The sequence below is a fragment of the Lontra canadensis genome, unplaced genomic scaffold (assembly GCF_010015895.1).
Source record: "Lontra canadensis isolate GAN:19392208 unplaced genomic scaffold, GSC_riverotter_1.0 scaffold59, whole genome shotgun sequence".
NCBI classification, from domain to species: Eukaryota; Metazoa; Chordata; class Mammalia; order Carnivora; family Mustelidae; genus Lontra; species Lontra canadensis.
Window position 1 is genome coordinate 5,808,740 of NW_022631053.1, and position 71,008 is coordinate 5,879,747.

General features: G+C 38.1%; 3 protein-coding genes and 2 pseudogenes across 3 annotated transcripts; all 5 read right to left on the reverse strand.

Annotated features, from left to right (window-relative positions):
• Window positions 1-3,795: 3,795 nt before the first annotated feature.
• On the reverse strand, window positions 3,796-4,719 carry LOC116878810 (olfactory receptor 8S1-like). The gene has a single exon (XM_032876549.1). It carries the CDS (start codon window positions 4,717-4,719, stop codon window positions 3,796-3,798), a length of 924 nt encoding a protein of 307 aa, XP_032732440.1.
• A 10,822-nt stretch (window positions 4,720-15,541) lies between these two features.
• On the reverse strand, window positions 15,542-16,638 carry LOC116878761 (annotated as a pseudogene).
• Window positions 16,639-19,723: 3,085 nt separating this feature from the next.
• LOC116878763 (olfactory receptor 8S1-like) lies at window positions 19,724-20,671 on the reverse strand. The gene has a single exon (XM_032876514.1). The coding sequence runs from the start codon at window positions 20,669-20,671 to the stop codon at window positions 19,724-19,726; it is 948 nt and encodes a 315-aa protein (XP_032732405.1).
• Window positions 20,672-42,533: 21,862 nt separating this feature from the next.
• LOC116878764 (olfactory receptor 8S1-like) lies at window positions 42,534-43,478 on the reverse strand. The gene has a single exon (XM_032876515.1). It carries the CDS (start codon window positions 43,476-43,478, stop codon window positions 42,534-42,536), a length of 945 nt encoding a protein of 314 aa, XP_032732406.1.
• Window positions 43,479-57,585: 14,107 nt separating this feature from the next.
• LOC116878811 lies at window positions 57,586-58,521 on the reverse strand (annotated as a pseudogene).
• Window positions 58,522-71,008: the final 12,487 nt, after the last annotated feature.

Below are 71,008 nucleotides of genomic sequence, written 5' to 3' on the forward strand. Positions count from 1 at the left end.
TGCTTTTGGAGACATGTCTTGAAAGAAGCTGCTGTGGCCGATGTCAAAGAGGTTACTATGTTCTCCTCTAGGATTTTGATAGATTCCTGCCTCATGTTGAGGTATTTTATTCATTTCGAGTTTATCTTTGTGTAAGAGAATGGTCGAGTTTCATTCTTCTATACATAGTTGCATATATATATATATCCCAGCTTTGTTTATTGAAGAGATTGTCTTTTTTCCACTGTATATATTTTCCTGCTTTGTTGAAGATTATTTGACCATAGAGTTGCAGGTCCATATCTAGGCTCTCTACTCTATTCCACTGGTCTATGAGTCTGACTGACTTAACTTTGCTTTGCATTACATTCTCCAGTTCCATCCATATCATGGCAAGTGGCAAGATTTCATTCTTTTTTATGATTGAGTAATATTCCAGCATACATATATACCACCTTCTCTCTCTCTCTCTCTCTTTTTTTTTTTTACATATAATGTATTGTTTGTTTCAGGTGTACAGGTCTGTGATTCATCAGGCTTACACAATTCACAGTACTCACCATAGCACATACCCTCTCAATGTCCATCACTATACCACATCCTCTTTATCCACTCATCAGTTGATGAACACTTGGGCCATTTATCTATTTTGGCTATTGTAGATAATGCTCATATAAATGTAGGGGTGCATGGATTCCTTTGAGTTAGTGTTTTTGTAGTCTTTGTAGTCCTTTATCTTAAATTAGAAAATATAGGAGTACCTGTATGGCTCAGTTGGTTAAATATCTGACTCTTGATTTGGGTTAAGATCATGATCTCAGGGTGGTGAGATCAAACCCTGCATTGGGCTCCATGCTAAGCGGGGAGTCTACTTGTTCCTCTCCTTCTGCCCTTCCCCCTGTTCTCTCTCTAAAACAAACAAACAAACAAACAAATAAATAAAATCTTTAAGAAATTTTTCAACACATAGAAGTCTGGTTTCCACCCACTACCACTCCCACTTACTGATTTTACACATTTATGAGAGAGAATATTTCAGAGCATGAGAAGCCAGTCAGTAGGTGTAGACTGCCCAGGTTTAAACTGGTCCAAACCAGTTCTCCTCAAGTCTCATCACTGAAAAATCCTTTACATTAATGTGCATTTGCCTAATATCTCTACTAACAAATTAGATTTCATGTATGAGAGATGGATTCAATTGCTCTGGGGAGCTGACCAGTTCTTTTTTTTTTTTTTAATTGATTTGACAGAGATCAGAAGTAGGCAGAGAGGTAGGCAGAGAGAGAGAGAGAGGAGGAAGCAGGCTCCCTGCAGAGCAGAGAGCCCGATGTGGAGCTCGATCCCAGGACCCTGGGATCATGACCTGAGCTGAAGGCAGAGGCTTTAACCCACTGAGCCATCCAGGTGCCCCCAAACTGACCAATTCTTAATGCAATTTTTCTACTTCCTTTCTCCTTTTAGCAATTTTAAGATTTTGAAGTCTAACACCTCTTAATATAATAGACCAACATATTCTCTAGATACTTCTAAGCAGCAAGGTCAAGCAAATGGACAATTTTCATGGAAATAGGCTTCTTCTTCTTCTTCTTCTTTTTTTTTTTAAAGATTTTATTTATTTGTTTGACAGAGAGAGACACTGGGAGAGAGGGAACACCAGCAGGGGGAGTGGGAGAGGAAGCAGACTTCCTGCTGAGTAGGGAGCCTGATGTGGGACTTGGTCCCAGGACCCCAGGATCATGCCCAGAGCTGAAGGCAGGTGCTTAACGACTGAGCCACTCAGGTGTGCCACAAATAGACTTCTTAAGGACATGCAAATAGACAATTATAAGTAGCAAAGCTGAAGGTGAGTTCATATAGAGAATATTCCCTTGTAAATCGAGGACAAAAATTACAGCATTTCTTGCTGCTTCTTTTGCCTGACATAATGGGTGTAAAAAAGCAAAACACAGGTGAAAGGAGATTGAAGTTTACCAGCTCCTCATCAAGACTTAAAGACTACTGCCTCCAGCTTTGATTTTCTTTTTCAACATTACTTTGGCTATTTGGGGTCTTTTCTGTTTCCATACAAATTTTAGAATTGCTTGTTCCAGCTCTGTGAAAAATTTTATTTTGATAGGGATTGCATTGAATGTGTAAATTGTTTTGGGTAGCATAGACATTTTAACAATATTTGTTCTTCCAATCCCTGATCATGGAATGTTTTCCCATTTCTTGTATCTTCCTCAATTTCTTTCATAAGTGTTCTATAGTTTTTAGACAATTCTGACTTGTTTCACTGCATTGGAAGGAAACTGCATAATGTTCTTAAGTAATTTGAGTGGTAGTATTGTCTGTTTTATTAAGGTGTAATTTCCTCAATCTGATACTTGTTATTATCATGAAGCATGTGGTTGAATATTGCTTAATGTTAAATACTTTGTATTAAAGAGAGAATCATTAGAATTTTTTATTGTTAAATATTTGAGGTCACAAGGGATGTTGAATTTTATTTTCATGCCTATTAAGAATCTATTAGGGTGGACATATGATTATTCACTTTAACCTACTGATTTGAGGGATCAAATCAATAACAAAGTTTGCTTGATCTTGGATTATTATTTACATTGTTATTCTTTCAGTATACTTTACACTTGATCTTAGCCAAAAGGCCAAGAAGTGATTCAGTATACTTTCAGATTCAACAGATTAATATTTCATTTAGAATTGTTGTCTATATAATCATTACAAGATGATAATATTACAGGTTTGAGTCAGAGTTACTTTAGCTCTCAAAATGCATTGAAAGCTTCCCCTATTATTCTGTACTCTAAACAATTCATATAACATTGAAGTTTGGACTCATTTGAAAAACTGTCTGTGCTTGTTCCCCTTTTGAGCTAATTCTTTGTTTTTTTTTTATTTTAATTATCCAATGGCTCAATTTTCTTTTTCTTGACTTACATATGCTTTAAAATTGAACAAAAGCCCACTTTTCAAATTTTTTGAGATGATTCTTAACATTTCCTTAAAATTTTTATTTTTTACATCTGTTGTGTTACTGTTTTTCTTTCTTTTTTTGGAATATACTCTACATGGTTATATCAAATTTTACAGAGTTTTTTGAATGACTACAATCTTAATTTACTTCCCAATTTTGTTTTTCTGTTTTCTTACTTGTTAATTTGTGCTTTTAGTTCCTTTATCTTCCTTTTCATATGTTAGTGTCTGTTATCTTTCTAATGCTTGGATTTGAGCTTTTAGAAACTTAAATTTTCAATGAATTCAATAAATTCAATGAATTCATATAAGGATAGATAGATTACAATAAAGAAATCTAAATACTGGCAATATTTTATAACTTTAGTATATCATGTTCTAATATTCATAATATTCTACATAGAGTTTTGATTGTTTTGTTGACATAGGATCTTTTTTTTTCTATTTACCAATGCTTTATTTACCAAGAGTTGGGATTTGCAAAAGTTATCTTCTATTTAATAAATGCCTCTTTTGTTTTTAGTTCTTCCTGCAACTCCTCACAGTCAGATGCCGAATCTCCTGAAATGATCATTGAATCTTTTCAACCTAATTATTTTGTTGTCTTATCAATCTGTTTTGTGGAAAATTGTCTTCACATTCTCTTCCAACCAACAGAGCACAGGATTTCCAAATAAGGAGCCCAAATCAAGAACTACTGCCTTGGAATAATAGCTAAGCTCTGTTCAGACAAGCTCTGGAATTTATCTTCCAAGTTATATGACACTATGTGTGGGAGAAGGAGGGGAGAAAAGAAGAAATGTGAAGGAACAGTCTTTGTAACTGTGTCTTTGTCACTACTTAGAGATATTTCCCCAGTGTCCTTCTCACAGCTGCCTTCATCTCTTTGTTCTTTAGGCCGTAGATGAGGGGATTCAGCAAGGGTGTGACTACACTGTACTGCAAGGAGATGAGCAAATCCAAAGAGGAGCCCAAGGGAGGCATGAGATAACAAAGAAAACCTGAGCCAAAGAACAGGGTCACTGCAATGAGGTGGGAGGAGCAGGTGGAGAAGGCCTTGTTTCTGCCTGAGGTGGAGCTAATGCTCAGAATAGTGGAGATAATAGGAGCGTAGGAGAAGAAGATTGGGAGGAATGTTCCAAGTCCATGCAATAAAATGGAAGAGAGCTGGATATTGGTAGTGATGGAGATATCAGAACACGACAGAGGGAAAAGGGCAGGCAGCTCACAAGTGTAGTGGTGTATAGTTTGGGCCTCGCAGAAGTCCAGGTTAATACCCAAAAGCACAATGATAAATGCATCGATAGAGGCCAGGCCCCATGAGGCCAGCACCAGCCTCACACAGAGCTGGCTGCTCATCACCTGGCCATAGAGCAGTGGGTGGCAGATGGCAGCATAACGGTCATAGGCCATCACTGAGAGCAGAAAGGCTTCAGTCCCTGCACCAAAAAACACAAAGAACACCTGAGTCAGGCAGCCCTCTACTGAGATAGTTTTCTTCTCAGACAGAAGGTCCTTTAGTAGCTTGGGTTCAGTGACTGAAGAGAAACAGAGGTCTAGGAAGGACAGGTTACTCAGGAAGAAGTACATGGGTGTGTGGAGGCGGGCATCAGCCCTGATTACCAGCAGCATCATCAGGTTCCCCGTCACGGTCAGGAGGTAAATCCCCAGGAAGAACACAAAGAGCAGAGCCTCGATGTGGGGGTTGTTGGACAGCCCGGTGAGAATAAACTCAGTGATGGTGCTGTGGTTCCTCCAGGCCATTTGTGGAGGGGATTTCCTTGGGATAAAATACAAAGGGGATGATACCACCTATGATTGTTTCCATTTTTTAGGGCATCATCATGTCTTCTTATACATCCCTCCCATCCTGCTTAGTTTGACCTTGTGCTCAGGTATCTCAAAGCTGCTCTCACTGGAGAGAAAAAAACTCAGGAAGAGTTTTTATCCTTTCTTGTCCAGGCTTCATGTACCTTAGAGAATTCTATTCCTGTTTCACAGGGATTTATTTGAAAAATAATATTGCTGGCTCACTTACACATTAGTGTTATTCACTTTTTGTTGCATGCTCCAAAGTTCAGAGAGACTGTGGACTCTGAGAAACAAACTGAGGGTTTTGGAAGGGGGATGAGGGGATGGGTGAGCCTGGTGGTGGGTATTAAAGAGGGCACGTATTGCATTGAGCACTGGGTGTGGTGCATAAACAATGAATCTTGGAACACTGAAAAAATAAAAAATAAAAAAAAGAGAAAAGAAATCCTTACAATAATGTTTCAAAAACCATTATATAACATATCTACAGCAAACCATTATATAACATATCTACAGCAAACCATTATGTAACATATCTACAGCAAATAAACCTTTTCTCCTCTCTTCATTCTTTTCATTCAAAAAAATCCAAGTCTTCTTACTTCCTAAACAGCGTGTTAAACTTAATAGTACTTTTTTTTTTTGGTATGCAGAGTATAAAAAAAATTCCTATCTGTTTTCATGCATGGAAATTTCCCCCATTTTACCCTGGAGGAAGATGATATTGAGCCCTGTTGAGACCTGTAGAAGAGCCAGGAAATGAATTCCCTAGTTTTCTCCTAATTCTCATCCCAGTGTCTAGGCCTGGTTCCAGGAATGAAGAATACTTTTCTTCCCCTGACATTCAGATTTTCTTATTTGTCCTTAACCTATATTTTTGCCTTTTTGGCCCATTTTGATACTAGAAAGGCCTATTTATTTTTGTGTCTTTGATTATATTGTTCTCCTTTCAGATGTTCTTCTTCTTTATTCCACTGACCTGCATTTTCAACTGCCTTCCAGCATCCCCTCAAATCCTGCTATTTCCTTGTCAAGTGTACTTAAAAACCTGATTCTATTAACAAATCCATCAGCCCAAGCTCAAGCTCACCTTCGATACAAGTCTAGGTTACCTGTGTGCCTGGAGCAAACAGTGCAATGTCTTCCTTGGTGTGTGACCTCAGCTAGATCCAGTGGTGGTGAAGTATAAACAGCTGGAGGATTTACTTTTGAGGATCTTGCATGGATAAAATTATAAACAGTGTTGAAAGCAAACATTTTGCTTGGAATCTACTCAACTGAAGTGGAAAGGTAAGTTTCTTTTATGCTTTTCAAAGATTTGGAGAGCACCAAGGATTTGTGGATAGCTCTATTCTGAAAATAGTTTCCAGTTTTCTACTTTTACTCATAAGGCAGTGCCTGACCACAGTATCTTTGCGGAGTTCAGGTTCTCATCTAAGAAGACCAGCATTTTTGCAAAACTATTTTTCATTAGTGTGCTAACATCCACACTTTGTGTGGATGATGGCAACAGCTATTTTTGTCATATGATTTTGGGATCTCACCCTTCTCACCATCCTAAACAGCAAATCAAATGGACTCCAGGGATTTCTTTAATGACCAAGGACAAAGTCTTCCATTCAATTCCAGATTACATTCCAAGCATGAAAATGCATCTATTTTAAACAAGAAAATGAATATTAGCTTTCATTTACTGTTTAGAATGAAAGACATTTTCAGCTTTATTTCATACTGACATTAAGAGTCACTGATGTCAGATTTACACGAGGTTGAGGACAAAAGACTAAAATTAAACAAGGGGTAATTGAAAGGGTAAAATATGTAAATACGAGGATTTCAGAAGTGTTCTAGAGTTTTTGGCTATATTTGGAAAGAATAAGTGAATGAAGGGTATGTTTGGAAGGTCAGTTTCCAAATGGTTTGAGGCTTCCAGGGGCTGGATGCCCTGTTCTGACCTTATGTGCATGAGGAAGAATTTGAAAGGGGTGAAGGATATCAGTACTGGAAGCAGGAGGGACCAAAAGGTCAATGTAACCCACTCGAAACTATTCGCATAGCTGTCCTCTCCAGTATCTCTCATACTATTCATATTTTCACAGTGATGACTAGATTGGAAGGTTGTTCTAGTAACTGAAAAAAATACAAATAGAAGGTTATTGCAAGCAAGGGAATAAGCAGTTTCAATGAGTCAACATCTATTTCCGATATTCTCATTTCATTCCAGATGTCAACTTTCTGCAGTCTTTTTGGGATCCTGATGCATAAGAGGATTTATGCCTAGACTGTGAGATGTCCCTTTCACAAAGTTATGAGGAAGTGAAGACAGATCTTTCTCATATCTTGTCCAAGGCAGCTGGGATAAATGAACATTTTCAGGAACAGAGACATTAGGGTCCAATCTAGGGAAGAAAGTGGCCTAGGAAGGGGTGGGAAGTTTCCACCACAAACTTAGGAGAGAGGAATAGGTTGAACAGGAGTCTCAGGATTTAGCAGTAGTGGGATGTATTAGAAAGTTCTAGGGGATGGGGTCAAGGTGGGGCATAGTGAGCAAAATTAAAACACACATAGAACTTTCTAGGAATTAAAAATGGAGGGATAACAGATATGTTGAAGGATATTACCATACTCCGGGCTTTTCCTGGAGGAGGCAGCTCCTGTGCGTTCTGCTTTCCCATTCAGACAGACACATCATAGATAAAGTCTCCCCATAAGAGAACCTACGCCTGACTCTTGACAGAACAGATAGTTTTATCTTCTTGCTGTCAGAGGGTATTAGACATTAGAATAGTTCAAACTTTACAAACACTGAGGATAACAGGATATCAAGATCATTTCCTGAATACCTGAACCTAGAGTGGTGTCATTCCGCAATGCAGGCCACTATCCGGAAGGACAAGAATGGTATCTCTAAAGAAGCTCATATTTTCAACTGGCATATACTTCATTAAAACTTCCTCACCTGATTTTGGATCTAGCAACCTGCCATCTCATTTATTTCCTCTGTGATTCTGAATACTATCTTAAGAATACTACTTAAAGAAATAACAATCTAACACAACCAATCAGAGACCATCTGTAGTTACATAGCGTTGCGCTGGGTTTGGCACCCAGGGGAAGCTGGGCCAATGCCTTGTATTCTCTGAGGTCTAGTCTGAAACCAAGTTCTGGACTCAACTAATTAACACAGTTTGCAGTTAACTAGAAAGGTAAGCAGAGGAGTATTTGAAATTTCTGAATTGGAGCAATTATTTAAAGCCAAAAAGAGAATTTTATTAGGCTGGTTGGGCCTGGAGAAGGAAGAATAAGAAAAGGATTTTTAAATCTCTCTCTCTCTCTCTCTCTCTCTCTATATATATATATATATATATATGTATATATTCTAATATTTGTTGAGGATTTTTGCATCTATGTAATTTTCTTTTCTTGTAGTGTCTTTGGTTTTGGAATCATAATGCTGGCCTTATAAAATGAATTTGGAAGTGTTCACTCCTCTTCTATGTTTTGGGAAGAGTTTGAAAAGAATTGTCATTAATTCCTTAAATGTCTGGTAAAATTCACTAGTGAAATCATATGGTATTGGACTTTTTTTGTTGACTAGTTTTTTTGTGTCCAGCTTCAACATTTGGAATTTAAGCAACATACCTTTTTTAGTTGGATATAATTGACATGTAACATATTTTTCAGGTGCACAGCATAATGATTCAATATTTGTATATATTATGAAATGATCACCACAGTAAATGTAGTTAACATCTCACTATACATAGCTATAAAAATGTTTCTCCTTGAGAATTTTTAAAATCTACTCTCTGTAACTTTGGAATATACAATAAAGCATTTTTAATAAGATTTTATTTATTCATTCATGAGCACGAGAGAAACAGAGGCAGAGGCAGAGGGAGACGCAGGCTCCACAAGAAGCAGGGAGCCCAATGTGGGACTCAGTCCCAGGACCCTGGTATCATGACTTGAGCTGAAGGCAGACGCTTAACCATCTGAGCCACCCAGGTGCCCATGGTATTCTTTATTATAGTCACCAGGCTGTACATTACATACCCAAGATCTATGTATTTTATCTCTGGAAGTTTGTACCTTTGACCACCTTCACCTGTTTTGCTCATTCTCTACTCTCTGGCCTCTGGCAACCACCAATCTGCTCTCTATATCTATGAGGTTTTTTTAAAAATAGAAATATATTTGACATATAACATTGTGTAAGTTTAAGATGTATAATATATTAATTTGATACATTTATATAATATGATTGCCATTATAGTGATAATTTGCACCTCTGTCACAGTACGTAATTATAATTTCTTTTTAGTGTTTGGAATAGTTAGGTTTAAGTGTCTAAGCTAGTTTGATGATTATAGTACAATATTGTTGTTTGTATTTACTGTGCTGTGTATTAGATCACTAGGATTTATTTACTATTTGTTGGAAGGTTTTATCTTTAATTTCTTTTCTTTTTTTTTTAAAGTAGGCTCCATGCCCAACATGGGGTTTAAACAAATGACCCTGAGATCAAGAGTCACATGTTTTACCAACTGAGCCAGCCAGGCACTCCTCATGTTGTATCTTTATTTATTTATTTATGTTTATTTATTTATTTATTTTTAAAAGATTTTATTTATTTACTTGACAGACAGAGGTCACAAGTAGGCAGAGAGGCAGGCAGAGAGAGAGGAGGAAGCCCCTGATGTGGGGCTTCACCCAGGACCCTGGGATCAAGACCTGAGCCCAAGGCAGAGGCTTTAACCCACTGAGCTACCCAGGCACCCCCATGATGTATCTTTAAACAACATCTGTCTTATCTCCCCATCTCCCATTTTCTGGCAATCATCATTTACTCTCTTTTTTGTGTGTGGCTTTTTAAGATTCTATATATAAGTGGTATCATACAGTACCTGTCTTTCTATTTCTGACTTATCTCACTTAACATAAAGTGCTCAAGAGGCATTTATGTTGTTACAAATGGTACGATGTCCTTTCTTATGGCTGGATAATATTCCATTGTATACATACACAACATATTCCTTATCCATTTCTTTTTTTTTTAAGATTCTATTTATTTATTTGCAAGAGAGAGAGAGAACACATGAGACAGAGGGAGAGGGAGAAGCAGATACCTCACTGAGCAGAGAGCCAGACATGGGGCTCAATCCCAGGACCCCAGGATTATGACCTGGGCTGAAGGTGGATGCCTAACCAACTGAGCCTCTCAGGTGCCCCTATCCATTTATTCCTTGATGGACACTTAGATTATTCCCATATCTTAACTATTGTGAATAATGCTGCAGTAAACATAAGATTGCATATATCTCTTTGATATCCTATATTCATTTCCTTTAGGTAGATACCTAGAAGTGGAATTGTTGGATTATATGGTAGATCCATTCTTAATTTTTTTGAGAAACCTCATATTGTTTTCCATAGTGGCTGAACCAGTTCATATTCTCATAACATAAATACCCTACATTTGGTAATAGCTACCAAAAATGACATGAAACACCCTTTTCAAGGCCTAGTAAGAGACAACAGAACCTGTGATGCTACTACTAGTTATCATCAGCCCTCTCCTTTCCCTGGCTGTACACAAAGTTAGGGATTGGAACAAATTGGGGACAGGTGTTCATTTCATTGGCCTTATTGGGAATTTAGTGTTTGTGGTGAGAAGTTATTTCCTTCTTTTCTCATAGGGGAAAGTAAGATTGCTTTTCTTTTGTAGAATCCAAATAAATGGGGTCCTAAGAGAAGAGCTCACAAAACAGGAAATGCCTGGAAGCAGAATAGACTGAGATCTCATTCCTCTGTTAGAATCTACTTCAGCAGTAGACTTGCTGATCTTTCCTCTGTTCCTCTCTGAGCCATAGAGAGAAGAATTGGGAAAGGTGACAGATGAGAAGGGTGTGGGGTGGGTGTGAAGGGTCTGGGGTGTGTGGAAATACAGCAGCCAGCCTACCCACTCTTTGGTATGGCAAGGATGATGCATGAATTTCCTTGGTTGGGGGCATGTGGGGAGTCAATTTGTCATCCCGGTAGATAGCTGACTTTGGACTCTAATTCTTACATCTAAAGTTGTTTTTAGGGGAGGATCCCTCAACAGCAGGAGGCTGTGGAGTGCTGCTAGTATAGGAGAAGAGTCAGGAGAGAGTAGAATAAAATAGGATTCAAGTCTTCTGAGTCAGGGAACTGTGCACTGAGGAGGATCAGTGGGATCTTAAAAAGAGCTCCAATGTGCCTCCACCTGAGTTGGTTTGTATGATGGCTGTCCTGAGGTCATTCTTTCGGTCAGTCACTGCTAACTTGAAAACAAGTGACAATCAACAGTAAGAAAATAACAACAGGGCAAATTACAGAAAGTCATTTGTTTTGTTCCCTCTGTCTTTTTTTGTCCCCCAGACTGGGGAAATTGGCCTTGAAGATGTGGTAGAGGGGATGTGTCCACGCCAGATTAGGCCTCTTCAGAACAGTGAGATCCCAGCTCAAACCTGCATTTGGGGAAGGAGAGGAGTGAGACTTCAGTGAAATATATGTCTTAAGTTAGAATATACATATATTAAACAAAGTGATATAGAACATTAAGGTTCTGCTGATATGTCTTTTAAATGTAAGAAAATGGAGATTATACAGCCAGTTGAATTAAGTAACTGAAAAAAAAACAGTTTCATGTGTGTTTGCCATGGAGTTGAGACTTCTCAATAAATGTATTACATTAAAATCTTTTTTTAGATGATTTTATTTATTTATTTAACAGAGAGATAGCACAAGTAGGCAGAGCAGCAGGCAGAGGGAGAGGGAGAAGCGGGCTCTCCGTGGAGCAGGGAGCCTGATGTGGGACTCAATCCCAGGACCCTGGGATCATGACCTGAGCCAAAGGCAACCACTTAACCAACTGAGCCACCCAGGCACCCTACATTAAAATCTTTATGTACAAGAGGCATTAGAAGAAAATATACCTAAGTATGGGTGATGGAATTATTTTTTGATAATTATCATCTTTTCTTTAACATAACTGTTTTCTTATTGCAACTTAAAAATTAGAAATAAAAATGTATTATTAATTAACACGTGATTCATTACCTGATATATTTTGTGATAACATATGTTTATGAAAAAATAAAGTAAAATGGAGTGACAGTGTTTTAACCTATTAATCAAAATGCTGCAGGGTCCTCTGGCACAGGTCAAGAAAGAATTCTTCTTCTTCTTCTTCCTTTTTTTTTTTTTTTAAGATTTTATCTATTTATTTGGGAGAGAGAATGTGCATGACAGAGAGCTAGACAGAGCATGAGCAAGGGAAGAAGCAGACGGAGAAGCAGACTCCCCACCAAGAAGGCAGTTTGCTGCAGTGCTGGATCACAGGACCTTGGGACCATTACTGGAACTGAAGGCAGATGCTTAACCAACTGCACCACCCAGGTGCTCCAAGAAAGAATTCTTGAGACATTCTATGGTGCAACTTAGTAAGTTTATTTAAGTAGCACTGGAACAGGACCTGTAGACAGAAAGAGCTGCACTTGCTGTGTGAGGCTGGTAGTTATTATTATTATTATTTTAAAATTCAATTGGCCAATATTTAGTACATCATTAGTTCAGATGTAGTGTTCAATAATTCATCAGTTGCCTATAACACCCACTGCTCATCACATCATGTGCCTGCCTTAATGCTCATCACCCAATTACACCATTCTCCCACCCCACATCCCTCCAGCAACCCTAAGTTTGTTTCCTATAGTTAAGAGTTTTTCATGGTTTTTCTCCCTGTCTGATGACTTCCCATTCAGTTTTTCCTCCCTTTTCCTATGATTCTCTGCACTGTTTCTTATATTTCACATATAAGTGAAACCATATGATAATTGTCTTTCTCTGATTGACTTATTTTGCTTGGCATAATACCCTCCAGTTCCATCCATGTCAATGTAAATGGTAAGTATTCATCCTTTTTAATACCTGAGTAACATTCCACTGTATATATGTACCACATCTTCTTTATCCATTCCTCTGTCGATGGACATCTGGGCTCTTTCTATATTTTGGCTATTGCGGACATTGCTGCTATGAACATTGGAGTGCAGGTGCCTCTTCAGGTCACTACATCTGTATCTTTGGGGTAAATACCCAGTAGTGCAATTGCTGGTAAGATAGATCTATTTTCAACATTTTGAGGAACCTCCATGCTGTTTTCCAGAGTGGCTGCACCAGCTTGCATTCTCCCCAACAGTATAGGAGGGTTACCCTTTCTCTGCATCCTCATCAGCATTTGTTGTTTCCTGATTTGTTAATTTTAGCCATTCTGACTGGTGTGAGGTGGTATCTCATTGTGGTTTTGATTTGTATTTCCCTGATACTGAGTGATATGGAACATTTTTTCATGTGTCTTTTGATCATTTATATGTCAACTTTGGAAAATGTCTGTTCATGTCTTCTGCCCATTTCTTGACTGCATTATTTGTTTTTTGGGTGATGAGTTTGATAAGTTCTTTATAGATCTTGGATATCAGCCCTTTATCTGATATGTCATTTGCAAATGTCTTCTCCCATTATGTAGGTTGTCTTACCCAGAAATGGACCCTCAACTCTACGGCCAACTAATCTTCGACAAAGCAAGAAAGAGTATCTGATGGAAAAAGGACAGTCTCCTTAATCTCACGAAACAAACTGAGGGTTGCTGAGGGGTGGGGGAGCCAGGTAGGGTGGCTGGGTTAGAGACACTGGGGATGGCATGTGCTACCGTGAGTGCTGCGCTGATGATTCACAGACCTGTACCCTGGGGCAAGTAATACATTATATGTTAACAAAAAGAAAAAAGAAAAAGAAAAAGAAAAAGGACAGTCTCTTCAATAATTGGTGCTGGGAAAATTGGACAGCCACTTGCAGAAGAATGAACCTGGACCATTTCCTTACACCACACACAACAACAAACTCAAAATGGATGAAAGACCTCAATGTGAGACAGGAATCCATCAAAATCCTAGAGGAGAACACAGGCAGCAACCTCTGTGACCTTGCCCACAACAACTTCTTACTAGACATGCTTCCAAAGGCAAAAGAAAGAATGAACTATTGGGACTTCATTAAGATAAAAAGCTTCTGCACAACAAAGGAAGCAGTCAAGAAAACTAAAAGGCTGGTGGTTATCTGCTTAATCAAAGAGAAGAGGGACTGCAGGGAGTATCAGATTACAAAAGTTTCCTCACATTTGTTTGAATCTGTACTCCTAAAACTACTTTTGCAACATTCTTTCGGTGCTTATCATTAGTTCAATAGTAACTACCAGTGAGATATGAAGGCAGTTGTGAAACCCTTAAAGAATGTAGCAACCTGGGGTGCCTGGGTGGCTCAGTGGGTTAAAGCCTCTGTCTCTGGTTCAGATCATGATTCCAGGGTCCTGGGATGAGCCCTGCATCGGGTTCCCCGCTCAGCGGGGAGCCTGCTTCCTCCTCTCTCTCTCTCTCTGACTGCCTCTCTGCCTACTTGTGATCTCTGTCAAATAAATAAATAAAAATCTTTAAAAAAAAAAGAATGTAGCAACCAGCATGTATTTGATCCTTACCAAAACTATGCAAACTGTAAGTCCTCCTTCCTGACTAAGGGTTAACATTTTCCTGCTTCTGTCCCTCATCAATAACAAGTATTTTAGGAGTGTCATTATTGTTAGACAGAAAATAACATCGAACAAGTATAAGTTATCACACTTAAAACAATCTATTTTGAGGAAAATCATAAATAGTATAGAAAAATTTCTCAGAAGATACAAATTTGGTGAATTATATAACACATACTGTCTATTTCATAATGCATGCTAGAATATATGAAAAGGAAATTACTCCAAAACAATTGACTAGAACCCCTTGCATTCCCCAAGTGGGCTAAGTGGAAAAAACAAAGCTTGAAGGAGGTTAATTGTTGCAGAGGGCTGCATTTTCCTGTTTCACCCTAGAAGGGGTGACATTTTCCCTCGTTTTGAAACTCTCAAGTAACAGAATCAATAGAGTTCTTTGTATCACCCAAATCACTGACCTGCCTGATGGTGCTGCCCTGAATTTTAGTGCTTTTGTTTATCTGCAAGGGCTTCTTCATTAAAGCACCAAGGCCCCCACAGACCCCAAGTTTATAACTTTTCTTTCCCTGAGATTCAACAGTTTTTGGTGAAATCTTATGGTTTTCATGCCTTTCTGTACATTTAATCCTAAAAAATAATCCAGTACACACACACATTGTTTTATTCAGTGTCAATGAAACAGTAATACAGTGTCAATGAAACAGGAATAAATTATGATTAAAACGTTTAATCAAGATGACTATATATTCCATTGATCAGCCTTTGAGCAGGATTTAATCTGAACCACCTTCTCCTACCCTCGCCCTACCCTCAAGATATCTGTGTGGCTTGGGGCACCTGGGTGGCTCGGTGGGTTGGGCCTCTGCCTTCGGCTCAGGTCATGATCCCAGAGTCCTGGGATCAAGCCCCGCATCGGGCTCTCTCTCAGTGGGGAGCCTGCTTCCCCTCTCTCTCAGCCTCCCTCTCTGCCTACTTGTGATCTCTATCAAATAAATAAATAAAAATCTTAAAAAAAATAAAAAAAAAGATATCTGTGTGGCTCTTTCTTAAGCTCTTCTGTGGTGTCTTTTAGCATCTAAAACAACGGGCCATCAGAAAGATTGTAGTATCAACTCAACAGATATCCTGAAGCCTGTAGTTCTTTCCTTATTGATCATCTTTTTGTAGCTTGCTACCTGTGCCATTACAAACATTTTCCCAAGGTTCTTTTCAGAGCTGCCTTTTTTTTTCTTTGTTTTTCAGGCTGTAGATGAGGGGATTCACTAGAGGAGTGACCACACCATATTGTATAGAGAAGATCAGCTCCAGATCCTGAGGTTGGCATTAGATGACGGGGGAAAGCCGAGCCATTGAGGAAGCTCACTGCAGTGAGGTGGGAGGAGAAAGTGGAGAAGGCCCTGCTTCTGCCTGCGGTGGAGCTGATGCTCAGGATGGTGGAGACAATGTGCACATAGGAGATGAAGATCAGGAAGAATGTACCAAAGCCATGCAGGAGTGTGAAACAGACTAGGACAGTGAGGTTGGCAGAGACATCAGAGCAGGACAAAGGGAAGAGGGAGGGCAGCTCACAGCTGTAGTGATGGATGGTATGGGCCACACAGAAGTTCAAGTTCATAGCCAGGAAGATGTTGATAAGTTTATCCAGGAAACACAGGGCCCGTGAAGCCTATAACAGCTTCATACACAGCTGGCTGCTCACTGTAGAGCAGAGGGTGACAGATGGCGGCATAGCAGTCATAGGCCATGGCAGAGAGCAGTAAAATTTCTTTTTCTGCAAAGTCAACTGCAAAGAAGGCTCGAGTCAGGCATCCCTCTATTGAAATGATTTCCTATTTATTTATTTATTTTTAAGATTTTATTTATTTATTTGAGAGAGAGACAGTGAGAGACAGCATGAGAGAGGAGAAGGTCAGAGGGAGAAGCAGACTCCCTGTGGAGCTGGGAGCCCGATTCGGGACTCAGTCCTGGGACTCTGGGATCATGACCTGAGCTGAAGACAGTTGCTTAACCAACTGAGCCACCCAGGCGTCCCGATTTTTCCTTTTAGACGGGAGGTTCTCCTGAAGCTTGGACATAGTGACTGAAGAAAAGCAAAGATCCAAGAAGGAGAGGTGACTCAGGAAGAAGTATATGGGTGTGCGGAGGTGAAAATCAGTTCTGATCACCAGCAGCAATGGCAGGTTCCCCACTAGGGTCAGGAGGTAAATCCCCAGGAAGAGAGCAAAGAGCAGTACCTGGACATTGAGGTCTGCAGGCAGCCCAAGAAGGATAAAATCAGTGATTGTGCTGTGGTTTCTCAAGGCCATTTAGAGAGCATGTTTCCTAGAAATAAATATAGAATGGACTCAAAACTTGTCTTGATTACACCCAATTACAGAGTTAAGGACCCTCTTTTAGGTATACGCTCCTAATTATTTAGGTTTCATATATGCCTTTATTGACTATCTAGAATCCCTTCTTCCCCATCTGGTATTTGGTTTCAAACTCACTGTGATATTTCCATATAGCTGTTAATTTACTTTAAAGCCTGTAGAGGAAATTTGTGATTTTGTTCAGATCTAGTCCATGATCAGTTTTTTTCTGTGTCCTTCAACTGGACACTGTTTTATTAGCAGTGTTCTGGGCATATTTTATACATTGTAGCAGAGTTGCTAAGGGGCTGTTTTGGCATTTATTTTCTCTTCTCCATTTTCCAACCTGTTCTTGCCCCATTTCAAAACCCTCCTAAGATTCATAATAGCTTAATAGTATCATTTTGTCTTTCCATAGCTTTTTATCACTGATAATACACATTAACATATAATGTTGATCTTTTGGGACAAGATTAAAAGATGAGTGTGTGTGTGTGTGTGTGTGTGTGTGTGTGTATTTTTAAAAAGAAAACAGAAGCTCCATATGGCATCGCTTAGCTTAAGACCTCATGTCAGTATGCCAACACATAATGTATTAATACATAACCTAAATCCTAATTGCAGTTTCAACTTCCCAGAAAGGTAAACTTCAGCCAGTCAGCATGGAAATTTCTTGATCAACACTAAGAAATTTACTGGTAGCCCTCTTCTGTTCTCTTTAGGAAGGCAACTTTGCCTAAAACAATGGACTCTTTCCTAATAATTTCCTTTTTTCCACTTTCTGTCTACCTTTGAAAAATCTTCCTTTTGGAACTCCCCTCTACATCCTAGAGAGAATGTTGCCTGATTCATGAATCAATTAATAAAACCAAGTAGATCTTTAAAATTTACTCAGTTGATTTTTGTTACTTAAATATATGTGTGCATGTGTGTGTATATATTACACAGATATCAAGCATACATTATACATATACATATCAAAACACATTAAAGTTACTGAATAAAAACAAATCTGGTATCCTAGCGGAGTGTGGTGTGGTAGCTTAGAGAAAATGCTTTTGGGTATGCAGATTGTGTAATAAAACATTTTCTTTGCATAGTATGCATGAGGTAGTGAGCTATTCCATTCAAGTGTGTACTCTTCAAAATTTTGTTGACATATTAACTCCATTGTGCTTATGTTAACTGCAGGATAAGAGATAGTCATGAACACCTAAAGGTTCCTTAGTGACTCTGCTGGGGTTGTTATTGTTATCTTGGATAATAATCCAGTCAAGACCAACTATTTCTAGTACTCAAGCAAGAAGCAAACAGGAAAATACGTTGAAGATGATACAGAATGTTGAAATGGGCTGAAACATGTTTGCCTTATATGAAAATCCAAAGTTTGATCATTATAGCTGGAAAGAGAATGTTTTCAAGAAGAATTGATAATTGGCAAAAATGGCTTAGACAAATATCCTTTAGGTAGAAAGTCAGTGGAGTTCTGCAGAGGGTGGCTTGAGGGCACCAGGTGGGCACATAAAGAAGGGGCATAAAGAAGTGGGAGGCGTGAAGACAGACAAGAAGGACCACAGGGCTTATGGTCCTCCAAAGTGGAAAGAGGTTATCATAGACCTTGTATAGGGACATATTTCTCTATTTTGGTTTCATTTTAAATTCAGGGCAGAAGTCTTTCTTCATGATCAGTCCCAGGCGCTGATGCAGTGAATTCCCTACATCCATACATATTCTGGGAAAAACAGATGTTCTGTTTTTCAGAACAGCTTCTGAAAGTTGACAGCTTCTCAGTGATCTCCCTCTCCAAACTGAATCCTTCCCCATCTCTATGTAGCACTATTTGCTCATACTGGGTCCTCTCCCTTTCCCCACCTCTCCTCTCTGCTCTCCTCATCATTCTACCTTTACTCCATTTTATGCCCTGTTTTTATAGTAGGAGTGTTTTGTTTATATGTTTACTTGCTGTGAAAGGCAGAATTCTAGAGATGGCCATTTAAGATTCCTGCTCCGTAGTTCTTCAAACATGAATCTAGGGACTGCTGTGAAGGGATTTTGTAGATGTAATGAAAGTCCCAAATCAGTTGACCTTAAAATACAAGATTATACAGGTGGGCCTAATCAGCTCTTTAGAAGCAGAGAATTTTCTGCAGATGGTAGAAGAAGAGGACATGAGGGAGATTCAGAAAGTAAGAAGTAGGTGATACATTGTTTTGAAAATGGAGAGGACCATGTGAGAAGTGAAGGGGCCTCAATAAGGAGAAAATGATCCCCATTCAACAGCCAGCAAGGAAACAGGGACCTCACACCTACATTTTCAAGGGATCAAATTCTGTCAACAACCTGAACCTCCAGAGCCTGTGGAGAAGAGCCCAAGTGAGTCAGCACTTTGATTTTGGTCTTGTGAGACCCTAAACAGAGAACTCAATGGCATTTGCTTCACTTTCTGACCTAGAGAACTTCAAGGTAATAAATGGATGTTATTTTAATTTGCTGAAGTTTTGGTAACTTTTCATGGAAATAACAGAAATCAATAGAGACTAGTATACCTAGTAAATTGTGACTTCATTCTGTTGGCCACATTTTCTATTTCTGCCTATTTCCAGAGACCTTACCACAACCTGTGACCCTTTCTTCCACCCCATAAACCCCAAGTCTTTGTTTCCCTTTTCTAGAGACCCAGAATCTACTATTCCTATGAAATCTTTCCCTAGACACATTAATTCAAATTAAACATTCAGGACACAAAATATTTCAGGGTTTATCCTATTTGAATGATTTTAAGAAATGTGAATCATGAATTGACTTAACAACTTAAGTAAATCTATGAAGCTGAGAAAGTTTTCTGACTTATGTGCTCTGTGTCTAAATAGGATTGATTCTGAGCCATAGAAAACAAAATAGCTTCTAGCACTTTCCTTGATAATGTTTAAAAAGGGAGAATCAACAATGCACATTGTAACAGGCGACAAAACAGGAAATCAGGAACTTAATGTCAAACATGAGATTTCTTGCCGCAGTTCTATTTTATGTTTATTTCATGTTATATCTCTTCTGTGCCCAGACATTGTAAATATTTTATCATCATTCTTCTCAGAGCTTCTTTCACCTCCTTGTTCTTCCAGCTGTAGATGAGTGGATTCACCAGGGGAGTGATTACACTATACTGTATGGAAAGGATCAACTCCAGAGGTGAGCCTGAGGTTGGCATGAGATAGCGAACAATGGCTGAGCCGTAGAACAGTGTCACTGCAGTGAGGTGGGAGGAGCAGGTGGAGAAGGCTTTGCTTCTGCCTGTGGTGGAGCTGATGCTCAGGATGGTGGAGAGAATTCGAACATAAGAGAAGAAGATCAGGAGGCAGGTGCCAATGGCATGCAGGAGGGCAGAGCAGAGTAGCACTGCAGAGTTGGTGGAGACATCAGAGCAGGAGAGAGGGAAGAGGGAAGGCAGCTCACAGGAGTAGTGGTGGATGGTTTGAACCTCACAGAAGTCCATATTCAAAGCCAGGAGGATGTTCACGAGTGCATCCAGAAAGGCCACGACCCAAGAGCCCCATACCAATCTCTCACATAGCTGTTTATTCATTACCTGTCCATAGAGCAGAGGGTGGCAGATAGCAGCATAGCGGTCATAGGCCATTACTGAGAGCAGGCAAGCCTCAATCCCTGTAGTGGCAAACACAAAGAAGACCTGAACCAGGCAGCCCTCTACTGAGATGGCTTTCCTCTGAGACAGGAGGTTCTCCAGCAGCTTGGGCACGGTGACTGAAGAATAGAAGAGGTCTTGGAAGGAGAGATGGCTCAGGAAGAAGTACATGGGTGTGTGGAGGTTGGAATCTGTATGGATCACAAGTATTATCAGCAGGTTCCCCAGCAGAGTGAGAAGGTAAATTATCAGGAACAGAAAAAAGAGCAGAACCTGGACATGGGGGTCAGCAGACAGCCCAAGAAGGATGAACTCTGTGATGCTGCTGTGATTCATTGAGGCCATTTATGGTCACTGTTCTTTAGAGAAAAATTAGGAAGAGGATTGAAATCTCTTTCAGTTTCCAGAAGGCATCACTCTTTGCTATTTATTCCCTATATCTTTCCCTATATATTCCTTCCTGCTTGGTCTGATCTCCATTTTCAATAGCCCTCACACCTGCCTTCAGTAGTTCCATGGAGTCCTTCTCCTTTCTGGCTCTCTGCTGTGCTGTCTCTGAGCTCTGGATCAGCCCCACTGGGGACTTTTCCATAATAAAGCTAATATGCAAGGGTATGATTGACTCTGCAGGCCTACCAGAGAACTTCCCCATGACTAAATTACACAATCCTTTAGCTGGGTCCTTGTATTCCACCACATTTATCATCTTTTAGGAATTCCAGCAGATATCCTGAGGAGGATGAGGCAGATCTTGGCTCACCTCTATTACCTCGTCTTTATTCCCTTCTTCAAAACTCTCCATGGTTCATTAATTAATTAATTAACAATAATGTTAATTATGTTAATGCTAATAATGCTAATTAACAATAGCAGAGTTGTGTTTGTATAGCAGTTTGTCTTGCACAAATGACTTCCACCCATATTTTCCACTGTGTGTGTGTGTGTGTGTGTGTGTGTGTGTTTGTACAGAGGATATTGAAACAAGAGACTGAACTCATTTCATAGGTGAGCACAGTGATCCTAGAACTTGTCTAGATCCCTACACCAATCAGTTCTTTGAACAACAAGGAACTGAATGCTGCATTTGGTTGTAGGATAAGAGATTGCCTGCTATATAACCTGCTTAGAGAAAAAGCCAAACTCCCTGGTTTGGATTTCAAAGTGTTAATCACTCAAGGTTCTCTAGATGCTCTACTGCTGAGGTCAGATAGCTTTGCTTGTTGTCCATCACTCCTGTTTTCTCTCATTTGATTTAGGCTGATGTATTTTGTGTTCCTATTAATTGATTTACATCTTATATACCTTGGAATTCCCACCTTATTTATCACCTATTCCATGAGTTCTTCTTTGATTATTCCCTTCTCCATTCTCACATAAATCTCTGGGAAAATCATCATGAACCACATTTTTGCAGATGATGAAAATAAAGCTAAATAAGCTAATTCAAGATTCTAATTAATCTCTAATCTAAGGTCTTAAAACCTCATCTGCTTCCCTTTTCTGTGTAATATTTCATCAACACACCATAAGCTTTGCCATTTTTTTGTATTCCTAGTTTGAGTATTATTTCTTGTGTCTACAATGAGAATGCAGTTTCATGGAGGGTGGGAATGATTTTCTAACTCACCCCCCCATCAATATCTAATAGACCTTAAGTAAATCATTGTTAACTAATCCTAACAAAAATTGTTTGTTAAGACTAACAAAAAATTGTTTGTTAAACAAAAATTGTTTGTTAACTAATCTTAACAAAAATTAAGAAAACTGAAAAGATTATGTAGTAAAAACTCTTGGAGATTATCTAAATGTCTAGAGAGCCAACTTCAAGTTGTAGTCAAGGGCAAAGCTTTAAGGGGGCCTGGAATTAGAAGAGAAAGGGAAGAGGTGGAATACTTACCTCCTTTTTGCTATAACAGACTAACAGAGGCCTTACTCTTTTTGAAATTGTGAAAACCTACAGATCTCTGCTTCAGAGAGATCACCCTACACTTTGTTTAAATGTATAAAATCCATCCATCCATCCATCCATTTTATTGAATAAACATTTTTGAGTGTCTGTTTACTGTAAGGTACTGTGTTGTACATGCAGTTGAAGACAATTCTCCATTGTATTTTTCTTGACTCTTGCATGAATGCACTTACCTGAGCATTATCTGGCTTTAACTAATCCCCGTAGGCTGTTTCTTCCTCATCAGATGCAACCTGTGGTTGTACATTTGGACTCAACCTTTCTTCAGATCCTCATGAGTGCTTTACTACCTGTTAGAGTATTCTAATCTGCCTCTTGAACTCCGAATCTTTCCTGGGATCTCTACCTTTTATGTCTACCACACAAATCTAATCTTGATGCATCTCACAGGACTTTCAATAAAAGGTATAATCTTGCTCAGAAGGTAAGTTTCCCAGTCTTTGAACTTCCTCTCCACTTTATTCCACCCCCGCTACCAGGCCTATCAAATATACACCTTCCAAACTCTGAGCCCTGATTTAGAATATGTATCTGAATTATCTATGAGTTCTGTCCAGGGTGTAATCTGTAGTCCAGAGGGTTGGCCCAAACTAATGAAGATTCAGCAATGAAGAATAAGTACCTGCAAAAGTCAGTTTTATCTTTGAGTCCATAAAACTCTTAAAATATTTTTTGACACATTGCTTTTTATAAATCTATTATCTAACTTAAACCTATTCAACAAAAATGCCAATAAATTTTACAAATCATAGTTTGTGTCTTTTAAAAACTAGGAACATAATATAATTATTTTCAGATAATCAAACAACAATACTAAATCTGAGTTGTATGAGCTGTTAACTTGTAATTTGTCTTAATGTTTAGCTTAAAATAAAGCCAAAACCAACCACATGCTAATATATGTCACACAAGTTTCTCAGAGTTGCCCTTTTCCTCACTCTATGTCAGTATTTTTGTTTCTTCACTGAATGCAGCCATATCAGTTGTTAAGTTACTCATTCTAAACTGTCCTATCCTGCTTATTTAGGAGTCATGTTGGAAGGAAGGCTGATGAAATTTATTATCCCCCAGCAAGTCCATAAAATACCTTTTCAAAAAAATTTATTTATTTATTTGAGAGAGAGAGAGTGAGAGAGTGCACAAGTTGGGGGAGGGTCAGAGGCAGAGGGAAAAGCATTATCAGTTTTGAACCTGATAATGTTCTGCTAAGCAGGGACCTCCCCACCCCTGGAAAAGGCAAATGCTTATATGCCTGAGCCACCTGGGTGCCTCCATAAAATAAAGTAGTTTTGAAAGTGAACAACTTCTCTGGATTTTATATTAAGAAAAAACACTGTGAACAAAATTCATTCATGTCAAGACTGTGAACATATTTAAGAATCTGGAATTTAGTATCCAAATGAGAGAAATTGGCCCAGTTCTATGCTTACTCTTTATTGATCTGGTTATAAGGACCAATTCTTAGCATGAAAATACTCTAGCACCTTCAGAAGCTGCTCATTATGGATCCAAAACCTGAAAACTTTTATCTTGGAATGGAAACACCACAGTCTATCATGGAGACAGCTACATCATGCGACATTATGACTCACCTCACCCCAGGTTCAAAGCACAGATCTTCTGACAAATGATACCTTCCTTCAAAGTAGGACAATGTTGTTATGTTAATCTTTAAGGAAATAATAAAATGCTAATATCAAAATTTTCTCACTTACCTTCAAGAAGAAGCACAGTGAATTCAGTTCAGCCCAAAGTTTGAGTGAGTGGTTCCAGATCTAAACCTGGTTGTGAATGTAGGGAGTCATGAGGCAGTTCCTGAGAAGGGAGGGGTAGGAAGAGGAGCTCAAGGGATTCTCCCAAGGCTTTTTACCAATTTCCCTTGAACTGTACACTGAACAAAAGCAAACTCATTTAACATTCTATTCTGTTTTTTCAAAGACCATCTTAACAGAAGTAGAATATAAAGTTGAAGTCAAGTAACATGATAAATATTCACCATCTTCCTTTCTACTGAAAAAAATTTTTTTAAAGATCTTATTTATTTATTTATTTGAGAGAGCGTGACATCACAGAGGGAAAGGGAGAAGCAGACTTGCCGCTGAGTGGAGAGCTCAATGGACTCTGGGATGCCAGGATCCTGGGATCATGACCTGAGCCGAAGGCAGTTGCTTAACCCACTGAGACCCTCAGGCACTCCTCTTCTGAAATGTCAACATTAGAGATTGCTTTTACCAGAGTGAGTTTGTGTCTGAAGTAAAATTAGACAATTTTGACAAGGGTCACACATTGAGACAGTTGTCAAGTCTTTAGATCTAATGAGACCACCAATGTTTTCCAAGGTGACAACTAGTTAAGGACCAATAATCAAAACATGAGACTTACTTCAATAGGTGCCCGATACTTGAGCTGGTATAGTTCAACTCAGAAGATATTGAGGTCTTTAATTAAATAATTGTTAAGTGAGGTTAGGAGGAGAGAAAGCTGAAATGCTTCAGTACTTACAGAAGGGACTTGACGACCAGACTGAATTGTAATAAATAGGTCTCCCATTGTTCTTTAATTATTTCAGCAGGGATCATATTGGGCATGGGTAATAACAGCAGAAAAATGAATATTCTGCACACAAAGGACTGAGGACCTGGGAAAAGAGAGGGTACCTAAGGACCCCAATATTTTCTGCCAAAATTCATGTATTTCCCTTTCTTAATGATTAATTTTATTAATTGAGCAAACATTGACCTCCTTATTACCTAATAAGAGAAGTTGAGGACAAAAGCCCAGTAGAACATACTGAGAAATACAGACATAGTTTCGGGAGTGTTGACAGGCAAAGTTCTCTCCGTTGTGTGGAATTGAGGTGAGAAAGTGTAAAGAAGTGTCCCAGAGATCCAGAGAGAGAAGGTTCAATGATAGATGTTAATAAAACTATAAATCAACTAGAAAGCATTCAGGAAAAACTTCCAAAAAAATCAGAGAAAATACTACCATATTCTAGTATCTTTTTATACAGAAGACATTTTGTAGCTCTTTTCCTAGGTAGAACTTATCTGAGTTTCCAAGAACTTACACTTCAATGAAATAACTCTAGGAAAAATAGCAACTTTTACTTTTCCAGTTGGGAATCACAGGAAGACAGAATGTCCTAGATTTAGATTGTCCTGAAGTATTGGTCATCCGTGTCTCAATTGGCCACACTAAAAAGATTTTTGAATCCTCAGTAAGTGCAGTTTGGTGAGAGATTTCTTTCAGATGGTCTCAGGCCTCGTTCCTTGGTGTCTCTTCATTTAGTTTCTCTGTGACTAAATATTGTGTTCAAGAGAGTAAATCTCAGCTTTAACTTCTCAGAAAAGCAGTTATAGTTCATGCGGTTAGTTTATTGGCTGACTGAGCCTGGGAGCTCAAGAGAAAGATGGAACAATAGCCTTTATTCCCTGGAGTTAGACCCTGAAATACGTGAGCTAATTAGGAAAGTTGCATTTTCTAAGAGAGTAGGAGATGACCTCAGATGTTGGCTTCAGAACTTGACTTAGAAATCTTACTGGAAACTCTTGGGAGAGAACTCCTGGTATTTTGTCTTTACTTCCTCCCTCTCTGCCTTCCTTTCTTCCTTCTTGTCTTTTCAGCTTTATTGAGTTATAATTGAAAAATAAAATTTTATTTATTTATTTATATATTTTTGAAAAATAAAATTTTATATATTTAAAATGTACAGTGTGGTGATTTACATATGTACGCTTTGTGAAATGATTACCACAATTAGATTTTCTATATTTTATTTTTTTTTGAGAGAGAAAGGGCGTGTGCATGTGTGCATGAACCTTGGTGGGTGAGAGGTGAGGGAGAGGGACAAGCAGATTCCTTGCTGAGCGGGAAGCCCACTTCAGGGCTGGATCCCAGGAACTGGCAATCATGACTTGAGCTGAAGTCAGACATATAACTGACTGGGCATCCTGACCAGGCACCCAAACCACAATCAGATTACTTAGTACACCCATCACCTTACATAGTTACATGTGTGGTGAAAATGCTTATGGTCTACTTACAGCAAATTTTAAGTACACAACAGAATATTATTAATTATAGTCATCATGCTGAACATTAGATCCCCAAAGATTATTCATCTTATTTTTAAAAATTATTTATTTTTTTATTACATTATGTTATTCACCATACTGTACTTCATTAGTTTTTTATATAGTGTTCCATGATCCATTGTTTGTGTGTAACACTCAGTGCTCATTGCAACACATGCCCTCCTTAATACCCATCACTAGGCCTCCACATTCCCCCCACCTCCCTCCCCTCTGAAACCCTCAGTTTGTTTCCTGGAGTCCTGGAGTCCATACTCTCTCATGGTTCATTCCCCCTACCCTGATTACCCCCGCTTCATTTTCCCCTTCCTTCTCCTAATGTCCTGCATGCTATTCTTTATGTTCCATATGATAATCATCTTTCTCTGCTTGACTTATTTCACTTAGCATAATCCCCTCCAGTTCCATACAAGTCAATGCAAATGATGGGTTGAGTAATATTCCATTGTATATAATCTGATGTATAATCTGATGGCTGAGTAATATTCCATTGTATACATGAGCCACATCTTCTTTATCCATTCATCTGTTGAAAGGCATCTCAACTCCCACAGTTTGGCTATTGTGGACATTGCTGCTATGAACACTGGGGTGCATGTGCTATTTATCTTTTTTAAAAAATTGTTTTAAATTAAAAAAATTTATTTATTTATTTATTTAATTTAGAGAGAAAGAGAGCATGAGAAGGGAGGAGTAGAGGGAAAAGAAGAGAGAGAATGCTAAGCAGGCTCCATGCTCAGTGTGGAGCTTGATGTGAAGCTCCATCTCATGATACTGAGATTATGACCTGAGCTGAAATCAAGAGTTGGGCACTTAACAGACACAGCCATCCTGTTGCCTAGAGAGGTTAGTCATCTTATAACTGAAGGCTTACACACTTTGACTAGTGTCTTCTCATCTTCCCATCCCCAACTCCTGGTGACCACCATTTACCATTCTATTCTTTGCTTCTCTGCATTTGGTATTTATTTATTTATTTATTTATGTCCATATATTAGTGAGATCATAAAATATTTGTCTTTTTAATTTCATTTAGTATATTGTCCTTTAGATTCATCTATGTTTTTGCAAATGGCAGGATCTCCTTCTTTCTCATGGCATGTATTCTGCTGCATATATATGCCACATCTTTATCCATTCATCCATTGATGTACCTTTAAGTTGTTTCCTTGTTTGCTATTGGGAATAATGTTGTAATGAACATGGGAGTATAGATATTTCTTCAAGATACTAATTTTGTTTCCTTTGGATATGTACCCAAAGTGGAATGGCTGGATCATTTTGTAGTTCTTTTTCTTTTTTTTAATCAATTTTATTTATTTATTTATTTATCTGAAAGAGAGAGAGCACATGAGCATGGGGAGTAGCAGAGGGAGAAGCAGACTCCCGTGGAGTAAGGAGCCCAAAGTGGGACTCAATCCCAGGACTCTGGGACCATGACCTGAGCCAAAGGCAAATGCTTAACTAACTAAGCTACCTATGAGCCCCCCATTTGGTAGCTGTATTTTTAATTTTTTGAGGAACCTCCGTACTGTTTCCCCTAATGGTGGTACCAATTACATTCCCCCCAACAGTGTCCCAAGGGTTCCCTTTTCTCCACATCTTGGCCAACACATACCTATTGTCTTTTTGATCATAGCCATTCTAATAGGTGTGAGGTGGTATCTCATTGTTTTTTTTGATTTGCATTTCCATAATAATTAGTGATGTTGAGCATGTTTTCATGTACCTATTGACTATTAGAATGTCTTTGGAAAAATGTCTGTTCAAGTGATTTTCTCATTTTAAAAATTTGATTATTTTTATTGTTGTTGAGTTGGATTAAGTTCCTTATATATTTTGGATATGAACTCCATGACAGTCAGTTAAATGCTTTGCAAATATGTCTCTAATCCTGTAAGTTGCCTTTTCTTTTTGTTGGTTGTTTCCTCTGATGTACAGAGTCTTTTAAATTTGATAGTCCCAATTTATTTTTGTTTTCGTTGTTTATGCTTTTGGAGTCATATCTCCCCAAAAAAATTATTGCCAAGAGCAAATCAAAGAGCTTTATCCCTATATTTTCTTCTAGGAGTTTTATGTTTACAGGTCTCATGGTATGTTTAGGATCTTAATCTATTTTAAGTAGTTTTTGTGGGTGGTATAAGAGAGGGGTTTAGTTTTATTCTTTTGCATGTGGATATCCAGTTTTCCCAGCACCATTTGTCAGAGCCTATCCTTTCTGTATTGTGTGATCTTGTGCCCTTGCAAAGGTTAGTTGACTTGATATACATGGGTTTATTTCTGAACTCTTGATTCTGTTCCATTGGTCTATGCGTCTAATTTTTATGTCAATGTCATACTGTTTTAATTACTATAGCTTTGTTATATAGCTTGAAATTAGGAACATAATGCCTCCAGTTTGCTTTTCTTTTTCAAGATGGCTTTGACTATTTGGGGTCTTTTATGGTTCCATAAAAATTTTTAGGGATTTAAGAAATCTGTATCTGTGAAAAATGCTGTTGGAATTATTTATTTATTTATTTTCAGCATAACAGTATTCATTGTTTTTTGCACCACACCCAGTGCTCCATGCAATCCATGCCCTCTCCAATATCCACCACCTGGTTCCCCCAACCTCCTACCCCTGCCCCTTCAAACCCCTCAGATTGTTTTTCAGAGTCCATAGTCTCTCATGGTTCACCTCCCCTTCCAATTTCCCCCAACTCCCTTCTCCTCTCTAACTCCCCTTGTCCTCATGCTATTTGTTATGCTCCACAAATAAGCGAAACCATATGACACTTGACTCTCTCTGCTGTTGGAATTTTGATAGGGATTACACAGAATCTGTAGCTAGCTTTGGGTAATATGGACATTTCAACACTATTAATTTTTCTGATCCATGAACATGGATATCTGGCCATTTATTTGTGTTTTTCTCAATTTCTTCCATGAGCATCTTACAGTTTTCAGTGTACAAGTCTTTCACTTCCTTGGTTAAATTTATTCCTCAGTATTTTCTTGTTGTTGATGCAATTATAAATGGGATTGTTTTCTTTCTTTCTTTCTTTCTTTCTTTCTTTCTTTCTTTCTTTTTCTTTCTTTTTTTAGATTTTATTTATTTATTTGACAGACAGAGATCACAAGGAGGCAGAGAGGCAGGCAGAGAGAGAGAGAGGAGGAAGCAGGCTCCCCACCGAGCAGAGAGCCTGATGCAGGGCTTGATCCCATGACCCTGGGATCATGACCTGAGCTGAAGGCAGAGGCTTTAACCCACTGATACACCCAGGCACCCCAATGGGATTGTTTTCTTAATTTTGTTTTCCAATTGTTTGATCTTAGTGTATAAAAATGCAACTAATTTTTATATGTTGATTTTGTGTCCTGCAACTTTACTGAATTAATTGATTAGTTTAACAGCATTTTGGTGGAGTCTTTAGTATTTGTATATGATCATTTCATCTTCAGAGACAATTTTCTTTGTTACTTTCCAATTTGGATAACTTTTATTTCTTTTTCTTACCTAATTTCTCTGGGTAAGACTTCCAGAACTATGTTGAATGATAATGGTGAGAATAGTCACCCTGTCTTGTTTTTGTTCTTAGAGGAAAAACTTTCTGTTTCACCACTGAGTGTGGCATTAGGTAAGGGCTTAACATATATGGCCTTTGTTATGTTGGAGTGCATTCCTTCTGTACCTTATTTTTTGAGAATTTTTTCATGAAAGATGTTGAATATTGTCAAATTCTTTTTCACATGGATTAAGATGATCATATGATTTCTGTCCTTTTTGTTAGTGTGGTGTATATCATGTTTTTTTGATCTTTATATATTGAACCATCCATGCATCCCCGGAATACATCCTACTTGATCATGGTATATGATTCTTTTAATATGCTCTTGAATTCAGTTTGATTGAGGTTTTTTGTACCAATTTAAATCAGGGATATTTGACCTATAGTTTTCTTGTAGTGTCTTTGTCTGGCTATCAGGAGCAATGCTGATAATATGAAAGTTTCCTCCTCTTCAGTCTTTTGAAAGAGTTTGAGAAGGATTGGTATGATCTCTTCTTTTAATATTTGGTAGGATTCAACAATAAAGGCATCAGGTTATAAGTGTTTCTTTGTTGGGAGGTTTGATTACTGATTCAATTTCCTTACTTGGTCTCCTTACTCAGTCCGCTCAGATTTTATATTTCTTCATGATTCAGTCTTGGTAGGTGGTATGTTCCTAGTAATTTCTATATTTCTTCTAGGCTGTGTAATTTGTTGTTGTATAATTATTCATAGTAGTCTTTTATGATCTTTGTTTTTCTGTTGTACCGATTGTAATATCTCCTCTTTCATTTCTGATTTTACTTATGGTTGACCCTTGAACAACCCAGGTCAGTCCAAAATCTGCATAGAGCTTTTGACTCCCCCCAAACTTAACTACTAATAGTTTACTATTGACCAGAAGCCTTATTGGTAACAAACGGTTGGCTGTTGATGCTATTTCATTTTTCATTCCATTCATTGTATTCTTCAGCTCCAGAATTTCTGTTTAATTCCTTTTAAATAATTTCTATCTCTCTGTGAAAGTTTTTGCATTGTTCATGTATTGCTTTCCTGATTTAGTTGAATTGTCATCCTGTGTTTTCCGATAGTTTACTGAGCTTCCTTAAAACAACTATTTTGATTTCTGTGTAAGACAAATCTCCATAGATATCCAGTCCTTTGGGTTGGTTACTGAAAAATTATTGTGTTCCTTTGGTGCCATTATGTTTCCTTCATTTTTCATGTTCCTTGATGTCTTGTGTTGCTGCCTTTGCATTTGAAGACTTGGTCACCTCCTCCAGCCTTTACTGCCTGGCTTCAGGAGATAAATACCTTCTGTTAGCCTGGTAGGTATTTTGAGGCTTTCCTTGTAGCTTTTCTGTGGACACACTTACTCCATGCTTCTTGCTTCCTCTTGGGCAGAGTTCACAATATCCTATGCTTTTTCTTGATTCTGAAAAGCTAGAGTGGGTACCAACATCCTCCTGTTTGCTTTCCCTAGGGCAGTGCTGAATTGTCAAATTTGTGTACTTTTTCTCAATTCTGTATTTGTGTCATCTTTCTGCATGTTTTCACTAGCTGTCTGCAAAGGCTTATTCTTGTTGCCTTCAGGGAGCCACACATGTTACCAGGAGAGGTTGGTGGGGCATGTGGGTAGGGCACCTGCAATATTGGGGGTGCCCATGGGCCAGCAGGGGGGATCCACAGGTGAGATCACCAGAAGCTCATAGGCTGTCTTCTTAATGGAGTCTGTGAAGTGATTGGTGGGACATATGCCTCTTTGATGCCCTCTAAGAGCAACTGGCTGCTATTCTCCAAGGCCCCTCACGCTTAGTCACGCAGCATATCCTAGTGTTCTGGATGGGGCAAAAAAGAAGTGGACCTCTTCCTTATCCCATACAGCTGGGAAGCCAGGTGCTTACTCACATACTCCCATTTTCCTCCATGGGAGAAACCATGAGCTGAGGAGATCTTTCTTGGCGCTGAGTTGTGCCACTTTGGGGGAGGGGTGACATGGATACAGAATAACTGTTCCTCTTACCCACTCCAATGCATCCAATCTTGGATATTTTCTCCTCCAGCAGTGTACTGGAACTTCTTCCTCTTGTGCCTGTTTAGGAGGGTGTATTAGTAATTCTTCTCCAGAGAAATACAAACAGTTGGATTTGTGTGTGTGTGTGTGTGTGTGTGTATACATATATATATATGTGTGTGTGTGTGTGTCTATATATATATGTGTGTGTGTGTGTGTATAAATATATATATATGCATATATATATGTATATATATATGCATATATATATATGCATATATATATGTATATATATATATATATCTGATTTACTTCAAGGAATTTGCCGATGTGATTGTGGAGGCTTGGTGATTCCAAAATCTGATGGAGGAGGCTGGCAGACTGGAGTTTCAGGAAAGAGTTGCAGTTCAAGTCCAAAGCTATTAGCTGGTGAACCAGGTGGAGCTGATGTTGCAGATGAAGCTTAAAGGCAGTCCACTGGAAGAATCTCCTCCTGATTGGGAGAGGCCAGCCTTTTGTTCTATCCAGTCCATTGGATAAGGCCCAGTCATATTATTGGAAGGAAATCTGCTTTGCTCTAAATCCACCCAAATTAAATGACAATCTCATCCAAAATATCCTCACAGAAACATCCAGGATAATGTTTGACCAAATATGTGGGCACCATGGCCCAGACAAATTGAGACATACACAAAGGAGATATAATAAAAGTGAGAAATGTTTTTAAGTACAATGACATATCAAACTTGTGTTTTTGGTAGCAGTTCATTTTGGAAAAAAAATTATTCTTTTTTTATCAATACCGTACTCTACATATTTTAAAAGACTTAAAACATCCTCCCAAGTTTTAGAATAACAATATCTCACCATCCACCAAAATAGCCTGGAGAAATATTCAGAATGCCAGTCACATTGATTATCATGGATGAAGAGATTGGAGCTGGGAAGGAAAAGATTTTTTTTTTAAATAAAATTTTAACTTTAGAATAGTTTTAGGTTTACATAAAATGTGCAAAGATAGTGCAGAGCATTCCCATTCCCATATACCCCCTGCTCAGTCTCCATTATTATTAACATTTTACATTAGTGTGGCACATTTATCACAATTAATGAACCATATTGAAAAATTATTACTAAAGTCTACAATGTATTCATTATTTCCTAAGTTGTCACCTAAAGTCCAGTTTCCAAGATTCCACCCAAGATAGCACATTATATTTAATTCATGTCTCCTTAAGCTCCTTTTGATTGTGACAGTTCTCAGACTTTGTTTCTGATGACATTTACAGAGTGTGCAGTTATGCTCTACTTCATTGAGAGTACAGTTTCTCTATGGGGGCAGAGGATCATCAGTCAAGAGGTACAAAGGCCAGAGCTGTGATTGCATGGACAGATGTTGGAGGATAAACAGAAGGGGACCTCCAGAAGCTAGCCATTGTAAAGTAATACCCCAGTGCAAAAGTGTCCTGCACCTGGGGACCAATGGTAGCTTGGAGACCAGTGACTGTGGGAGGGGAAGGGACTTATAATAGCGCTCAAACAGAACACAGGGTCTTAAGGGACAAATGCTGGGACTGAGTGGCCACAGCCACAGACTTGAGTCTGTGGACCTGGGGTTGGCTGATGCTGCTGCCAGTGCCCAAGAGGTCTTGGCTTGGATCAGTACCCACAGATCCTGGGTTGCCGCTGCCGGGAGCCTGGGCCTGGGCCTGCCTGGACTGGGATCACTCAGTTTTGGTGGCACTGGTGGGGGGAAGTGCATAGAAAAGCGTGGGCCAGCGTCCACTGCTGAGAGGATCACTGCGGGTATGCACCACCTGTGGGAGGCTGTGGTATTCAGCAAGGCTTACAGAGGGGGCGACTGTGTGTTCTGGAGGATTCAGAGAGGAGTAGACTGTGGCTTTTCTCCTCTGGGGCAGAGGTCTGAGTGTGGGCGTTTTCCTTTGCTCTGACCCTCTGAAAAGGCATGAAAAGCCACCAGAGAACAAAAGCAATCAGAGAACAAAAGCCAAAAAAACCGCTTTCCATGGAGCCCAGCCCTTTTGACAGTGGGAAGGACAACTCTGGCCAAGCAGGATTGACTGTAAAACATTGTGGCAGTCCCCTCCTCCAGAATACAAGATAGGAGAACAAGAGGACAACAACCCCAGGGTCCCTATAAAACTGAAAAACCCCAACACTAGGGGAAAATGGTATATTAAGCTCCTGGTGTTGTCTCACAGCCTATGTATTTCTTAGATATAACTTTTCTCTTTTTAAAAATTCTTTTTCATGTTTCTTCTGATTATTTCCTCTTACTTTTCATTTCAACCAAAAGTTTAATACAACATATTCCACAGTAACTTTTCAAATTGAACTTTTTCACACATATACTTTTTTCTTTTTCTTTAGATATAGATATAGATATAGATATAAGTTTCAAATTAGTCCTTTTCTCCCTGTTCAATACTACCTTTATATATATACCAGTTTTAACTTCCCTGTCTCTCTGAGAAGTAATGTTTTCTAACAGAGAGAACGAAATATACCCAGGAAGAAGTGAAATACCCTACCTTGACCACATCAAGCAATTATAGCCACATTCCCTTCATGTCTCCCCTTTTATTTTTATTTTTATTTTTATTTTTATTTTTTGGGGGTGTGTGTGGGTCTTTTTGATTGCTTGTTTGTTTTTGTTTTTGTACCTTATAAATCTTATTCTTGGGTTTCATTTTGGCTGGGGTTTTTTGGTGGTGGCTTCTGATTGCACCAAACTTTCCCAGGGTGCACCTTGCCTGGATTGTGGTTGATATTTTCAGCTGTATATCCCCTCAACCACAGCTCAACAGAATGACTAGGAGGAGGAAGTCCCAGCAAAGAAAAGACCCAGAGAAAATGGCCTCTCCCGCGGACCTAATGGATATGGATATAAGCAAGATGTCAGAAATAGACTTCAGGGTAACAGTTATGAAGACAAAATGAGGCTGGATAAACTATTAATGGCAACATAGATTCTCTAAGGGCAGAAATGAGAGCTGATCTGGCAGAACTTAAACATGCTACCAATGAGACCCAGTCTAATCTAGATACTCTAATAGCTAGTGTAAACGAGGCAGAACTAATTAGCAATCTAGAAGACAAACTGATAGATAAAAAGGAACAGGAGGAGGCCTAGAACAAACAGCTCAAATTCCATGAAAACAGAATTAGAGAAATAAATGATGCCATGAAACATTCCAGTGTCAGAATTATTGGGATCCCTGAGGGCGTGGAGAGAGAGAGAGGACTAAAAGACATATATGAGCAAATCATAGCTGAGAACTTCCCTAATCTGGGGGAATGAAACAAGCATTTGTGTCTTAGAGGCTGAGGGGACTCCTCCCAAGATCAAGGAGAATAGACCAACATCTAAACATGTAATAGTAAAATTTGCAAATCTTAGAATCAAGGAAACCATCTTTATATTTATTTATTTATTTATTTATTTATTTATTTGTCAGAGAGAGCACGAGAGAGCATGCACAGACAGGAAGAGAGGCAGGCAGAGGCAGAGAGAGAAGCAGGCTCCCTGTGGAGCAAGGAGCCCGAGCAGGACTTGATCCCAGGACCCTGGGATCATGGCCTGAGCTGAAGGCAGTGGCTTAACCAACTGAGCCACCCAGGCGTCCCATCAAGGAAACCATCTTAAGGACAGTTAGGAGGAAGAGATTCCTTACTTACAGAGGGAAGAACATCAGAATAATGTCAGACTTATCCACAGAGACCTGGCAAGCCAGAAAGGGCTGGTAAGACATATTCAGGGTACTAAATGAGAATAACATGCAGGCAAGAATTCTTTATCCAGCAAGGTTGTCATTCAGAATGGGTGGATGAAAAAGGAGCTTCTAGGACCAGCAGAAACTAAAAGAATATGTGACCACTAAGCCAGCCCTGGAAGAAATATTGAGGGGGGTCTATAAAAGGAGAAAGACCCCAAGAGTGATTTAGATTGGAAGTTTACAGAGACAATATATAGAAACAAGGACTTCACAGGCAACATGATGACAATAAAATCATATCTTTCAATAATCACTCTCAATGTGAATGACCTAAATGCTCCCATAAAATGGCACAGGGTTGCACATTGGATAAGAAGACAGAACCCATTCTTACGTGGTCTACAAGAGACTCACTTTAAACCTAAAGATACCTCCAGACTGAAAGTGAATGGATAGAGAACCATCTTTCATGCCAATGGACCTCAAAAGAAAGCTGGGGTAGCAATTCTCATATCAGACAATTTAGACTTTAAGCTAAAGATTGTAGTTAGAGATACAGAAGGACACAATATCATTCTTAAAGGGTCTAACCAACAAGAAGATCTAAGAATTGTAAATATCTATGCCCCCAACATGGGAGCAGCCAATTGCATAAACCAACTGCTAACCAAAATGAAGAGACATACTGATAATAGCACACTAATAGTAGGAGACCTCAACACTTCACTCTCAGCAAGACAGATCATCTAAGCAGAAAATCAACAAAGAAAAAAGCTTTGAATGACACACTGGACCAGATGGACCTCATAGATATATACAGAACATTCCACCCTAAAACAACAGAACACTCATTCTTCTCGAGTGTGCATGGAACTTTCTCTAGAATAGACCACATACTGGGTCACAAATCAGTCTCAACTGATACCAAAAGATTGAGATTATTCTCTGCATATTCTCAGACCACAATGCTTTGAAACTGGAACTCAGTCACAAGAAAAAGTTTGGAAGGAATTCAAACACTTGGAAGCTAAAGACCATCCTGCTCAAGAAAGTTTGGGTCAACTAGGAAATCAGAGAGGAACTTAAACATTGCATAGAAATCAATAAGAATGAAGACACATTGCTCCGAAACCTATGGGCTATGGCAAAGGCAGTCCTAAGTGGGAAACACAGAGTCATCCAAGCCTCACTTAAAAAAAAAAAAATCCCAAATACACAAACGATCTTTACACCTTAAAGATCTGGATATTCAAAAACAAATTAAGCCTAACCTATGCACAAGAAGGGAAATAATTAAGATTAGAGCAGAGATCAATGAATTAGACTCCAGAAATACAATAGAACACATCAACAAAACTAGAAGCCAGTTCTTTGAAAGACTTAATAAGATCGATCAACCACTGGCCAGACTTATCCAAGAGAAAAGAGAAAGAGAGAAAGAGCCCAAATTAATAAAATTATGAATGAAAGGGGTGAGATCATGACTAATACCAAGGAAATAACAATTATCAGAAACTATTATCAACAGCTATATGCCAATAAATTTAGCAACCTAGAAGAAATGGATGTCTTCCTGGAAACCTATAAACTTCCAAGACTGAAACAGGAAGAAATCAACAACCTGAGTAGACCAATAACCAGAAACGAGATTGAAGCAGTGATCAAAAACCTCCCCCAAAACAAGAGTCCAGGACCTGATGGATTCCATGGGGAATTCTACCAAACATTCAAAGAAGAAATACTACCTCTTCTCCTGAGCTGTTTCAAAAAATAGAAACAGAAGGAAAATTTCCAGACTTTTTCTATGAGGCCAGCATTACCTTGATCCCAAAACCAGGCAAAGACCCCATCAAAAAGGAGAATTACAGACCAATATCCCTGATGAATACCCATGCCAAAATTCTCAACGAGATCTTAGCTAATGGGATACAACAGTACATTGAAAGGATTATTCGTCATGACCAGGTAGGATTTATCCCTGGATGCAAGCGTGGTTCAAAATTCACAAATCAATCAATGTGATAGAACACATAAATAAGAGAAGAGATAAGAACCACATTTTATGCAGGAAAAAGCATTTGACAAAATACAACATCCATTCCTGATTAAAACTCCTCAGAGTATAGGGATAGAGGGGACATTCCTCAATTTCATAAAATCCATCTATGAAAAACCCACAGTGAACATCATTCTCAATGGGGAAAAGCTGAGAGCCTTTCCCTTCAGATCAGGAACACGACAAGGATGCCCTACCTCACCACTATTGTTCAACATAGTACTAGAAGTCCTAGAAACAGCAACCAGACAACAAAAAGAAATAAAAGCTATTCAAATTGGCAAAAAACAAAAGTCAAACTCTCTCTCTTCACAGATGACATGATACTTTATGTGGAAAACCCAAAAGACTCCACCTCCAAATTACTAGAACTCATTCAGCAATTCAGTAATGTGGCAGGATACAAAATCAATGCACAGAAATAAGTTGTCTTCTTATAGACTAACAATAAAACTGTAGAAAGGGAAATTAGAGAATCAATTCCATTTAAAATAACACCAAAACCCATAAGATACCTGGGAATAAACCTAACCAAAGAGGTGAAGGATCTATACTCTAGGAACTACAGAACACTCATGAAACAAATTGAAGAAGGCACAAAAAGATAGAAAAATATTCCATGCTCATGGATCAGAAGAATAAACATTGTTAAAATGTCTATGCTGCCCAGACCAATCTATACTTTCAACATCATCCCAATCAAAATACCATCGGCATTTTTCAAAGTGCTGAAACAAACAATCCTAAAATTTGTATGGAAGTGGAAAAGACCCCAAATCACCAATGAAATGTTGAAAAAGAAAAACAAAGCTGGGGGCATCATGCTGCCTGATTTCAAGGTATATTACAAAGCTGTGATCACCAAGACAGCACGGTATTGGCACAAAAACAGACACACAGACCAATGGAACAGATTAGAGAGGCCAGATATGGACCCTCAACTCTGTGGTCAAATAATCTATGACAAAGCAGGAAAAAATATTTAATGAAAAAAAGACAGTTGCTTCAACATATGGTGCTGGGAAAATTGGACAGCTATATACAGAAGAATGAAACTCAACCATTCTCTTACACCATACACAAAGATAAACTCAAAATGGATGAAAGACCTCAATGTGAGACAGGAATCCATCAGAATCCTAGAGGAGAACATAGGCAGTAACCTCTTTGACATTGGCCACAGGAACTTCTCTTCAAGATATGTCTCCAAAGACAAAAGAAACAAAAGCGAAAATGAACTTTTAGGACTTCATCAAGATGAAAAGCTTCTGCACAGCACAGGAAACAGTCAATGAAACAAAGAGACAACCCATGGAATGGGTGATGATATTTGCAAATGACACTACAGAGAAAGGGCTGATATCTAAGATCTATAAAGAACTTCTCAAACTCAACACCCAAAATGAAATAATCAAATCAAAGAATGGACAGAGGATATGAACAGACACTTCTCAAATGAAGACATACAAATGGTTATCAGACACATGAAAAAATGTTCATCATCATTAGCCATCAGGGAATTTCAAATCAAAACCACATTGAGATGTCACCTTACACCAGTTAGAATAGCCAAAATTAACAAGGCAAAAAAAAAAAATGTTGGAGAGGATGTGGAGAAAGGGGAACCCTGTTTGTGGGAATGCAGGTTGGTGCAGCTGCTTTGGAAAACCATGTGGGAATTCCTCAAAAAGTTAAAAATAGAGCTACCCTATGACCTGGCAATTGCACTACTGGGTATTTACCCCAAAGTTACGGATGCAGTGAAAAAAAAAGGGGGGTCACATGCACCTCAGTGTTCATAGCAGCAATGTCCACAATAGCCAAACTGTGAAAAGAGATGAGATGCCCTTCAACAGATGAATGGATAAAGATATTTTCATCAGAAAAGATGAATATCCAACTTTTGCATCAACATGGATGGAACTGGAGGAGATTATGCTGAGTGAAATAAATCAAGCAGAGAAAATCAGTCATCTTATGGTTTCACTTACTTGTGGAGCATAAGGAATACCATGGAGGACATTAAGAGAATGAAGGGGGAAATGAAGGGAATGAAATTGGAGGGGGAGACAAACCATGAAAGACCGTGGACTCTGAGAGACAAACTGAGGATTTTTTTTTTAAATTGTATTTTTCAAATTTCTTTTCAGTTTACCAGAATTCATTGTTTATGAACCACACCCAGTGCTCCATGCAATACGTGCCCTCCATAATACCCACCACTGGGCTCACCCAACCTCCCACCCCCAACCCCTTCAAAACCCAGAGTCCATAGTCTGTCATGGTTCATCTCCCCCTCCAATTTTCCCCAACTCCCTTCTCCTCTCCATCACCCCATGTCCTCCGTGTAATTTCTTATGCTCCACAAATAAGTGAAACCATATGATAATTGACTCTCTCTGCTTGGCTTATTTCACTCAGCATAATCTCTTCCAGTCCCGTCCATGTTGATACAAAAGTTGGGTATTCATCCTTTCTGATGGAGGCATAATACTCCATAGTGTATATGGACCACATCTTCTTTATCCATTCGGCCATTGAAGGGCATCTTGGTTCTTTCCACAGTTTGGCGACCGTGGCCATTGCTGCTATGAACATTGGGGTACAGATGACCATTCTTTTCACTACATCTATATCTTTGAGGTAAATACCCAGTGTGCAACTGAAGGGTCATAGGGAAGCTCTATTTTTAATTTCTTTTTTTTATCATTTTTTAAAAATTTATTTTCAGCATAACAGTATTCATTGTTTTTGTACCACACCCAGTGCTCCATGCAGTCCGTGCCCTCTCTAATACCCACCACCTGGTTCCCCAGTGTCCTATAGTTCCTTGAGTATAGATCCTTTACCTCTTTGGTTAGGTTTATTCCAAGGTATCTTATGGTTTTTGGTGCTCTTGTAAATGGAATTGATTCTCTAATTTCCCTTTCTACAGTTTCATTGTTAGTCTATAAGAAAGCAACTTATTTCTGTGCATTGATTTTGTATCCTGCCACATCACTGAATTTCTGAATGAGTTCTAGTAATTTAGAGGTGGAGTCTTTTGGGTTTTCCACATAAAGTATCATGTCATCTGTGAAGAGAGAGAGTTTGACTTTTGTTTTTTGCTAATTTGAATACCTTTTATTTCTTTTTGTTGTCTGGTTGCTGTTGCTTAGGACTTCTAGTACTATGTTCAACAGACAAATGGATAAGGAAGATGTGGTCCAAAAACACAATGGAATATTACTCAGTCATCAGAAATGATGAATACCCAACTTTTGCATCAACATGGATGGAACTGGAGGGGATTATGCTGAGTGAAATAAGTCAAACAAAGAAAGTCAGTTATCATATGGTTTCAATTACTTTTGGAAATGAGGAATAGCATAAAGGAACATTAGGAGAAGGAAGGGGAAAATGAAGGCAGGGGGAGGTTTGGAGGGGGAGAAGAACCATTTGAGACTGGACTCTGAGAAACTGAGGATTTTAGAAGGGGAGATGAGGAATGGTTTGCCCAGGTGATGGGTATTAAGGAGGGCAAGTATTGCATGGAGCACTGGGTGTTATACATAAACAGTGTATCTTGGAACATTACATCAAAACTAATGATGTTCTCTATGGTCACTAATGTAACATAATAATAAAAGAAAACCCAGAATGCTCTCATAAGCTTGGCATAAAGAAAAAATTCTTAACCTTGCACAAAATGGCAAGTTATAAAAAATGATTATATGGTCTTTAGTAAAATTAAGAATTTCTCTTCATCAAAACAACATTAAGAGAATGAAAGTCAATGCACAGGGCAGAAGAGGAAAATGTGCTTAATTTTATTAGCTATCAGAGAAATGCAAATACAACTTTTGGTGCATTCAAAACTCACTAGAATTGGAAAATGAAAAAAAACCCACATAAAATACCATGTGTACTTACCATATGGGATAACTGGAATTCTCATAAACTACTATGGGAATATACAATTTTATAACCACTTTGGAAAAGTGCTTGGAAGAATAATGCCTACCTTATGATCACACAAAGCCACCTGTAGATATATACCAAAACAAAGCAAAACAGAAGTGTCTATGGTCAATGTGTACAAGAATACTGATAGCTACACTATTCAGAATAGTCATAAACCAAAAGTTACATAAATATCCTACAACAGAAACAGATCAAGAAATTATGTATTCATGTAATGGAAAATGGTGCAACACTGAGAACAAACAATACACAAATACATTATGCTTGGAGAGTTAGCTAAGTACAATACTGAGTGAATTAAGTCAGACACAAAAGAAATAGATGGTAGATTTCACTTATATGAGGAACAAGAGAAGGCAAAAGTAATGTATGGCCATAGATTACCTGTGAGGCTGGGATAGTGTTGCAAAGGGGAACTTGATCTGCTCGCTAGCTTTTTGATCATATTCTCTTTGAGAAAGCTTATTGTGCTGTATTCTCATATGTTGTGTACCTTTATGTATGTTATATTTTAATAAAGTAGGTGAAATGCTAAAAATCTGCCACAAATCTATTTAGATATAGGTAAAGGTCATTTATAGAACTTCAAAGAACTCACTTATATTCAATGATGGAAAATTAAAAATGATTCATGTCCTTACATTATTGAGACTGCTCAATAATTTGTTCAATTAAAATCCCTATGTATAAAAAATTAGAAGAAAATATACTGAATTTGGGTGATAAAATTGTTCACTATGGCATCTGTCAGCATTTAACAAGATGTGCATTCAGCAATTTTACTTAACATCAACCTAACAGATATCATCATGCATGCGGTTCGAACCTAACTCCTAATAATCTCCAGTCACAGTTTGCTACCTGTACTTTGCAAAAACTTGCCCAAGGTTCTTCTCAGTGCATTTTTAACCTCCTTGTTTTTCAGGCTGTAGATGAAAGGATTCACTAGGGGAGTGATCACACCATACTGTATGGAGAAGATCAGCTCCAGACGTGAGCCTGAGGTTGGCATTAGATGACGGAGGAAAGCTGAGCCATAGAAGAAACTCACTGCAGTGAGGTGGGAGGAACAAGTGGAGAAGGCCTTGCTTCTGCCTGCTTTGGAGCTGATGCTCAGGATGGTGGAGACAATGTGCACATAGGAGATGAAGATCAGGAAGAATGTACCAAAGCCATGCAGGAGTGTGGAACAGACTAGGACAGTGAGGTTGATAGAGACATCAGAGCAGGACAAAGGGAAGAGGGAGGGCAGCTCACAGCTGTAGTGATGGATGGTTTTTGCCTCACAGAAATCCAAGTTTATTATCAGAGGGATATTAATGAGTGCATCTAGAAACCCCAGGCTCCATGAGCCCCACACAAGCTGCATATACAGCTGATTATTCATAACCTGGCCATAGAGGAGTGGGTGACAGATAGCAGCATAACGGTCATAGGCCATTGCTGACAGTAGGCAGACTTCTGTTCCTCCAAAGTCAAACAGAAAGAAGACTTGAGCCAGGCAAGCCTCTACTGAAATGGTTTTCCTTTGAGACAGGAGGTTTTCCAGCAGCCTAGGCACTATGGCAGTAGAGAAACAAAAGTCCACAAAAGAGAGGTGACTCAGGAAGAAGTACATAGGTGTGTGGAATTGGGAATCTGCCCTGATGACCAACAACATCAATAGATTTCCCATTATAGTCAAGAGGTAAATCCCAAGGAAAAGCACAAAGAGCAGAACCTGGATGTGGGAGTCAACAGACAGGCCAAGGAGGATGAACTCTGTGATGGTGCTGTGGTTCCTCAAAGCCATTTAGAGAGGATATTCCCTAGAAATAAAAATAAGCATAAACCTCAAACCTCTGTTGACTACACTCAATTACCAGAAGAGGGGGCTTGAACATAACTAACTTATATTTCTTGTTTTTCCTCATTGACTTTTTTTAATATCCTTTCTTCCCAGACTGATATTCTGCTTCAATTCTGAATAGGCCAATCTCAGTATGATATTATCCTATAGTTGATATTCTATCTCAGAGATCACTGAAGGAATTCACAAATTCATTCAGACCTTAACCATGACTAATTTAGTCAGTTTCTTTCAATAGAAACTGCTTAGCAATATTACCTGTAATTTGCATATTTTAGAGAACTATCTATAATGGATGTTGCAAAACTTGTAATTTCTCCTCTATCACTGTTTCTTTCTTTCTTTTTTTAAAAAAATTAACACACAATGTATAATTTGCTTCAGGGGTACAGGTCTGTGAATCATCAGTCTTAAACAATTCACAATACACAACTCACCATAGCACATACCCTCCCCAATGTCCATCACCCAGTCACCCTATCCTTACCCTCCCTGCTCCAGCAGCCCTCAGTTTGTTTTCTGAGATTAAGAGTCTCCCGTGGTTTGTCTCCCTCCCCGGTCCCATCTTGTTTCATTTTTCCCTTCCTTCCCTCCATGAACCCCCGCCCTGCCTCTCAAATTCCTCATATCAGAGAGATATGATAACTGTCTTTCTCAGATTGACTTATTTCACTTAGCATAATACCCTCTAGTTCCATCCACGTTGTTGCAAATGACAAGATTTCATTTTTTGATGGCCTCATTATATATATATTATATATAATATATATTTTATATATATTTTTTAATTTATTTTCAGCATAACAGTATTCATTGTTTTTGCACCACACCCAGTGCTCCATGCAATCCGTGCCCTCTCTAATACCCACCACCTGGTTCCCCCAACCTCCCACCCCCCACCCCTTCAAACCCCTCAGATTGTTTTTCAGAGTCCATATTATATATATTTTTATTTTTAATATATTTTTATTTTATATATATATTTCCCCCACATCTTCTTTACCATTCATCTGTTAATGGACATCTAGTTTCTTTCCATAATTTGGCTATTGTGGTTATTGCTGCTATAAACATTGGGGTGCACATTCCCCTTCAGATCACTACATTTGCATCTTTAGGGTAAATACCCAGTAGTGTGATTACTGAGTCAAAAAGTAGTTCTATTTTCAACTTTTTGAGGAACCTCCCTACTGCTTTCCGGAGTGGCTGCACCAGCTTGCATTCCCAGTGTAGGAGGGTTTCCCTTTCTCTGCATCCTCACCAACACCTGTTATTTCCTGACTGGTTAATTTTAGCCATTCTGACTGGTGTGAGGTGGTATCTCACTGTGGTTTTGATTTGTAGTTCCCTGATGCTGAGTGATGTTGAGCAATTTTTCATGTATTTATTGGCCATTTGGATGTCTCCTTTGCAGAAATGTCTGTTCACGTCTTCTGCCCATTTCTTGATTGGATTATTTGTTTTGTTTTGTTTTGTTTTTGGGTCTTGAGTTTGTAAGTTCTTTATAGATTTTTATAGATTTTGGATACTAGCTCTATCTGATATGTCATTGTGAATGTCTTCTCCCATTCTGTCAGTTGTCTTTTGGTTTTGTTGACTGTTTCCTTTGTTGTGCAAAAGCTTTTTATCTTGATGAAGTCCCAATATTTCATTTTTGCCCTTGTTTCCCTTACCTTTGGCAATGTTTCTAGGAAGAAGTTGCCACAGGTGAGGTGAAAGAGGTTGCTGCCTGTGTTCTCCTCAATGATTTTGATGAAGTCCTATTTCACAATGAGGTCTTTCATTCATTTTGAGTCTATTTTTGTGTGTGGAGTAAGGAAATGGTCCAGTTTCATTCTTCTGCACGTGGCTCCCCAATTTTCCCAACACCATTTGTTGAAGAGACTGTCTTTCTTCCACTGGACATTCTTTCCTGCTTTGTTGAAGATTAGTTGACCATTATCACTCAGTTTCTTACTCCCATTTAAAACCTTACTAAATTGCTCAATGACATTATTTTGTCTTCCTTTAGCTTTTTTGCAATCTATTTCACATATATTGTCAATTTCATCTTTGGGGCAAGACTGAAACATGTTATCAGAATCTTAGTGTATGTGTGCTTGTATGTATACAAGTGTCTTTGTATACATATGGTGTATGGTGGAGGGTGGAGTAAAATGAATGAGCACAGAGCTTGCTGAATCCATTTTACAGAAGAGAAAATTGAGTATCAGAGGTAATGTTACTTGTCCAAATTGCCAATGTGAATAGTCAGTATTTAGTTGCACTATATAGGACTCTAAGAGGTGTCTCTATCATACCGTGTCTTCCAAAGAAGACTTGGCAGTGAATGTATAATTCACTGTATAATGAATGTATAATTATAATTGCCCATAGTTAAACAGTTGTATATACCATGTTGTCTTCTTCTCAGTGCCTAGCATATCATATACAATGGTTTAACTATTTTATAAATACTTGTTTTTTTTTTCTCTGATTTTGTCACTCCTGTCTAGTATTCAGGGATTCTGTTTAGCCTTTCCCTAGGGCTATATACTTAGATTGTGCCTCTTGAAACATCTTGCTTGGCTTTGTAATGCCACAAAAACTCTAGCCTGTCCCCTTGTGCTCAGATGTGCCTTGTATTCTTGAGTTTTGTCATGATATTAGAGTCTGACCTTGATGTTGTCCAAAGGGCTCACAGGAAGTTTAATCCTGTGGAGCAGCCACCTTCCCAGCGCTTGTCCTTTTTGATTATTTCCCCACTATTAATATTGAATATTTAAATACTTTATAGGCTATGGGATTTTCTTCAATTCAATTTCCATCTCAGTTCTGCTCTAGACTTATATGCAGCATAGATGGCAACTTAAATTTAACAGGGAAGGAGAACAAACTGTTGAAAAAAATAAGTTTCAATGACCCCTCTTATCTCTGGTTTTGCAAGTCCTGTTGAAGAAAACAATTTTTTGTTCTCTACATTAGTAAATAAAACAAAATTAAAAAGTAAATTGAGACTGCTTTCTTTAAGAATATGAACATTTCTGTGTTTGGGATTTTCTGTATGAATTAGGCTTCTAATTGCTTCATTTCTTTCACATTTACTCTTTATCTACATTGTGAGCACTTACTCATCCAGAAGGATCACAGTGCCTTCAGTTCACATTGAAGTTCATGAGATACAGCCTAGATTTAGAATAGGTGGAGAAGGGACATCCTAGATCCTCACAGAGAAAATAGAGGTCAATGCAGAAGTTAGAAGTTAGCTTGGCTTTCTAATTTCCATTAAAGAGTCAAAAATGAGCACTTATTTAACATGTCTTCAACCTTCAGTTCTGTCTGATCTGCTTTATAGATCACCATGATGTAGATTTTTGTGTTTTTTAAAAATATTTATTTACTTATTTGAGAGAGAGAGAAAGAGAGAGAGAGAGAGAGAGAGAGAGAGCATTGTGTGCAAGTGGGAGTGGGGGCGTGCAGAGCAAAAGGGAAGAGAGAAGCAGACTCCCTCCTGAGGTGGAGACCAATGTGGGCTTCAATTTCAGGACTCTGAGTTCATGACCTGAGCTGAAATCAAGAGTCAGATACCCAAATGACTGAACCACGCAGGCCTCCTGATTTTTTTTTTAAAGAGTCATCTCATTTTATCATTGGATATTTATTCCACTGGAATGACTGTGTTTAAACATAGAGTGGCACTTCTGATCAGTCACAATATTAATCCCTTTAGATCTAATAATGATAACAGTGATGATATTGAAAAGATACTGCTTAATCCCAGCACTTTACGTATATTAACCTAGTTCTTTCTTGCAAGAGACACATGATACATCCTTTTTCTTTCTTTTAAACAGATGAGGACCTGAGGCAGACAGCATTTAAGAACTCTGCCCAAGAGGTGCCTGGGTGGCTCAGTGGGTTAAGCCTCTGCCTTCAGCTCAGGTCATGATCTCAGGGTCCTGGGATCGAGCCCCACATTGGGCTCTCTGCTCAGCAGGGAGCCTGCTTCCCCTGCTCTCTCTGCCTGCTGCTCTGCCTACTTGTGATCTCTCTCCCTCTGTCAAATAAATAAATTAATTAAAAAAAATAAAGAAGGTCAAATAGGCACCAAGTAGAGAACTTATAATTTGAGAACTTATAATTTGAGTTCAGGTAGTTTGGTAATGTACCTTAATCACATCCTTTCCAAAGGGAGGAGTAATTAGGAAACCTCCCTTGACAAAGAAAACAAACATAGGTTTCTTAACACTTTGTCAATTTCAAATGTATTTAATTTTAAAATGTTAGTTAACTTCACAAATGCTGGGATGGATGGATTAATAAGAAAAGGAAGAGTGAGAGAGAGATTAAGTATTTCCTCTATTTACTGACCAAAGGTAGAAAAGTTTGTATACTCAGAAGCATTATAAATCTGCTAAGAACCTAGGAGTCCCTGAACTGTAAGAAGGGCTGAAAGTAGGAGGGCATGGAAAAGGAGCATGAGCAAATTTTTTTCCTAAATATTTCTTGACTTCTGCCCTTTTTTCTGTGTGCTTCAGCACCTGCATCAGTGTGACCCATTTGGGAGATTGAGGGAGTCATTAATAGCAAAAAAATTAACATTCTGTTGCACATGTAAGTGGATCCTTGAAAAGGATAAAACATAAACCATCTTCTCTGATAATGTATTCTGCCCAATATTCCTGACTGTTACAGTCCCAGTTGGTTTACTCTAATTTCATACTCTTAGGGCATAGGCAATGCAGAGTTTATACCAGAATGTATGAAGTCCCCATTCCCATTGCCCAGTATCAGTCATCAACACCAGAGAGTTTTTCCCAAGTAGCTGCTCAGAGTAGGTGAACACAGAGACCTCAATGTGTGGAGAATATGAATTTGCTTAGATTTGGGGGCTCAGTCTCAAGCAAATAAAAAGTCTTAGGGTGAAAAGACACACATCAGAGTGCCAGAAAGAGAAGGTATATGAAGAGAGGAAAAAAATTTATCAGGTGAGAGAGAGAGAAACTCCAGAGTTGTCCTTGAGAGATTACCGAGCTCTGGGCTTTTGTGGCTCAAGAGATTTCCTGCCACTCTGATTTTTACCTCAGGCCATGAGATCTCTATGTTCATGAGGACTGATTACAGGAACTTCAGATTATTAATTGTTTTCTAAGGGAAGTTACAGTAAGTTTATGAAAATTATTTACCTAAAGCTAGGTACTCTCAAAGGCTGAAGCTTCAAGGCGCAAATCCTCCGAGCTTTAGCTTGGTCCTGCCTTTTTCTCCTACTGGCTGTACAAAGACTCTCAAATCCTCCACAAAAGGTGTGGAGGGTTTCTTTCTGGTAGTCTTAAGTCCAACTCCTTGGGCGTCTGTTCCTTTTTTTTTTTTTTTTCTTTTCTTCGTTTTCTTTCCGACTCTAGATACTGTTGTACTAAGAGAATCCATGAAGTGAGTGATTCCTAGATATAACACTTTAGGGCAAGTGTAGATTAAGCAGTCAGTAATTGACCAGCAGAGCCTGGCACCCCAGGAGACCAAAGACCCAATGTCTTTTATTCTCTGGAGTCATAACTTGAGGCCCAACTTTAGACTCACACAAAAAGCAAACAAATTTTTAAAAGCTCAGGGGATTCTATTTAGTGTGGGCTTTTGGAACTTCTATGTTGAAGCTTTAACTTTGATGAAAACTCTCAGGTGTTTAATGAGTTTGAAAGGAGGCAAAGTAGGTGGCAACATCCTTTGTGTGCTCAGTCTCAGTATGTCGCATTTGGGAAAACAAAGGAAAGCTGCACATTGATCTCAGGTTATTTTTCTTTGCTTTCATGATTTGAATTCATAAATATCTCTCAGATGAATATTTTAGTGATCATTTGGGTCAACAATAAGGGAGGTTTTCAGGGAAATGGCTGAAGGCAGGTCACAAAAGCCAAGGAAGAGATGGTGAAAGACTGAGCAATCAGTATGACAAATGCAGCAGTTTGATTCTGAATGATTAGCAATACCAAATACCCATTGGATTTTAGACTTATGGTGTATTGTTGTCTGTAAGGAACAGTGGGAGCATTGGCCAGATTGAAGAAGATTGAGATGTGCATTAATGGTAACACCTGGCATGTTTTCAAAGTTTAAGAAGTAAATGAGACCAGAATAAAAAAAAATAATGAAGGTTTATTAATTACATACCAAATTCCAGGTATTGTCCCACACATTTTAGGCATGATAACTAATTCTTCAGAACAGCTGTATGAGCTGGAATGTTAATTTCCTTCATTTATCCCAGATGAGGAAAGTGAGGCATGGTAGAATATCTGGTCTCAGTTTATAAAGCTATTAAGTGGTGGAATCAGGATTAAAATTTATATCATAAGACCTTAACTGCTTTTCATCATTATGTTAACTAGCTTCAAATGGGGTAATTGAGTTTAAGGTTTGTGATATATATATTCTCATAGACAGAAAAGGAGCTGTAGGTACAAAATGAAGAGAGGGGAGACTCAGAAAGCAAAATCTAGTGTTCTGTTAGAAAGCTGTGCCCATCTCTGGAGAATGACATTAAGGTAAGCAAGCAGGACACACACCACATCAAGACCTGTTCCTGAATTCAAAGGATAATAAACAGCTAGATGGGTGTTTCTTTTTTCTTTTCTGGTTTGTAGATATCTAGATTTGGACATACCTGGGATTTATACAACTAATCACTAAAATCAATTGAGTGATTTTTCAAAGACATTTGAAAGTAATATTAATGTAAAGTTGTAAGCATAGCCTGTTTTTGATAACAAAATCAGACAATAATAACATATGAAAGGAAGTTTATAAACTTTTAAAGGAAATTCATGAACACAAAATTTTCATGTGTCTTAGCCATTTGTATGTCTTCTTTGAAGAAGCATCTATTCACGTCTTCTGCCTATTCTTTCACTTGTGGAACATAAGGAATAGAATGGGGGCATTAGGAGATGGAAGGCCGGGAGGAAATTGGAGGGGAAGATGAACCATGAAAGACTATGGATTCTGAGAAACAAACTGAGGGTTTTAGGGGGAGGGGAGTGGGGGGATGGGTTAGCCCTGTGATGGATATTAAGGAAGACACATATTGCATGGAGCACTGGGTGTTATATGCGAACAATGAATCTTGACACACTACATCAAAAACTAATGACATCCTGTATGGTGACTAACATAATTTTAAAAATCCACAAAATTTAAGGTGATGTATAACTTCTCAGATGATAGGAATAGGGAGGAAATCAAAGGTAAATTTAATTATGAATAAGTTTAAGTTTATAGGTTGGGGGGCATGGTTTTTTAAAATTTTTTATTTCTTTTCAGTGTAACAGTATTCATTGTTTTTTTTTTAATCATTTTTTAATTTATTTTCAACATAACAGTATTCATTGTTTTTGTACCACACCCAGTGCTCCATGCAATCCATGCCGTCTCTAATACCCACCACCTGGTTCCCCCGACCTCCCACCCCCCCGCCCCTTCAAAACCCTCAGATTGTTTTTCAGAGTCCATAGTCTCTCATGGGGGGCATGGTTTTTAATACCTCAATAAATAAATGAACAACCTAACAAAAACAAAAATGAAATGAAGTAGTATATGTGTGCACTGATTATGACAGTGCATTATGAACAAGGAATTAAGAATAATTCAATCCTATGCTTCTGATTTCTTAAATCAGGGGGAAAAAAGGCAAGAGAGAAAAAAAGAAGAAACACATAGAAAAAAGCAGGGAGAAAGGGGGAAAACTCTTTCGAACAATTTCTACATAAATGAAAATTTCAATTGTAGGGGAATTGTTAAATAAACAATGGCCTTTTTTTCTTTGTAAAATAAAATAGAGACTAAAATATTTTTGGAAATGGAAAATGTTCAATTTATGTTAGGTAAAATGACAAAAACAAAATTGCTTATAAATTATAATTATGGCTATGTATAAGAATGTACCATAAAGACATTTTTCATAGAAGTTTGGACTGAGATATACCTAAACGTTAATAGTGGTCTTCACTGCATAGTAGAACCATTTACCTGTATTTTAATAATTTATAATTTAAAAATATTTAAAGAAAAAATGTTAGTATTTTACATGAGGCATTCTTTATGATTTCAACATAGTCAAAGTGAAGTGAAAAATAATTTAAGCTACATAGCTGTGTCCATGGAGTATTTTCAGTCTTGTTGTCTTTAATATGAAGAAAAGTAAATATTGACTTGCTTCAGAAATCCATGTATTGCAAAAATATATGCAAATATGAGAAAAATACCTAAAAGTAGTTGAGCCCTCATAAATTGTAACTTTAACCAATCAAATACTAAGAATTTAATATTTGATAAATACACCTTTTAAAATGCTTTTAAGTGAGAAAAACAGGTTGGCTGAAAACATTTGAAATTTCCAAAGTAGAAAACAGACCTAAAATAGGGCAAAATACATATGTATATTTGGGGGTAAACACCTAGTAGCGTAATTGTGGGGTTGCAGGGTAACTTTATTTTTCACTCCTTAAGAAACCTCCATACTGTTTTCCAGAGTGGTTGTACCAGCTTTCATTCCCACCAACAGTGTAAGATGGTTCCCCTTTCTCTGCATCCCCGCCAACATCTGTTGCTTCCTGTCTTGCTAATTATAGCCATTCTGACTGGTTGAGGTACTATGTCATTTTGGTTTTGATTTGCATTTCCCTGATGCCAAGTGATGTGGAGCATTTTTTCATGTGTCTGTTGGCCATTTGTATGTCTTCTTTGGAGAAATATCTGTTCATGTCTTCTGCTCATTTCTTGATCCAAAGGGGCACATGCACCCCAATATTCATAGCAGCAATGTCCACAATAGCCAAACTATGGAAAGAGCCCAGATGTCCATCAACAGAAGAATTGATAAAGAAAGCATACACACACACACACACACACACACACAAAGGAATATTACTCAGCCATTAGAAAGGATGAAATCTTACCACTTCTTTCGATGTGGATGGAACTGGAGGGTCTTAAGCTGAATGAAATAAGTCAATCAGAGGAAGACAATTATATGGTTTCTCTCATATATCTCACAGAGGATCATAGGGGAAGGGAAGGAAAACTGAATGAGAAGAGAGGGACACAAACCATGAGAAACTCCTAACTATAGGAGACAAACTGAGGTTTGCTGGAGGGGAGGTGGGTGGTTGGTTGGGCATTAAGAAGGGCATGTAATGTGATGAGCACTGGGTATCGTAAGCAACTGATGAGTAACTGAACTCTACATCTGAAACTAATGATGTAATATATGTTGGCTAACTAAATTTAGATTAAAAAAGAAAAAAATAAAATCTAAGATAAATTAAATGATAAAAAACAAAATAAAATAGGGTAAAATATTGAAAGAGCTGGAATAGGTCTATCTTACATGAAATTCTGAAATTAAATAACAATAGATATTCAGCAAATGTTTTGTTAGTGCTGGTGATTATTAGGCAAAATTGTTTCAGCCAAATTTCCCTTAGTAAACAAATAAAAAATAAAGAATAAAACCTTAGGTGAATTTGCTGGATGAGTGTAAGAGCCAGGAGAGGCCTGCAGAGGGCACTGCCTTGGTGGGAAGAGAAGCACTGTAAAGTGTGTAAGACAGGTACAAAAAAGTAAGAGAAAGCCTTAAACAACCTCTTTCAGAAGGCTGTCTGGTAATTTCTAAAGTTCCCAGAGTTTGAAGAAAAACTCACAGGCCTCTACAGCCCCAAATTACAATATTTTGCCTTGGAGTAGAGTTGCAGAAATCACATCTGTCCTTTGCCTACATGTCTATATATTTACTGGGGGCAGTGAATGCGAGAGATCCACCCTTTAAGCTAAGCAACTGATCGCTCTGCAGGGCATGTACAGACCAAGGTTTCCAAGGCCTGGAAAACTTCTTTTCTTGACCCAGGATTGTCACATTTACAAACCCTACATTCACCCTTATGTCCTTTATTTTACATTATTTGGGCTAGAAGACTGCATAGGACATCTCCCAGATTCTTTTGCTAATAGGCTTTTGGTTACATTTAGTCAGTTGGAAGAAGTGGTCTGTTTAAGTGTATGAATAAGAATAAGAAGGACAAGGAGAAAAAGAAGAGGAGGGGGAGGAAGAGGAGGCAGGGGAGGCAGTGGTGGGGACACTGCATCCCCATTCTGATTATTGCAGGAGTAGTGCAGCACTTTTTCAGCAGTCGTGGCAGCACTGCGATTCCTCTCCTCAGTGGTCCTGTGCCTGGTGCCCCAGCAGCACAGCAGCCAATGTAGAATTATCGGCTTCAGCCTAGAGTTGTAATAACTTCTTCATTCTTTTTTGCTTCTCTAAGATCCCCTTCATCCTTCTTCCTTTTGGCCACTGAGTCATTCCAACAACTTAGTACTAAAAATACCTTCAAGGTTAAAGAACATTCTACTAAAGAATGAATGGGTCAACAAAGAAATTAAAGAAGAATTAAAAAAATGCATGGAAGCAAATGAAAATGAAAACATGATAGTTCAGAACCTCTGGGATGTAGCAAAGATGGTCTTAAGAGGGAAGTGTATGGCAATACAGGCCTTTCTCAAGAAACAAGAAAAGTCTCAAATATACAATTCTAACTTTAAACCTAAAGGAGATAGAAAAAGAACAGACAATAAAGCAGGAGAAGAGATTTAATAAAGATTAGAGCAGAAATCAATGATATAAAATTAAACAAAACCAAAATCAAACCAAACCAAAACAACAAACCAGTAGAACAGATGAACAAAACTAGGAGGTGGTTCTTTGAAAGAATTAATAAGATTGATAAACCCCTAGCCAAACTTATAAAAAAAAAAAGAGAAGGGACCCAAATAAATAATATCATGAATGAAATACAATTAAAAGAAAGTATTATGAGCAAATATATGCCATCAAATTAAGCAATCTGGAAGAATGTATGTATTCCTAGAAATTTATAAACTACCAAAACTGGAAGAGGAAGAAATAGAAAACCTGAACAGACCCATACCAGGAAGGAAATTGAAGCAGTAATCAAAAATTCCCCAAATATGGGGCACCTGGGTGGCTCAGTGGGGTAAAGCCTCTGCCTTTGGCTCAGGTCATGATCTCAGGGTCCTGGGATCAGGCCCCACATTGGGCTTTCTGCTCGGCGGGGAGCCTGCTTCCTCCTTTCTCTCTACCTGCCTCTCTGCCTACTTGTGATCTCTGTCTGTCAAATAAATAAATAAAACCTTTAAAAAAATCCTCCAAATAATAGGAGTCCAGGGCTGGATGGCTTCCCAGAGGAATCCTACCAAACATTTAAAGAAAAATTAATACCTATTCTCCTGAAACTGTTTCAAAAACTAGACAAGGAAGGAATACTTCAAACTCTTTCTGTGAGGCCAGCAATACCTTGATCCCAAAACCAGACAAAGACCCCACTAAAAAGGTGAATTACAGACCAATATCCCTGATGAACATGGATGCAAAAATTCTCACTAAGATACTAGCTAATTGGATCCAACAATTCATTAAAAGATTATTCACCATGACCAAATGGGATTTATTCCTTTGCTGCTAAGGAATAGCTTCATAAATCAAGCAATGTGAATCACCACATTAATAAAAGGAAGGATAAGAACCATATGATCTTTTCAATAGGTGCAGAAAAAACATTTGACAGAATGCAACACACTTGATAAAAACTGTCTGCTATATTGGCATAGAGAGAACATACCTTAATATCATAAAAACTATCTACAAAAAGCTCACAGCTAATATCACCCTCAATGGGAAAAACTGAGAACTTTTCCCCTATGGTTAGGAATACAACATGGATGTCAACTATCATCACCTTTGTTTAATATAGTACTGGAAGTCCGAGGCTCAGTAATCAGACAATAAAAAGAAATAAAAAGGATCCAAATCAGCAAAGAAGAAGTCAAACTTTCACTCTTTACAGGTCACATGAACTGATACAAGAATTCAGCAAAGTCACAGGTTATAAAATCAATACACAGAAGTTAGTGGCATTTCTATATACTAATAATGAAGTAGCAGAAAGAGAAATCAAGGAACAGATCCCATCTACAACTGCACCAAAACCCATAAGATACCTAGGAATAAACCTAACCAAAGAAGTAAAGGATCCATACTCTGAAAACCATAGAATACTTATGAAAGAAATTAAGGAAGACAAAAAATGGAAAAACACCCCATGCTCATGGATTGGGAAAAAAAATATTGTTGAAATGCTATGCTAGCTAAAGCAATCTACACATTCAATATAATACTTATCAAAATACTATCAGTATTTCTCACAGAGCTGGAACAAATAATCCTAAAATTTGTATGGAACCAGAAAAGACCCCTAATAGCCAAAGGTATGTTGAAAAAGAAAACCAGAGCTGAAGGTATCACAATTTCAGACTTCAAGCTGTATTACAAAGTTGTAATCATTAAGACAATATAGTATTGACACAAAAACAGACAGCTAAATCAATGGAACAGAATAGAGAGCCCAGAAATGGATGCTCAACAATATGGTCAACTAACCTTTGACACTACTAGGTATTTATCCAAAAGATACAAACATAGTGATTTGAAGGGGTATGTACACCTCAGTGTTTATAGAAACAATGTACCAATAGTCAGAATATGGAAAGAGACCAGATATCCATTGACGGAGGAATGGATAAAGAACTGGTATATATATATCACACACATATATGGAATATTACTCAGCCTTCAAACACATGTATATGTAATGAAATATTACTCAGCCATCAAAAGAATGAAATCTTGCCATTTGTTACCATGTGGATGGAACTAGAGAGGTTTATGCTGAAAGTGGAATAAGTCAGTCAGAGAAAGACAATTGACATATGACTTCACTCATATGTGGAATTTAAGAAGCAAAACAGATGAACATGGGGTAAAGGAAGCAAAAATAAAATAAGACAAAAATAGAGAGGGAGGCAAACCATAAGAGACTCAACTATAGGAAACAAACTAAGGGTTACTGGAGAGGAGGTGGGTGGGGGGATTGGTTAACTGGGTGATGGGCATTAAGGAGGGCACTTGAATTAATGAGCACTGGGTGTTGTATGCAACTAATGAATTGCTGAATTCTACCTCTGAAAATAATAATACACTATATCTTAATTAAATTGAATTAAAATGAAGTATAATTCTACCTTCATTTAAGATATTGTAGATAAGTACAGTGTCTGTGTGGCTTTGTAGTTGTATTCCTAGGATTTCTAGGATGCTTAACAAGTGGTTTTATAGATGTCTAGGATACTTTGGTAGATGGTTTATGCAGCTTTTCTGATTAGTCTTCTCTATGACCATCCTTTCCCCCTACCCTCAGGAAATTCCTACCTAGGATTCTCCCTACTCCATGAACTTCTTTTCTAAACCCCATCACTTTCTGCTAGACTTAAGTCTTCTGAGCCATCAGTAAAACCTAGAAGGGGAAAGAAGCAGGGCTGCTATACTACCCTAGAATGAATGAAATTCTCTTACTATTTGCTCCATAGCAGATAATGCTTCACAAGGCTTGTGGAAGATGTCTTCTTGTCTGGACTTTAGCCCAACAAACTGACTTCCTTTCTCAGACACCTTCAGCTGCATCTGCCTTGCCACTAGGACCCTCTTCAATCAGAGCTCATCTTAAACTCACCTTCCATTCACCCTTCCACAAGTTTCAAGTCTGTATCTTTCTTCCTTTAGAGATCCTGGCTTTTTACCTTGTAGCAAAACTTTATCCCCAGTTTAATACCCATAGGAATCCATGTAAGAATTCAGGACACAAATAATTTTCCCCACGCTAAGCACATTGTTAATGTTTTACAAATAAAAAGAATAATCTATGTCTATAACCAAAGTACTTGAATTGAAATAGTTATCTGATGCATGTTTTCTGCCTCTAAGAAAGATAAAATATGAATGAAAGCAAGAAAATGCCTTACTATTTTTTTGTGGATTTCCAAATAAAGGAGGCTTTAAAAGATGTTTTGTCATATCTGACATGAGCAAACAAAAATTTTCCTTAATGCCTATTATTTGGATATTTTGCTACAATTCTTCCCTGCTTTCCAATCATTCTCTGCTTGTTCTCTGCTACCTGAGATGTTGTAAACTTTTCTGAAACATGTTTTTCAGAGCTGTTTTTACTTCCTTGTTCTTTAGGCTATAGACAAGGGGATTCACTAGGAGAGTGACCACACTGTACTACATGGAAAAAACCAACTCCCATGGGGAGCCTGAGGTCGGCATGAGATAGCGAAGAAAACCTGAGCCATAAAACAAGCTTATTGTAGTGAGGTGGGAGGAGCAGGTGGAGAAGGCCTTACTTCTGCCTGAGGTAGAGCTGATGCTCAGAATGGTGGCAACAATACGTGTGTAAGAGAAGAAGACCAGAAGGAAGGTCCCAAAAGCATGCAGGAGGGCAGAGAAGAGCAGGACTGCAAAGTTAACAGAGCTATTGGAACAGGAGAGAGGTAACAGAGATGGAATCTCACAAATGAAGTTGTAGATGACTTGAGTCTCACAGAAGTCCAAATTCCAAGCTAGGAGGGTATTGATGAGAGCATCCAAAAAGGCCAGACCCCAAGATCCCCATACCAGTCCCGCACACAGCTCATTGCTCATTATCTGACCATAGAGTAGAGGGTAGCAAATGGCAGCATAGCGGTCATATGCCATCACTCCAAGGAGGCAGAGCTCTGTTCCCCCAGAGGCAAGCACAAAGAAAGCCTGGGTCAAACAGTCCTCCACTGAGATGGTTTTCTTCTCAGACAGGAGGTTCTCTAGCATCCTGGGCACAGTGACTGAAGAATAACAGAGATCCAGGAAGGAGAGGTGATTCAAGAAGAAGTACATGGGCGTGTGAAGGTGAGAATTGGCCCTGATAACCAAGATCATCAACAGGTTCCCTGACAGAGTCAGGAGGTAAATTACTAGGAAAAGCACAAAGACTAGGGCCTGGGTATCATGATCAGCAGGCAGTCCAAGAAGGAGGAACTCAGTGATGGTGCTGTGATTTCCCAAGGCCATTTAAAGATGATAATACTTTGGGAGAAAACAGAAAGAGAAACAATGTATCAACCACTTCATCTGGCAACCCAAAATTTCTACTTATTTCTATGTATATACACTTTTTTTTCCATCTCTCATTGTTGCTACAGTTGTTTAATATATCTCATGGAGTCCCTTGAAGCATACCCTTCCCTCTTCTGTCAGCTGTATAAGCCCTGAACCTTCTATCCTCTTTCAGTTTGTTGCTCTTTTCTTACCAACTCCTCTAGAGAAATTTATGTAATTCTTCAGATCTGACCATTGAACAATTTTTATCCCTTCAAACTAGGCCACTGATTTTTTTCTATGACATTCTGGTCAAGAATTCATTTTCTGCAGAAGATACTATAATCCTTCCGGTTCTCCTCAGTCTGTCTTTCACTTTCCATTAAAGACTTTGTAAGAGTTCATTATGAATTATTTATGTACATTTGTCTTATTGTTTTCCTCTTTATTATCTTCCATAAATTTGGAAAATGTGATCTTAGATATCTCTAAGATATTTTGAAAGTTGTGTGTGTGTGTGTGTGTGAGTGTGTGTGATGCAGAGCAGAGGTAAGGGAGGAAACTATGAAATATTTTTTAAAGTTAAAAAAGTAGAGCTAAGAAATAATAAAGGTAAAACAAAACTAAGTTGTTCATCAAAAGAAACCATTAAAAAAAGAAAGGTCATAGCGACATCAATCAGACAGCAAAAAGAAATAAAAGGCATCCAAATCTGCAGGGGAGAAGTAAAACTTTGACTATTTCCAGATTATATGATACTTTGTATAGAAAATCTTAAAGACTCCACCAAAAACCTGCTAGAACTGATAAATTCAGTAAAGTCACACAATACAAAATCAATGTACAGCAATCTTTTGCATTTCTATAAACCAATAATTAAGCAGCAGAAAAGAGAAATTAAGAAAACAATCGTAATTAAAATTGCACCCCAAATAATAAGATACCTAAGAATAAACTTAACCAAAGAGATAAAAGACTTATACTCCAAAAACTATAAAACACAAATGAAATAAATTAAAGACAACACGAAGTAATGGAAAGACAAAACATATTGTTAAAATACTACCCAAAGCAATTTGCAGATTTAATGCAATATCCATCAAAATACCAACAGCATTTTTCATAGAACTAGAACAAAGAATCCTAAAATTCTTATGAAACCACTAAAGAGCCAAAGCAATCTTGAAAAAGATTGAAAAAGGCAAAACTGGAGGCCTCAGAATTCCAAACTTCAAGTTATATTACAAAGCTGTGGTAATCAAATCAGTATGGTACTGACACAGAACCCAGACATAAGCTCACAATTATATGGTCAATTATCTTCAACAAGGAAAATAATATTCAATGGAAAAGAGACAGTCTCTTCAACAAATGGTGTTGGAATAACCGGTGAGCTACATGTAAAAGAATGGAACTGGACCACTTTCTTACACTATACACAAAAATAGATTCAAAATGTCATGACAGACCTAAATGTGAGACAGGAAACCATAGAAATCCTGGAAGAGAGCACAGGCAGTAATTTCTCTGCATTGGCCACAGTAAATTTTTCTAGATAGATTCCCTAAGGCAAGGGAAATAAAAGCAAAAATAAACTATTGGGACTACATCAAGATAAAAATCTTCTGCACAGCAAAGGAAGCAATCAACAGAACTAAAAGGCAACCTATGGAATAGGAGAAGATATTTTCAAATGACAGATCAGATAAAGGATTAGTATCTAAAATATTTAGTAATAGGTGTTTTTCCTTTCTTCTTCAGTTAAACTAATGTTCCTTGAGGATAGGGATTGAGCTCAATGTTACTTTGGATACTCTGAACACACACTGCATTGTGAGGCACAAGATAAGTCTTTAATCAAGATTTATGAAACACAAAAGACTGGAAAGGATGAGGCAAGTAAGACAGACTTTGTAGGCCTCTCCTTAAGGAATAGCCCCAACTTGAATTTCATTTTTAAAAACAGGACAAACATGAAGGAGGCTGGGAAAGAAAATAAATTCAGGAGAATATGGAGCTCTTTTTGTCTCTATAAAGAGTTAGATAAAGACTTATCTGATAACTCAGCAGTGCCTACAGATCCCTGATCCACAAGGAGAAGATCACACAAACTAGCTCATTTTAGTTCACATTAGGAAGGTTGCTTAAAATCATAATGTTCATTCATTTATTCACTCATTCAACCTTATACCTGCTACTTAATTATCCATCTAATTTTTTCATTTATTACCTCCATCATCCAGGCTACCATTCAACCCAGTCTTCTATTCATCTATCTGTCTATCCACCCATATTTCCATTATCCATTCATTCATTCATTCACTCACTCATTCCTTCATGTAAGCAACAGATATTTATAGATTGTATTATATAGAGTGTTGTGCTTAAGATAGGATGATTGGCAGCCTGGCATAAACCTCTGATGAGTTATTACATGCATGCACTTATTTGTCTTAGATTTCTAATAGCACTCTCCCAGTATCCAGGGCTGAATTCCCTTGCTAGCCTTTTTCTTCATATCAAACTTGAAATCTGACGCATCATTATAACTCAAAACTCTGCTCCTTCATGAACCCTCTTGCCTAGAATGATGACTTCTTACCACAATCCTAACTTACCCATTGAAACTGAATCAACTGTGAATCCTTTGGCTCTAACCTGATATGAAAGTGTCTGATGTTGGTATTGCCCATAGGACTCAAAATAACAAGTTCTGTTTCTGCTGGGATAGCCCATGAATTAGTTCTTGCTTTTCCTGGCTTTCCTCACTCATGCAGTTTAGTACTTAGGTATCTGCCCATATTCCATGCCCTTCTAAGAGAAAAGATACAGGTTACCTTTCAGTTATGTCCAGGGTGGGTAATGTGTGGTTAGGATGGTAGACCAAATTAATTCAGACTCTGCAGTGAAGAAGAAAAATCAAATGGAAAAGTCCATAAGGTGTCTTTCTTATTCCTGTGCTTGTAGAATCCTGCTGAATAAACATTCTCCCTGACTTCCACATTAGTGAATTAAGTCTATTCAATTCAATTGAAAAATTTCTAAGCACTTTCTATTTGCTGCCTAACTTTGAGCTGGTAATTGCTTCCATTGTACCACATTTACATGCAGCATAGATCAAGACCACAGAACCTATCAGCAAGGTAGGTAGAACAACATACTGAGAGATTCCAGATTTTCTCATCCCTGTCCCCAAGATCCTTTGGTGACAAAGTGAGGACAAGGTTTATTTTAACTGCATAGTAGAAAGATAAACACAAATCCAAATTCTGCTCACTTACCTTTGAAGAGGGAACATAGTGGATTCAATTCACACTGAAGTCTGAATGACTATTTTTGAAATTCAAAAAAAAGGGAGCAAAGACTGGTTTCTTTGCTTATAGAGAGAGGAGTGATAGGTCCAACTGGAGCCCAGGGATTTCCTCTTAAAATACTTGTTTTACAAATTTGCCAGGGATAGCTTGAGCACTTTTCAGATGACCACTTATTGGTATCTTGTCTATACTTTTTCACATTCTTTTTTTTTAAATTTAATTTAATTTTTTCAATGTTCCAAGATCCATTGTTTATGCACCTCACCCAGTGCTCCATGCAATACCTGTCCTCCTTAATACCCACCACTAGGCGCACCTAACTCCCTACCTTCTCCCTTCCAAAAGAGAAGTGGGGCAGGAGGTTGATTTTATTGAGTCATTTTAAGAAAAATATTCATTCATTTTAAGAAAAAATTGGGTGATTTATGGCTGTAATTTCACTATTGGAAACTCACATTTCTTATAATAATTTGTGCCTAAATTTAAAATTCAATCAGCTCTGGGAGACATAGCACATTATTTTATTTACAAATTATTAAATTCTTTGGGTCTAATAATTTTATCCTATTATTTCCAAAGATAGAGGTAGCTGAGGACAGCTCCACATCTAACACTTCATTTGCCCAGTGGAATTACATAGAAAATGTTCATAATTGGAAGAAATGTCTGAGAAGATAGAGTAATGAGGACAGAAAGAAAAATAGGATAGTGCTGAAAGGCAGAACTTGTCTGCCTTGATATCCACGGAAGCACCTGGAATGGAGAGAAGCAATGTGCATAGAGATTAGATTTCATCTATCTTAGTATTTCCCCCTGAAATCCTTTTGTTCTTTTTTCCTTTTCCTTTCATCCCTCCATTACTGGAGACTAGAATTGATATGGCCAAAAAAATGAACTCTCTTCCCTAGCATATGTAATATAGATTTTTATAAGAGGAAGATTCTAGGAACTCCCTGTCTACTCTGAAATATTTCCCACAGGTCTCCAGAATAGGAACCCCTCACCTGCTTGTTTCAGCTTCCCTTAAACCTGAAATTTCCAGATTAGTGCAAAATTTGCAGAAAGTATGCAAGAAATCAACAAAACCCATTTTTAACAATACTCTGGAAACATAAACAAGCATTATTGAGAAGATAGTAAGAGTAGCTGATGACAAAACCCTTGGCGGAGGACAAATTCTTTTTTTTTTTTTTTAAAGATTCTATTTATTTATTTGACAAGCAGAGATCACAGATAGGCAGAGAGGCAGGCGAGGGGTGGGAGCAGGTTCCCCACTGAGTAGAGATCCCGATGTGGGGCTTGATTCCAGGATCCTGGGATCATGACCTGAGCTGAAGACAGGAGTTTTAACCCACTGAGCCACCCAGGCGCCCCGACAAATTCTTAAAGCTGTGATGTAACTAACTGGTGCTTAGAGTTTGGAGCTCAGCTCCAGTACAGGAAAATAGTGATGAGAGGGCACAGATTAGAAGGGTGGCCTCAAAGAGCCAGGAGTAGACCAAATGAGAAAAGACAAGTATAATGTGGAAGTCTCCAAGGCAGGTCGGGGTGGGGGCAGGGTGAAGACCATTATAGAAACCATGGAGGACATTACCCAGCTCCTGACACTTCCTGGCACAGAAGACATCTGTCTGCTCTGGTTTTTCCATAGGGTAAGGAGTCATCCATAGTCAGGTGCTGCTGTTTTTGCACATGCAAGAACCAGTACTTCTAGAGTCCAACTATTATAGTAGGGTACAAATTTTTTTCTTAGTTAGAAGTCCCAATGATGGCAGAAAAAGGACTGTCTCTGATGAAGGAACTTCAAATAACTTACATGCTTAGGTCTTTCTTACTAACTAACCACAGTAGAAAAGCACTCAGATTCCTACAAGAAGTATCTGAGAAACTTCTTTCATGTGATCCAGATGAAATCACATGGGCATCTATTCCTTTAGCCTTTATGATTCTAAATACTGAGCCAAAGTATCAGTGACCAAGCAATTTCAAAATATAACACATTAGAAATGCAATCAGCAAATTGGCCAACTGAGGTGGGTGGCTCAGGAGACATGAATTTCTGGATTCCCTGAAGTCACCACCAAATGTCAAATTTTAATTAACTAGAAGAATTGAAACTTCTAAGAACCACAGAGCATCCTCTCTGTGTTCAGACCTTTTGGGTCAAAGCAAAGGCCTGATCCTTGAGGTCTACTGGACTTTGAAAGTGAAAGCCCCTAGTTTCCTGTGGACCTGTAAGGTGCTGGATGATTCATTTAGGAAATCCCAGGGAAGTTATTCAGGGACTCACAGCTTACTTCCAAATTATTTTCCTCCATCCATATGAGTTGGAGAATATAAACACCAGGGTTACAAACTGTGGTGATCAGAGGACTCAATCGACAATGTGTTTTTATATGTCTAATCAATTTTCTGCATCCTGCATCTGATAAAGCTATGATGCTTCAGCCCACTTGTGGCATGGCAGACTCAGGCCAATGAAGGTTATACCAGTTAACATCCCTACCACCACTGGCATAGGATTCTCATTATTTCATACTCCCAATAACACTTTGTAGTTTCAGCCTTTTAAATTTTTACCAATATGTGAATACACATATGATTTTTAACTATAATTTTCATCTGTATTTCCCCGAGTACAAAAGGTTGAACATGCTTTTCTAGTTTTTAACATTTTATTTTATCATGGTAAGAACACTTAACATGAGATCTGTCCTCTTAACAAATTTCAAGTATCTAAGACATTGCTGACTGTAGGTACAATGCTGTGCAGCAGATATGTGGTGCGTATTCATCTTGCTGATCTGAAACTTTATGCTTATTGATTAATAACTACTTATTCCCATCTCTCCTCATTCCCTAGAAACCACTATTCCACTTTTAGAGTCTATGAATTTTACTGTTTTATACCAACTCATATAAGTGAACCATGCAGTATTTGTCTTTCTGTGACTGGCTTATTTTATGTAGCATAATGTCCTCAGGATTAATCCAAGTTATTGCATATTGAAAAATTTCCTTTTTTTTCTTAAAGAATTTCCTTCTTTTTAAATGCCGAATAGTATTCCATTATGTGTAGATATAACATTTTCATTATCTGTTCATCCTCTGATAAACATTTAGGTTATTTTCACATCTTGGCTATTGTAGAGAGTACTGCAATGAATATAAGAGAGCTATTATTCTTTGAGATACTAATATCAACACTTTTTAAAAATATTTATTTCATTTTTTATTTAATTTCTTTTCAGTGTAATAGAATTCATTGTTTATGCACCACACCCAGTGCTCCATGCAATGCGTGCCCTCCATAATACCCACCACCAGGCTCCCCCAACCTCCCAACTCCCTCCCTTTCAAAACCCTCAGATTGTTTTTCAGAGTCCATAGTCTCTCATGGTTCATCTCCCCCTCCAATTTCCCTCAACTCCCTTCTCCTCTCCATCTCCTCATGTCCTCCGTGTTATTTTATTTTTTTATACTTTTGGATAAATACCCAAATGTGCAATTGCTAGATAGTATTATAGTTCTATTTTTAATTTTTAAAGAGATTTTATTTATTTATTTATCAGAGAGCAAGCGAGCACAAGCAGGGGGAGTGGTAAGGAAGCTGAGGGAGGAGCAGGCTCCCCCCTGAGCAGGGAGCCCAATATTGGACTCAATCCCAGGATCCTGGATCATGACCTGAGCTGAAGGCAGATGCTTAACTGACTGAGTCACCCAGCATCCCTCTATTTTTAATTTTTTGAGGACTTCCCATACTGTTATCCTTAGCAGTTGCAAAATTTTGCCTTCCAACCAGTAGTGTGCCAGGTTTCAAATTTCTTTATGCCTTCACCAGTGCTTGCCATCATGCTTTTTTTTTCTTTTTTAAATAGTAGCCACTCTGACAGGCACGAGTTTATAGCATATTGTGGTTTTGATTTTCATTTCCCTGATGATTATTAATATTGAGCACCTATTTGGCCATTTGTGGATCAACCATATGTTAGGCCACAAAACAACTCTCAATAAATTTAAACAGATTCAATCACGCAAAATATCTTCTCTTATTCCAGTGGAATGAAGCTATAAATCAGCACAGAAGAAACTGAAAAATTAACGAATATATGGAAATTAAACTATACAATCTTAATCAGTGTGTCAAAGAAGAAACAAGGGAAATTAGAAAATACTTTGAGAAGAATGAAAATGGAAACACAACATATCAAACTTATGGGATGCAGTAAAAACAATGCTAGAGGGAAATGCATAGCTGTAAATACCTACATGGAAGGAAAAGAAGCATCTCAAATGAATAACATAACTTTTCATCTTAAGGAACGAAATATAGAAGAACAAACTAAACCCGAGAAGAAAGGAAATAATAAATATTAGTGTAGAGCTAAAGAAAATAGGAAAGAATAAAACAACAGAGTGAATAAAAAACCAAAATCTGGCTTTTTGAAAAGATTAATAAAATTGATAAAATTTGAGTTATAATGAGCAAGAAAAAAAGACTTAATAAAATCAGAGATGAAAGTGGGGACATTTCTATCATGTTATAGGAATGTAAAAAGTTATGAGAGAATACTATGAATATCTGAATGTCAAATTAGATAGCTTATATGAAGGAGAGGAGAAGTGAGTTGGGGGAAATCAGAGGGGGAGACGAACCATAAGAGACTATGGACTCTGAGAAACAAACTGAGGGTTTTGGGGGGGGTTGGGAAGCCCTGATGGTGGGTATTAAGGAGGGCACATACTGCATGGAGCACTGGGTGTGGTGCATTAACAATGAACTCTGGAACACTGAAAAGAAATAAAAATCAACAAGAACAAAAAAACCATAAACTGTCACCAAAAATAAATAAAAGTTGTCATCACATGAAAAAATAAATAAATAAAACTAGCAACACAGAAATGGTTATATTTATTTCCTTCTAAATTTGTCTACAGAAAATCTTTTTGTAATGCATTCTTAGATGCATTTATTAACATACTATAGTTATACCTAAAATTATATCATGAACATTTTCTCATGACTTCTAATTAAAAAAAAAGATTTTCAATTATTATCTAGTTTCATCAAGTACACAAGTCAAATTTGATGTAATAATCCTACTGTTACTAGCAGGTCTTTAGCCTTTTACCATGGTACCAATTTCTTTATTTATGCTAATAGTTGTTCCAAATTATATCTAGGGTAGACTCAATGAAGTGTACAATACTGTATTTAACAATTTTAGCATGAAGTTTTCCCTATTTTGGTTATTTCAAGAACCTGAATCCTGGGTCAAAGTTTATGAACACCATTAAGATTCTTCATACTGTTGAGTTGAAATGAGGCAGTATTAAATCACTCTAATAGTAAATCAAATAGATTTGTAGGTTTTTGTTTTTTCCCCTATTTTATTGAAGTATAAGGAACAAACAAAATTGGATATATTTAAAGTACATAACATGATGATTTTTTAAAAATTTTTTTATTTTTTGTTTTTTTTAAATTTCTTTTCAGTGTAACAGTATTCATTGTTTTTGCACCATACCCAGTGCTCCATGCAATACATGCCCTCCCCAATACCCACCACCTGGTTCCCCCAACCTCCCACCCGCTGCCCCTTCAAAACCCTCAGGTTGTTTTTCAGAGTCCATAGTCTCTCATGGTTCACCTCCCCTTCCAATTTTCCTCAGCTCCCTTCTCCTCTCCATCTCCCCATGTCCTCCATGTTATTTAACATGATGATTTGATATATGTGCATGTTGTGAAATGCTTACCAAAATTAAATTAATTAATATATTCATCATCTTGTGTGTCTGTGTATGTACAGAATACTTAAAATACACTCTAAGTATTTTTATTTATACAATTCCATATTATTAACCATAGTCACCATGCTGTACATTAGACCCTCAGAACTCATTTGTCTTATAACTTTTTAAAAAAAAAGATTTAATTTATTTATTTGACAGATAGAGATCACAAGTAGGCAGAGAGGCAGGCAGAGAGAGGAGGAAGCAGGTTCCCTGCTGAGCAGAGAGCCCGATGTGGGGCTCGATCCCAGGATGCTGGGATCATGACCTGAGCAGAAGGCAGAGGCTAAACCACTGAGCCATCCAGGTGCCCCTGTCTTATAACTTTTAAGTTTAGACCCTTTGATATGCAACTCCCATTTCCTCCTCCTATTCCATTTTCCCTCTGGCAACCACCATTCTATTCTCTGGTTCTATGAAAGAGGATTTTTCTATTGTTGATAGACTCCACATACAAACGATATCATACAAGATTTTTTTTTCTCTCTGTCTCTCTTTTCATCTAGTACAATGCTCTCCAGGACCACCTATGTTGTTGGAAATGGAAGGATTTCCTTCTTTCTCCTGGTTGAATAATATCCCATTTTTCATATATATAATGTCCTCTTTATCCACTGATTGGCAGATAGACACTTTGTTTCTATATCTAGACTATTGTGGATAATGCTACAATGAGCATAGAAGTACAGATATCTCTTTAATATCCTGATTTCATTTACTTTGGATAGGTAACCAGAAGTGGAGTTCCAGCATTGTGTGGTAGTTCATTTTTAATATTTTGAAGAAACTCCATGTTTTCATAATGGCTGAACCCATTTACATTCCCACTTACAGTGTACAAGTGTTCCCTTTTCTCCACATCCTCACCAACACTTGATATTTCTTGTCATTTTGATAACAGCCATATTAATAGGTGTGAGGTATATGTCCTTGTGGATTAGATTTGCATTTCCCTGAAAAGTAGTGAAACTGAGCACACTTTGATCCTACCTGTTGACCGTTTGTACATATTCTTTGGAAAAAGTCTACTCAGTTTCCCTGTCCATTTTTAATTGGATTGTTCCAGGTTCTTTTATTGTTGAGTTGTATACATTATTCATATATTTTGGATATTAACCCCTTATCACATAGATGGTTTACAAATACTTTCTCTCACTCCATAGGTTTTCTTTTCATTTTGTTGACTGTTTCTTTTGCTGTGGAGAAGTACTTAGTTTGATGTAGTCCCACTTACCAATTTTTGCTTTTGTTTGCCTTTACTTTTGGTATCATATCTAAAAAACCATTGCCAAGGCTGATGTCAAAGATTATTTTCCAGAATTTTTCTTCTGGAAGTTTTACAGTTTCGATTCCTATGTTTAAGTCTGTAACCCATTTTGAGTTAATTTCTGTGAGTGGTGTAAGATAGGGGTCCAGTTTCATTTTCTTGCATGTAATTATCCACTGGAACCAAGAGAACACGAATCTGCACCTCTGAAGTCTACCTGAGATAGTAAGTTTTTACAAAACTGTTGATACCTGACTTGACTTAACTCACAATGGGCACAAAGTCTTGATGGCTTATTATTATGCTAATGAGAGTTTAGTCAGGAATCATAACTAAATATTTAGGACTACCACTTTATGTTATAATAAAATGTTAAACCACTGTATTTACAGGATCGAAGTTGGATTATAGATAGTGTAATATTTTGCTTTAGCAGCATGTTTTTAAAAATTCTTTTATTAATAGCTTTGCAACTGGTGTAAAATTAGAAAATTTAACTTTAATTTAGAAATATAAAAAGGTTCAACCGTGGTCACAGCAACTTCTTCCAAGACATATTTCTAAAGGCAAGGGAAACAAAAGCAAAATGTACTATTGGGACTTCACCAAGATAAAAAGCTTCTGCACAGAAAAGAAAACAATCAACAAAACTAAAAGGCAACCTACAAAATGGAAGAAGATATTTGCAAATGACATAACAGATTAAGGGCTGATATCCAAGATCTATAAAGAATTTCTCAAACTCAGCACCCCAAAAACCAAATAATCCAGTCAGGAAATGGGCAGAAAACGTGAGCAGACACTTCTCCATGGGAGACATATAAATGGCTAACAGATACATGAAAAAATGCTCCACATCATTTGCCATCAGGGAAGTCTGAATCAAAACCACAATGAGATACCACCTTACACCAGTTAGAATGGCCAACTTTAACAAGACAGGGAACAAAAAATGTTGGGGAGGATGTGGAGAAAGGGAGCACTCTTATACCGTTGGTGGGAATTCAAGCTGGTGCAGCCACTCTGGAAAAGAGGATGGAGTTTCCTCAAGAAGTTAAAAGTAGACTTACCATATGACCCAGCAATTGCACTACTAGGTATTTATCCCGAAGTTACAGATGTAGTAAAAAGAAGGGGCACCTGCATCCCAATGTTCATATCAGCAATGCCCACAATAGCCAAACTGTGGAAGAGATCTTCAACAGATGAATGGATAAAAAAGATGTGGTTCATACATACAATGGAATATTACTCAGCCATCAGGAAGGATGAATCCTACCATTTGCATTGACATGGATGAAACTGGGGGGGATTATGTTAAGTGAAATAAGTCAAACAGAAGGAGAATTATCATATGGTTTCACTCATATGTGGAACATAAGGAATAGTGTGGAGGACCACAGTGAAGGGAGGGAAAACTGAATGGGAAGAAATCAGAGAGGGAGAAAATCATGAGAGACACTAGACCCCTGCAAACCAACTGTGGGTTATAGAAAGGAGGGGTGTGAGGGGATAGGGTAGCTGAGTGATAGGCATTAAGAAGGGCACATATAGCAAGACAGAAAACAACATGTGTTGGAGAGGATGTGGAGAAACGGGAACCCTCTTACACTGTTGGTGGGAATGCAAGTTGGTGCAGCCACTTTGGAAAACAGTGTGGAGATTCCTCAAGAAATTAAAAATAGAGCTTCCCTATGACCCTGCCATTGCACTACTGGGTATTTACCCCAAAGATACAGATATAGTGAAAAGAAGGGCCATCTGTACCCCAGCGTTTATAGCAGCAATGGCCACGGTCGCCAAACTGTGGAAAGAACCAAGATGCCCTTCAATGGACAAATGGATAAGGAAGATGTGGTCCATATACACTGTGGAGTATTATGCCTCCATCAGAAAGGATGAATACCCAACTTTTGTAGCAACATGGACGGGACTGGAAGAGATTATGCTGAGTGAAATAAGTCAAGCAGAGAGAGTCAATTATCATATGGTTTCACTTATTTGTGGAGCATAACAAATAGCATGAAGGACAAGGGGAGATGGAGAGGAGAAGGGAGTTGAGGGAAATTGGAAGGGGAGGTGAACC

Excerpts from the sequence above, each read along its gene's own strand:
- LOC116878810 (XM_032876549.1), bottom strand. The coding sequence starts at position 4,719 with ATGGCCTGGAGGAACCACAGCACCATCACTGAGTTTATTCTCACCGGG.
- LOC116878763 (XM_032876514.1), bottom strand. The coding sequence starts at position 20,671 with ATGGCCTCAATGAATCACAGCAGCATCACAGAGTTCATCCTTCTTGGG.
- LOC116878764 (XM_032876515.1), bottom strand. The coding sequence starts at position 43,478 with ATGGCTTTGAGGAACCACAGCACCATCACAGAGTTCATCCTCCTTGGC.